Raw genomic sequence first — 68,964 nt, 5'->3', positions numbered from 1 at the left:
CAAGAGCCAGCTCAGACCCAGAGCATCATAAATTCACTGTCATCAACTTTGCTGCCAGATTGAGGGAGAAGGGCTGTCAGAAGGGTACCTCGCATCTGCAGGGCTTTGCGTCCCTCCCCGTGCCCTTGGGGCTGAGGCTGGGGAGAGAAATTACCACCGAGCTGCGCCACACGTGCTGGCTGAAAATGCCGGTACTTCCAGCTCTCCAGAAGAGCCATCCCACAATTACCTTATGTGAGCCTGGCAGTTCCCTCCGCTGGAGAGATACAAAGTTATTAAGCAAATATGATTAATGAATAAAAGAAGCTCTGGCATGCTGGAACGAGGCTCCGAGGCCCGCCGGGCTCCGGGAGGATTCGTCGGCTCGCGCTTTGGGAACTGCATCAGGTTTCTGCAGTAATATGATTAACATGCTGTGTAATGGGCTACATCCATCCCAAGCGTCCCTCCGGTTAAGCCTCTGCATGGACACCTGGCATGAATTTGGTCCTTTTACAGTGGATGTACTTGACAGAGCCATCCTGCTAAGCTGGAATAAAGGAGGGTACCGAGTGACTGCTACAGCCGGGGAGGGGGTGGCAAAAAGGATGGAGAGGAGGGATGGATCTGGAAGGGAGCAGGGAGATCCAGACCAGCTCCTGCCCTTGCCACCCTCCCAGAGCACGGGGCGGGCTGGGGGGTCGGAGCAGATGTGTGCTGAGCCCATGTGCCTGCAATGCTGTGCTGTGCCATGCCCTCTGTCCCCATGGCCAGCTGCCACACCACGGCAGGACGTGGGACTCGGCCACATGCTCATCTGCCGTGCAGCGCTGCTGTCCCCAGCTCCAGAAAACGTGGAGCTGCCAGACCTCACCGGCTGGAGGAATGGGAAGGATGAGGAGCGCTGCCTTCCTTATCTGCAGGGCCAGATTGCGAGCAGCTGCGGGCAGATAAAGAGCGATGGAGATCAGCTGGAGGAAGGCATTTGCTTCCCCTGCAAAGCAAACTCTCTCTCCCTCTCCCCAGTGTACTCTGGCAGCAGCTGGGCTGCCTTCTGGGCAGGGAACCTTCTCTGCTGCAGGGGTAAAAGCAAGAGGATGGATGATGTAAGAGCAGGAACTTGAGTAACTGACTCCAGTTTATTTGTAGACTTCTGCTTTACCTCTCCCTGTCGGGGCTGCTTCCTACCTCCCCGGCCCGGAATGGGTGTCCCTGCTGAACGGCAGCGTGGCCAGGAGCAGCCCAGCAGGAGCTGCTCTGCAGTGGCCAGGCTCAGCTGTGGGGTTTGCTCCGGTGTTGCAATGCTCTTTCATAGGTAGGCTCCGTCCTGCTGTAGTGTCCTGTGTGGCATTAATTGCAATGTGATATTTCTTAGCCATTCCAATATACCTTCCATTTCAGGTAAGTTCCATGTTTTCGTGCTGTTTTAATAATTCCCAGCAAGTAACTTTGCTTTCCAGACTTGGATAGTTTCATGCAACTGTTCATTGCAGTCCCTTACAGTTTGGTTTAGTCTTGTAATTACTGAGTGATCGCAAGGAATCGAGTCCTTTAGAGGAACTGCCTAGAAAGGGATTAATCGCAACCAGACCTTGTTAAAAGCCCGTTGCCACACCAATTCCCCACACTTACAGAACCTGACCACAGTGTGAAAATTGATATTTATGCCGAGGAGTGTCAATGCGCTGCCTGTGCACCGCTCCCTGATTTACTGTCCTCTGGGGTTTGAACTCTGGGGCTGCAGTGAGATGTGCTGCTTGATTTCCAAGCTCCAAAAATGAAATAACTGCCCACCTGGGCCCTTTGGCACCAAATGTGATCAGCACGTTAATGCTGGTAGATTCTGTGGATGATCAGCCTCCGGCTTTAAGTTAAGGTGCTTGATTTCTTGCAGTCCGGTTCCCGCAAACTTGTTTAACCGGATGAAAACAGTAGCAGAACAGCCAGATTTTGTGATAGGGATTAAAAGCCTGCTGCTGGGCATGACTTAAATTCATTCCTCTCAGCCTGTGGTCTCCCTCTGTCCTGCTGGCTAATGGGGGACAGCCTCGGCACACTGGTGACAGATTTCCAAGGAGGCCAAAAGTGTTGGGGGAAGTTTTTCGGGAGGTGAGGCAGCTCCCTGGGGCTGCGGGGAACCGGTCTTCTCCTCCCTGGGCAGTGTGTCCTGTGGCTGGTTGAAGAGAGCTCCTTCCCCGAGGCCTGGGATGGGTTTCAGAGTTTGTTGAAAATGATAAAAATCTCTCTTAGTTACCAGTATTATGACACAGCAAAATAGAAGTTTTTGTGATATTCTCTACAGTGGAAAAACTCTGTGAAAAAGCGTCTGTTGGCTTTGAAAGCCGCTTGCTTCAATACTCTTAACAGATGGATGGCTGCTCGCAGCGATGTGGCTGGTCTGCGCTTGCAACCCTTTAGCTTCTGTGGAAACATAATCGTTTTGTTAGGAAACAGCAAGTTCTCCTGCCTGAGATGGCGGCCGTGGCCTCCGGGGCACGGGGGTGCAGGCAGAAGAGTGGGAGCCCGATGCCCCATGCCTGGTGGGGCCCAGCCCCACGCCGTACCCAAGGCACCAGCGTGACATTTATACTCGGCAGCTCTTCCACGGGATGCTGCTAAGGCCTGGGTGGAGCATCTTGCTGGAAAGGATGCCAAGGCGCACTCGCTGGAGCTGGGGCAAGGAGTGCTAATAATTGTAATGACTCCGGTTTGACCGATAATGGATCTCCTAACGTAGTCTCTGCAACTAGGAAAGAGAGGTTTATTTCTGTGCCTCTCAGGAGAGGGGCTGGTGCTATTATGAAGTTATTAAGCTATTATTATACATAGGTATTAAGGCTGAACGAAGAAGTCTAGTGTTATGAGGGCGTACGAAAGAGAAACCTCAGAGGTGCACAGGAGAAGTTAGGGGAAGCGACGGTGAGGCATTCATAGTGGGAAGGGGCTGGTTTAGCTGTGGGATCAGCCAAAGCTAGAGAAGATAAACCATGAGTCACCTTTGAGCTCTTGATAAGGTGCATAAACCATTTTCTTCTGCCATGCGTCTGATTTGTGAAGATTCCTACGGGGAGGTGAGCAAGAGAGCTGGCCTTGCACTGAGGACATCCTGCTCACCAGGTCTCTAAACGCTGCTGTGATCTGTGGCATGAGCAGAGACCAGCCAAGCTCTGAAACTCAGGGAAGAGCCCACCTGCGACTGTACTTGTTATGGGCCTCTGCAAATATTATGTCGTAGCCTGCACAGCTTGCGTACTCGGTGTGAGTGAGTGTGCAATGCCCGTAAGGTCCGAATTCAACCGGCCGGCTGGAGGAGGGAAGCCCAGCGAGAAGGGAGGATGCTAGGTGGAGCTGGCACGTGGAGAGGACGACTCAAAACCCAGCGCGGGTAGCGTCTTGGATCCGCTCAGAGCTTAGAAGCTCTAAACGCAGTGGGATACAGCAGCTGGATCTTTTTCTGGCAATCTGAACATCCACCACAGGGAACAGAGCCAGGGCTGTGACACACGAGCGCAAAACGTTAGTCAGAAAGGACAAATGGAATGTGAAAAACCACCAGAAACTCCCAAAGTGGGTCAAATTCCTTGATGCGTCTAACAATAGATGTAGGATGGGAAGGGCAGGGTCGATCTGGTTGCACGCCCTCCTGTGCCTCCTCAAAACTGGGCTCCACTGCGAGCCTGACTCCATCGTGGGGAAATTCAAAGCAGGCGGCTGGAACTGTGGAAGCCAGAGGCTCCGGCTGTGCCTCCTCCACCCGGGCCTGCCTGGCATAATATTAGCTTCACGCCTGAGTGAGGAGGACTTGGCTTATTAAACTTGCAAACCTGCCTTGCGCTAGCCCTTGGGTATTTAGGACTGCCGGGTGTCTGGGGCGGGATGCTCTAAGGCTACTTTCACGCCATGTCTACCGCAACGAGGCCTCCTTAATTGGCTTGTGGTTCCCACCAGCCCTGCAAGTAAAGAACAAGCGATGGAGAAATATCTGCCAGGACCACAGCTACTGTCCGGCGCCGGTGCATCGTTAGTTCACATGTCATTTCTCTCCTCAAAGACAAACAACCTGGGTAGCCAAAAAGGTCTGCGGGGAGGATGCGCAGCCAAATCCAAGCAGAAGAAGCGGGGGGACACAGGCAGTCCTTGTCTGCAAGGCATCCCCCTGCCCAGCCTGGTTTCTCCTCTCCACCGAGTCCTGAGTTTTCAATAGCATGGGGGGGGACTTGCAGTGAAACTGTCTTTTTTTCTTTTTTTCCTCTATTTAAAAACAACCAGCCCCCCCCCCCTCTCCCCCCTTCCCTGCTTTAATCACTTTAAAACAACCCTGGAGGAGCAAGACTAGGGTAAATAAATGTGGGAATCAGGGGAGTTCTTGAACTGTTAAAGAAATCAATATAAATCACAGAGTAACCTTGCCCTGATATCTTCCTTATCACCTCTGAGGCTCTACCTGCCTTTGTCTAACAACAATCTCAGTTAATTAGATAATTAATCTAATTATCTAATTAGGTGGAATCACTAATAGCTATTCCACCTAATTAGGCCAGTGGCTGTATCTCAGCAGCAGCGGTTCTCTCTTTCTGGCTAACCCTCCACCTTCTGCCATGCCTGAAACCAGGCACTGACACAATTCACGGCTCTTTGTTTGCTTTAACCAAAACCACCTGGAAACGGTTTTACGTTTTTACTCAGGCTTTCCTTGAATGAAAGCAAGGTGGCCAGTTGGAAAGTAGAAAAGGAAGCTCTCGGCACAAGATTAATTTTTTAGCAATGAATGCAGCAAACTCTTCATTTTTTTAATTCAGTCTCCTGGTGTAAGATTAATTTTAGCTCTGAACACAGCAACCTGTTATGTTTGAATTGATCCTACGGAAACATATTGCTCTGAGGCTGGGGAAACAATGTAAGTAGCTTTTTTTTCCCCCCTTTATCTGGACAAGTTTAGCTAACTCATGGCTGCAGTCCCAAACGTGGTCTCTTCCCCTGCAGAAACGCAGGTTGTTCTCTTGCTGCAGCTTTCCCAATCTGTCCTATGTGTCATGGCATGAGGGAGCCGGATGGAATTAAAACCAGCCTTAGGCCGTCGGTCTCCTGGTAGTGCAGTCCCACTGCTCGTCTCTGCAGGGATGCTGTAGCTGACAGCACCACGACGCTAGTTTTGGACCGGTGACAGCAGCACGGCTGTCCCCTCAGGAGCTGTGGATGCCTTTGAGACTGCAAAGCTACCGTACGGCACTCATAGGTTTTTTTTCCCTTAATGCCTAAATTGGATTTAAGGGCATTTTTGTATGTTCCAAAACAAACTGGCAGGTGTCTGCGAAGCGGGCCGCCGGACTTGGCCCTGAGAAAAGATTGATGTGCTCACGCTTCGCACCCAGAGCTCTGCTTTCTGGGGACCTGACCTCATGCACCAGCCTAAGTGCAAGAAAAACCATTCATCATCTGAGCAGTCAAGAATTTAGACTCTTCCAGTCCAAGGAACGTCTGATGGCTCATGCCACCGCTATCACTTGCTGGAGAGCCTCGCTGGAGCCACTCTGCTGCCTACAGCCGTGGCAGGCACCACTGGTGCGGTGCTCGGGGAAGGAGGCATTGGGCTCAGAAATCAGCGCTGTGTCGCAGAGTCCACGGGAACCCTGGCTGGAGTCTAGAGAAGATAAAATGACCAGGTAGGTTCTGCAAGAGTATTTCTACATTTGGCCACTTCTCTCTCCTGGAAATGCTTCCTCCCCGTAGCGCTCTTGGGTTAATCTGCTGCGATAGCATCCAGACCTGTGATCTGGTTCTGGGGAGAGAGTCCCGCTCCTGCCTACATCCTCCTGCACGACTGGGATGATGGACAACAGATGAATCCACGGGTTTTCATTTTGCTTTCCCTGTGTTTTGTTTGGGTTTTTTTTATATATATATATATTTTTATACATATATAACTGAAGCACCATAAAATGTCTCCTTGGGGTAGTTTGATTTTTCTTTAAAAAAAAAAAAAGTTATATATTATATATATATTTTTTTGAACTGCTTGGAGCAAAGTTGTCTCAGCATTCTCATTTTGAAACCCCTATATTGAGGTGTTTATTACAGCATTGTGAAAATTCACATTTAGTTGAAACTTGGCAAATGTTTTTTGGCTTGAAGCAAGTTTTCTTTTGAAGGAGTTTACTATTAAGTGTTTAAGGGTTTTTTTTTTCCTTTTTCTTTTCAAAAAGCAACACCTTCCAGAGCTGGATTCAGAAGCAGTAGGCCAGCTTTGCAGCAAGCGTGAAAGCTGCGAGTCAAGCACAGAGCTGCAGCCATTCATGCTTTTTTCTGACATCTGTTAAGGGAATGGGAGGAAGGGAATTCAGCTGTACTCTACAAGAAAAGAGGCTTTTTCTGTTGTTGTTTTGGTGAGTCCTGAGTAGCTGCACTCCCACCAGATGCCGGTGATACTAATGCCAGCTGCACAGAGCACAGCATCCCTCCTTGCCTGGAGCTGGTCCCTTCACACACCTCAGAGCAAGCCAGATTTGCTGTAAGAAAATTGAGTGTGCGGCAGGCTGAGAATCATAGAATCGTTTATGTTGGAAAAGACCTTTAAGATCATCCAGTCCAACCATTAACCTAACACTACCAACTCCACCACTAAACCAATAAAGGGAGAGTAATAGTTTCATGTTTCCTGGCTTGGTGGCTGGATTATCTTTTTAATGAAAGTAAAAACTAGGAATCAGTAAGGTTGGAAAGGACCTCTAAGATCATCAGTCCAACCATCAACCCACACCACCATGTCCACTAAACCATGTCCCAAAGTGCCACATCTACCCGTTTTTTGAACACTTCCAGGGATGGTGACTCCACCACCTCTCTGGGCAGCCTGTTCCAACGCTTGACTACCCTTTCCGTGAAGAAATTTTTCCTAATTTCCAACCTAAACCTTCCCTGGCGCAGCTTGAGCCCATTTCCTCTCGTCCTATCGCTAACTACATGGGAGAAGAGACCAACACCCACCTCACTACACCCTCCTTTCAGGTAGTTGTAGAGAGCGATAAGGTCTCCCCTCAGCCTCCTCTTCTCCACACTAAACACCCCCAGTTCCCTCAGCCGCTCCCCATCAGCCCTGTGCTCCAGACCCTGCCCCAGCTCCGTTGCCCTTCTCTGGACACGCTCCAGCACCTCAATGTCTTTTTGTATTGAAGGGCCCAAAACTGGACACAGTATTCCAGGTACGGCCTCACCAGCACCGAGTACAGGGGGACAATCACCTCCCTGCTCCTGCTGGCCATACTGTTCCTGATGAAAATGGAGTTACTGCTGCTCTGGTTTGTGCTATGGCCTCCATATCAATGACACGGTCTATACTCTGCTTTACACTCACGTGCTTTTCTTCTTTTTCAGGTGTGCAGACCTATCTTTTTCAATGTGAGGACGTGTGGGTAGGTAACTAGGTTTCTATAACCTGTGCTAGCAAGCTGCACATCCCACAGAGTCAGGAGCAGGGGTCACCTATGTGGTCCTCTGTTGGGCAGCAAGCCTTGCCCCTTCCTGCCCTGCATGGAGAACTCGCTACGAGGCGGCAGGAGTGGGTGCACGGCGCTCTTGCGGGGAGGGTCCTCCACGTCCCGTATTTCTGTGTGCCGGAGTAGCTGTGCGAGGAAGAGCCCAGGAACTGGTGGCTGGCATGGGTGGGAAATGGCTGTTGCCCTTGACCGTCGTCGGGTCCCTGGCTACCCAGGGGAGCCCAGCGGCACTGCCAGCCTCCTCTGCCCCTTTTCAGCCTGCCAGCTGTGAGGTGGGTAAGGGTGAGAATGGACAGAGCAGACAGCCAGATCTCAGGCAGCACATCAGTAGGGCCAGCCTTAATGGCCTCGTGTCTCCGTATGGAGGTGGCCAAACATCTCAAGAGAGAGCCAGGACCTCTCTGCTGCCTGAGGCAGTTCCTAGCCCTGAACCCAAATGGGATGTCTTCTGAGATTCTGAAATGTTGTAGACAGGGTTGTTCCCCCCCCCCCCCGCCCTCCCCACTTCCAGTTTCTAGCAGCAGCCAGAAGTGGAAGTACCAAAGTCTCGAGAGTGAGCCTGCTTTCTCTGGCTCTATCTTGCAAACGCAGGAAGTTTGAAGAGGTCTGATAATCACCTTTACCCTTGCTTATTTATCAGCTTAGTCTCCCCCTGAGGGAGTTCCCAGTGCTCTGCTTGAGATGGCTCTGCTCACACGACCGTGCTGGCTGGCTGCCACAGCAGTGCTCACTAGAATAGGAGAAAATAGCATTGGTGCTTTTGGTCCAGTCCTCCTGGTGCTTTTTCTATTTTTGCTCTCCTGTTGAAGTTGCCACAACAGAATTGTGCTTGTGCTGTGAAGATACCAACCTTTTACCACCATTTTGTATCACAGATACAACAATTTCACTGCAATATTTAAGATATCTTGCTGGAATATCTGCGGTTGGATAAGTGTGAATTTGGCTTTATCTGTACTGGGGCTTTTCAGCCGCTTCCACAACGCATAATTTACTTAGGTGATTGAATTGCAACATTGACTTGCTCTTCCCCTTCCCCTCATGTCATCCTAAATTTTTTTTTTATTTTATTACATATTATTTTTTGACACTGTGCTCCCATGTATCATTGCTATGCAGATGTTGCACAGATCTATTTACCATTTTCCACTTGCTGCGTTTCATTAGTCTGTTCAGCAACTTTGTGTCTTTCCTCGTCGCAGGCTTCAGTGTTCTACAAACTGCGTGGAGCTAGAAGATCAAGGTGCTTTTTCTTGGTTGCCAGCATCTAGCACAAAGGGGGAGGCAGATTTGGAGACGTTGCTTGTTTCTATGGGTAATAATCAATAAGACCCATTAGGGAGACAACTACATACATCACTAAACTTTGACCTCTGCTCTCCAGAGCAGTCCCAAGATGCCTATTCATATGCTGGTGACATCCAGATTGCGCTACTGCAAAAGCCTCTTTGCTTGGGAAGGGATTACAGATTTAAATGCACAGTGTTTGCTATCTGTAGAATACAGCGTGCAGGATGCTTAGCTAGAGCCTCTAGTTTTTGTTGGCTTTCTTTTCTACTCAGCCGAGTTTTATATTTAACGCTGTTGCACGCAGAGGTTTTTTTATGCCTCTCTACCTTTTCAGGCTGTTTTCTACTCCCGTCGGTCTGGCACTTTAAGGGTTTGCAGGCCCTGGAGACTCTTGGCACTGGCTGTTGCTTGCACATTGCTCCTCATCTTTCAGATCCTTTTTCTACTATGTTGTTCTTCGGCAGGCTGTTTCTGATAGAAAGTTTTTGGCTTGCTGTTTGAAGTTCCTGATAGTCGGCACTTGATCACTTGCTAATTCAGTTCTAAAACTATTTTCCAAAGAACCCATGGCAGACTATCTATAAATAGATGATATTTAAAAAAAAAAAAAAAAAAAAAAAGGAAAGACAGAAAACTTTAAAAATACCCTTATTTTGCTGAATAGAGGAAGTTTTAAGTTTTCTGGGAGGAAGAACGCACATACCAAATTTAGAAGCAAACTGGAAATCCCTGGGTGTTTGAGAAATCCATTTCTAGGCACAAAAGTTGGATGAAGAGTTTTCTTCTCTCTGTACCTCTCCCCTTCCCTTGAGAGAACATCTACTGAAATCTGTTGGCTGGAAATGAGTCGGGCGAGATTATTTGGTGCAGGTGGGTGAGGAGGGAGAGATGGGGCTCTGATGACAGCAGTAGGGTCTGACCTCAGTGGCATCACAGGGGCAGGGGGGACTGCGTGAGCTGCTCCGCTGTGTGATTCCTTCTGTAAGTGATCAAGGTCCATCTCTCCATTGACTGCCTTTGCTCCTCCCATTGTGAGGCTGTTTCTGTTCCTTGCTCCTCTGAAGGTTAGAAACAGATGTCTAGTTTCCAGCCTACACGTCCAGCATAGAACAGTTGTGCTCTTCTTTCTTGTCTGCTAGCTCTTTTATTGCTGCGATGTGCTGACTCCTTCCCCAGCGTATTTTTTTAAAGAGTGGTCATATCCCCTCCCAGCCTTTGTTTCCCTAGGCTGAGCAAGTTGAGTTTGTAGAGACTTCTTTCATAAAATAGGCTCTCCACTCTTCTGACCATCCTAGAAACTCTCTTCCATGCTTGTCCCAGCTTGAATGCATTTTTTTCTTCAACTGGAGAATTGTCTGGAGAATGGTAATTCCAACAAGGTCTTGCCTGTGCACCATACAAAGTCATTATATGTTTCCCTGTCTCTATTCATTGGTACTTGTTCTGATACCCTCTGCTTGACATGGGCCTTTTCAGGAGCTAAGTCACACCAGCGGCACACAAACACCTGAGACAGGTCTTCTCCCTCCTGTGTGCCATACCAACGAGCTTCTGCTCTAAGTCAGAAAGTTCTATTACGAGCACCCAGCTGCCTAAGTCGGTAACACTCTATTTCATCGCATTTCCATTTTGCTTTCTCTCAAAGTTATTCTCTTCCTCCAGTGTGACGTTCTGCTTCTCATCTTCAGGTTATTAGCACAATCCCTCCTTTTCCTAATGGGGTCACTAAGGAAAATCTCAAGCAATATTCATCCCAAGGCAGTTTTTTTGAGGAGCTCTACCAATGATCTTCCTCGAGCCTCGTGGTTCTCCTTGCTTCATCCCTTGCCTACTTTGCTATGCCTGTGTTCCCAGCCCAGCTAAAAATATCCCATCTGAACGTGCATCCGAGTCTTTACTGAAGTCTGGAAAATGGCACGCTGTGTGGTAACTCTTTCTTATCATTTGTTTCTCTCCCACAATTATCAGTGAAGTCTCTTAGAGTCCCTGTATCAATCCAAGACACTTGTTAATCCAGTACATTTTGCTGGAGCATGCGTAAATCTCTGTGGTGCACCAGGGCCATCCATTAGCCAGTTCTGTGTTTACACAATCCCTAGCACAACGCTTTTCCCCAAAAGCTTACAAACTCAGCCTGCACCACGTTTTCAAAGATGCTGTCAAGTGCTAAGTGAGACTTCCAGGAGTAGTTTCCTCCTGACTTCTCACTGGCGTCGGCACCTGAAGTCGATGGCACTTAATGCTGGGCTTTGAAAACAAGGGACGGTGCGGTTAGTTGGCCATCAGTGTCTCTGGCCAACGCGTGCTTTCTGGTTTAGTATTTTGTTTTGCAGTGAAGACTTCCAGGCTTCTGAGCATAGGCTCCTGCTTCCCTTGCCAAGGATGCTCTCACAGTACGGCAAACGTTATGCTACTTTGTGTGAGGTCCACCGGCTTTCATGCAGCCTCTTTTTCTTCCACCCCTTGATGTCTTCTCATCCTGGAAACCTGGGGAGGCCAAACACATTTAATCCCCTTCAGTAGGACACAGTGAAATGAATGCTGGCTGTCAAGGTGCTCTAGTGTAGCTGGTTCACCATTTCTACCCTCGACTGATAATTTCCCTTTCCACCCATTTCTACTAAAGGGTGCTAATCATGTGGTGATACGCAACTTCCCTGCCCCAGAGAGCAGCAGCATCACTTCTGATCCTTTTAGCTCTGGCTAAACTAATAGAGACACCCATGTCCCAAGCCTGATTCCAACTCCTGTGTAACAAATTCCTTATTAAATCCACAGAAAAGTCATTTACCAGTGGTTAGACTTCAGGCCGTTCAGGACAGCAGTCACTTCTGAGAAGTTATGCACATCTGATGCAGAATTACAAAAATGCGTATTTACCACAGTGACCAACAGGGCCGAGAAGCTCAAGTTAATATTTATATTTGGCATTGAACCCTATGCACAAACACTGACTTTGGCTGCGTGTGTAGCGTCCCAGTTTATTTTTAAATCCGTTTATAACAACGGTCCAGGTGCAGGGAATTAGCTCTGCACTCTCGGCACCCCGGGTTTTGGAGGTCTCGCCGCGCTGAAGAGGCTATTAGCAGGATGCTTAGCTCGGGGGTTTGCCTCTGAGCATCCCTGGCCAGCTGCTCCGGCAAGGGTACGGACCACCGGTTTGGACCGTCGCCTGTTTTCGGGGCTGAAGCAAAGAAGGAGGAGCAGCTGCGGCGCTGCTGGGGTGAGGGATGGTTCAGGTGAGGGGGATGCTGAGCCGATGCAGAGGGGTAACCGTGCCCCGTCTGTCTCGTCCCAACATCTCCGTACCTGACACGAAGGACGTACTGACGCACAGCCAAAGCTTTGCCGGGCAAAGCCGTTTGCATGTGAGCTCCCAGTGTAGGCTGTGGCAGCCAGGTTGGCCCGAGAGCTTTGTGCCCTGCTCTCCCAGCTGCCGTGAGCGTGCCTGCCCTGGTGCCGTGTCCCTGGTCGTGCCCTGGAAGCATCTGCAACCAGTGTCTCTCTACAAGGTTTTTGTCATTAAAAAGACACATGGTGGAGGAAAGGGAGAGGTAGAAAGAAGTGGGTTAACAGGATCCTCTTGCAGTTGACAGTGCTCTCAAGCGAGCAGTTGCACACAGTTGGCACTGCTGAGAAAGCGGCATCTTCTGGATGCAAGGGTGGGAATTTCTTCTGCTGGATTTACCACCAACTGAACACTACTGTGGAGCCCAAAACATTCAGCTGGAATAAGTTTGGTTTGAAAACTGGTGCCATAGATTCACATGTGAGCCTAGAAATGTCCTCCTTTCACTTTTCAAATCAAGAGTGCTGGAGTTAATGAGAAGTAGTGCTAAATGACTTGCCCGAGGCTGCCTTGTGACCGCGCAAGAGCCCAAACTCCTTTAAAAATCCCCAAATGCTCAGTGGGGTGCGCTGCCTGTGCCACCTTGGTGAATTTTGAGGCCTGCAGGATAAGTCACTGCACTAACACGGTGGTGTGAAAGAAATACCCCACCGAGGCAGCTGTAATTCAGTTTGACTGTATTTTCAGCCCTGATTTCTGCCAATGGTCTCTGTCTCGGTGCGTCTCGGTGTCTGGAGGGGTGAGCAGGGAAGCGCTGCCCGTGGGATGCAGCATCCCAAAAGCTCCAGCTGGATCAAAGCATGAGCCCACCGTCGGCCGCGGCGCTCCTCCAGGAACCATCCGTGAAGGGAGAGACACTCAACTGCGGCTTGAAGAGCGGTTAACAAACTGGGAACGATCACTTACCGTTGCACGTACGTGATTGAATGAAGTCACGCTATACTTGGGTTGCCAAGCTTTTAACATGTGACTTTGAAAGCATTATTTGCTGAGGAAGGAAGGTTTCCAGGGGAATTGATAATAAAGGATGTAGTAGGTTCTTGGAAAGAAAACAACTTTTGCTATGAAAAGAAAACAGACACCCTGAAACTTTTTTGAGGAGATAAATTGCTTTCTAAAAATGGGCCGTAGCTCCTTGGTGTTTCCACAATAACTCCGTGCATGTGGTGGCTGTTGCTCTCCTTAACATGGCAATGGGGAGCGAAGGGAAGCAGCGGTGGCAGAAAACAGGAATCAGACGGTGCCTAGATCCGCTCCCGAGTCAAAATTTCAGCGCTTTCCACCTTTCTGCGCTTCTTCTCAGGTTCTTCACTGACCTTGTCCCCAAACACGGTGTTCTTCTTGTCTCCATAAACATCATCGCCATGAAGTTCTGGTAGTGATTGCACACCAGGACTCTGCGCTTACCAGACCCCATGAGCACTGCTGAGTTACTGTTCCCACACAGATTCCCGATGCAAACGTTACTGCTGTAATCTAAAAGAGCAAAAATGTTTGGAAAACAGCAGATGCAATGGGAAAATGACACTTCCTACATGTGATAATTGCGCAACCTTAACTCTGCCCTTGGAGTATGTCTGCTTCTCGCTGTATTGTTCGGGAACTTGCATGGCGTAGAAAAAAGTCATTGGAAGTCTTCGTCTGTACAAATCGCAGTTAAATCGGTTGGCAGCGGTGCCAGCAAGGGTTAAATTACCTGTGTGGGGATGGGGGGGCTGGCTCGGGGTAAGTGGATTACACACAGCTATTAAATATGGAGAGGTGACTCTGTCAGCAGGGTTTGACTCTTAAAATGGGCATCGGTGGAGGGGAAAAAAACCTCTGTGGCTCGAGAGTGAGTCCAGATCGCAAAAGCTTTAAAGTGCAGGACACGCTTATGCCTTCCTCCCGTCATGGTAGGAGCGTATCCTGCCTTAAGCCACTTAGATTGGTTTGCTTTTTAAGTAGCAATTTTCTTTTACTTTTTTCTTGCATTCAGCCACAGGTTCACTTTGTTCAGACCATCTTCACCCTCGCCCTGCAGCCCCGCTCCCCGGGCACAGCCCCGTGCAGCCCGCAGGCATCCCTCCCGCTGCGCTGTTTCTTGCCCGGGGATGAAGTTTGCTCTTCGCTGGCGGGAGCTGTGAGCTTGGCTTAGTCGCCACTGAGAAATTGGGAAAGCACGGTGAAAAAAACTGTCTGCCCTGCAAGGCTTGCGCTCGCGCAGCTAGGAGCGGTCGAACCAACTTTTGTCTGTATTTATCGCTCGGTACCCATCCTTCCTCAGCTGTTCATTGCCCCCGTCTCCTCCTGCGGCCGCTGCTGAGGAACCGGCCCCGCGTGAAGAGCGGCTCAGCGAAGGTGGCAAGGGCCGGTCCTTGGCACGTTGCCGTCCAGCCCACCACGCCAGTGTTTCTGCAGGCCCGAAGGGGCAGGGGGGAAAGTCGGGGCAGGACTCCCGCTTTTTGGGAAATGCCGCCTTTTGCCACCTTGGGAAGTTCTGCGGAACCACAGCTTGTGCTTTCGGTGGAGTTGACGGGTCATTGAAGGGTTGGTGGGAATGCTTCTGGAAGACTACGGCAGCGCTGCCGAAATGCCTCTGGCTCCGTATGGGGCGAGCGACACGACCCAAAGCGGGAAGGAGATTCGTAAAGGTAGCAGCCCAGGTGTTTGTGAAGGCGCAGGGAGCCCGTGCCCGAGGAAAGGGCACGGAGTTGGCTCCCGGCTGCCCAAGCCCCCGGGGCAACTTCCAGCGCAGCCGGCGGGGCGAGGCACGGCTTCCCGCTCCGGCCGCCCTTCCCCTGAGGGAGCGGGCCTAACGCCTGCCCCGCTACCTGCTGCCCCCGCCGCCCGCTCCCCGCGGGACGGGCCCGCGCTCTGCCCTCAGGGGCTGCCGCCCGCAGCAGGCCCCGCCGCCCTCGGCCCCGCTCCCCGGGGGACGGGCGGCCGGCGAGCCCTCCGAGGGGGAAGGGACGGGGAAGGAAGGGGCCACCGCCGGAGCGGAGCCGAGCCGAGCCCGCCCTCCCGCCGCCGCGGGGGTCCCGGCGCGGGGGGCAGCGCCCGCGGCGCCCGGGGGAGGGAGGGAGGGAGGGGGGGAGGGAGGAGGCGGCCCGAGGGGGCTCCCGGCCGGGGGCGGAGGGCCGCGGCGGGGCGGGGCGGGGTGGGAGCCGCCGGGGAGGCGGCGCGGCGCGGGGGGCGCTCCCCGCTCTCCTCCCCGCCAGGGCTGGCGGCGGGGCCGCCCCCATTGGCCGCGGCGCGGCGGTGAGCTCCGCCCGCCGGAGCGGCGCGGCGCGGGGAGGGAGAGGAGGGAGGAGGAGGAGGAGGAGGGAGGGCGCCGGGCTGCGCTGCGCTGGTAGTCTGGAGCGGAGCCTGGCAGCGGCAGGAGCGGCGGCGCGGGGGTGAGGAGCAGCCGGAGCCTGCTGGACCGAGGCAGCCCCGTCCCCCTCCCCTCCCCGTCGCCTCTTTCTTTGTGCGCAGGGCAGGGGCGGCCCCGATCCATGGTCATGGGCGACAAGAAGAGCCCGACCAGGTGAGCGGGGGCGCGGGGGGGCGCGGGGAGAGGCACCTAAGATGGAGGGAGCGCGGCGGGGGCCGCCCCTGCCCGCCCCTGCCCCGCCGGCGGCGGCGGGCCCGGCTCGGCGCTGGCGCGGCGGGAGGGGATGGCGGTGGGTAGGCCCCTGGCTGGGAGTTGCCTGCGTGTGCTCCGCGGCGGGGGAAGGGGGGGGTGCGGCGGCGAGGGGCTCCCAAGATGGAGGGAGCCCGCGGGGAGGGGGGCGGCGGTGCCCGCGCCGCCCCGCCAGGTACGCGGGGGGCCGGGGCGGGGGGGGGGGGGGTGCGGGCGGGAGGGGGGAGGGAGGGAGGGAGGCTCCTAAGATGGAGGGAGCGTGGAAGGGCAGCAGGAGGCGGAGGAGCGCCGGTGTCTCCCTGCCTGCCGCCGGTGCCAGGGCTGGTCTGGTGCGAGAGCAGCCATGGCGGCTCCGCTCGCTCGCACTCCCGCTCCGCGCACTCGCTGCTCCCAGACAAAGGGAGGTTTAACAAGGTGGAGGAGGGAACGCGCCTCCCAGCCTTCAAACTCTCCCACCCACCCTCCCACCCTCCCGCCGAGGGGGGGGGGACGCCGCCCCCGCCGCCGTGCGGGGGGCGCCGGGGGACGCGGCCGGCCCGGCCCGGCTGGATTCGGCCCGGCCCGGCCCGGCTGGGCCCTCCCGCGGCGCGGGGCCGGGGCCGGGGGCGGAGCGCGGCTCCGCACCGCACCTCTCCGGGCGCCGGCCCCGGTAGGTGTTTGTCGGCTCTTCCCGGGCGCGGGGGGGAGAGCAGGCGCTGGGTTTCGGGGCTCTGTAACATGGTTTCTCATGTGTGTGTTTTCTTTCTCTCTTCCTCCCGCCGCCTCTCCTCCTCCCCAAACACACACGTACACACACACACGCACACGCTTCCCCTCTCTCTCCCCCTCCTCAAGGCCGAAAAGGCAAGCCAAACCTGCAGCCGACGAAGGCTTTTGGGATTGTAGCGTGTGCACCTTCAGGAACAGTGCCGAAGCCTTCAAATGCAGCATCTGCGATGTCAGGAAAGGCACCTCCACAAGGTACGTCCGCACCTTTTGCCGCGGCTTTTGCTCCGCGCTGTGCTGCGCAGACTTGTTGATTCCCCCCCCACCCCCGCTGCCCCGTTGCCCGAATATCGGCTGGTTGCACCCCCTCTTCCCCCCGATGCAGCCCCTTCTCTCCCCGTTCAAAAGCTTGTGGATTTTAAAAATTCTCTTTCAAGCGTTTAATTGGAGCTGGAAGACGTGTTTCGTGGATGTGGCGGTGACCTGAATCTTTTTGTTGTTCTGTGCTGTTTTGTCGCTGATGTACAGGGGACCTCTTGGAGATCCACGGGCAGCCAGAAACGTTCTGACTGTGGTTTGGGGCAGGCAGTTTTCTGTGGTTTGGATGGAGATTTACCTGTGTTTTCTACAGGAGTAGAAATGATGGAGCATTAGGGAGCGAGAAGGGAAACGGCTGAAACTAAAGATGCCACGAGAGCAACAACTCCCTTCCTGAGATGTTGATCTCTTGGTGTCTGTTGTCATCCGAAAGGAATCGGCTTTGTGCTCCGTGTGGGAATGGTGCGGATTTCTGAAAGCTTTAGCTGTCGGGTCTCTCTGATTGCTTTGCGCTGAGTAACTGTGGAGGTCTTTATGAGATGGTGAAGGTGACATACGGTAGTTAATTTAATTAAAAAAACCCCCAAAACTCCAAAAAACTTGTACTCTCGCAGTTAATGGGTTCCGTAAGTTTGTCCTAGAAATATCAGTTGGCACTAAAGCAGGCATGTGGTGCTCTGCTTTTTCTTTCTTCTTCTGATTTGTTCTACCGTGCCGAGTTCCGATTTTTGTTCATATTGTACCTTCCAAATGTGAGTTCCCGTTGCTGTGCTCTGCCAAGGAAGTAGTCTGTAAGATTTCCATTGTGAAGGGCATTTTCCTCCTTTGAGCGAAGCGGTGTATTGAGATGCTCTCATCAGCAGGCTGTTTGCATGACTTGGCTGTCTTGACTTCATTGACAAAGGAGGTGAAAGCGTGTTCGGTTGGTTATTGTTCACACTGTGCTTTAGACAATGTGAAGTGCCTACATTTTTAATGGGGAGCATGCTTTTGGGCCATTGAAACTTTGTGAGTTACAGCAACAGTGTGCTGTAGTGCTTCACTGTGTGTTTTGTGATGCGTGTCGGTTACGAGCATCGCTACACTTTTTAGAAAATATACAGAGGTGTTGAACTTCAAACCAATTTTAAATAGCGTAGTTATAGCACTGAATAAGGTTGAGCTTTTGGGACAGCAGTGTTCTGTGTGCACCTAGCGCTGATTCTCCGTTTGTCTTGTTCAGTCTTATTTTGTCACGCAACTAAACCTTCGCAGCACGCTTGATTTCTGTGGTTTTCTGTTTCCTTGGCTTCCCCGTTGGCTCAGGTGAAACACGTTGATCCTGCGGTCGCCCGGTATTTAACTGTGCTACTACAGCGCGTAGCCTTGCAGTCGCCGAGAGTTCTCACTGCGTCACGTCAAGCATGTGCATGGGTGTTTGTAGGAGGAGAGTCTTAATGAGATGTAGGAGCCCATATGGGTTGTATCTGGTATCAGACTCAATCATTTTCATTTGGCCACCATGCTGATGTTCATTTTGAGAGCAGCAGCTTTCTCTCGCCTGCCCTTTTTTTTTTTTTTTTTTAAATGGTAATTTTCAAACTGTTTGTTGAGGTAGTAGGATGTTTTGTCTTTTAAAGGACCCTTAAGAGGGCTAGCAGTTGGTGATTTCAGGTTAAGAGCTGTAGCCTTGCTTGCAGATGCGATCCTCGGGTCTAGAACATTGTACTAATGTTTAGCTTTTAATGGACCCTTATGAATGGCTTCTAATTTTAATTCATTTAATTCATCAGCTTTCTATTCATTTTTGCTGCTTTTTAAATTGCTTTTGTTTGTAGAATTTGAGAAAGTATTTAAAATATTCAATGGACCATCATGTCGTCTTGCATATTTATGTCATTTATGAATAAATATAACTGAAAGCAGGAGTGATTGAACGTTGTGAGCGAGCGTCGTATGTTGAGAAGACCTGGGAGGTCAGAGTTCTTTGTTGTGGTATTGCTTTGAGTGTTACAGTATGTGACGTACGAGTTGATGCCAGGGAAATTCTTCAGAATTTTTTAAATAAATGACTGATGTAAAGATACTTAATGAGTTATGACTTGATAATTTATTACTTGAAATATAAGGTGTCTGATGAGCTTGACTTTTAAGTTGCAATTTGACAAGTTGATGACACTTTTCCACATTTAAAACTGCCTTGCTTCATTACGGCTTACTTCAGTAACACTTATCGGAAATTTATCAAACTCACTTTTTAACAAACTCCACAAAGTAGTGAAAGACAGGCATCGTAGATGTGATGGTGAGGCAACTGGTTTTCATCAAGTTATTGTGTGCAATTATGTTATGGCCCCCTTTTTTTTTTTTTTTTTATTAAGATCTGGTATGACCTATTCCCCCCTCCGCTGTGAAGCCAGTTATTTGCTGTAGAATTTACTGTGGCTGATAGATATTCTCTGATTTGAGAACTAGTTAGGACGTTAGCTAATTCTCACCACACGCATATTTTTCAGACTCAACATAGTCTGTTGCTGTGTGGGAGGGGTGGCAGTAGTCTGAAGTTTTACTTTCTCAGATCCAACTATCCCCTGTCCCTAGGATTGCATAAAAGGAGCTTCAAACACAGTGAGTTTTAAGAGTTGGCATGCCAAGTCAAAATCACTGTAGATGCTAAACAGTTAAATTGCACCTGAATACTTTTTCAAGGGGCTGTTTATAAATATTTCAGGTGCACTTTTAAATAAAAACCAGGTCAAATCCATCTCAAGAGAACTGGGAGTTGTCGTGCAAAGATTACATTAAACCTGTAGTACTTGAATCCTGGATTTGCTACAGTGTGTCACTAACTCCCTTTCCTCAACTTTATTCCTGCTATTTTACGGTTAAACTTTATTATGCCCTGTTTAGGCAAGTATGTTGAGTTTTCCTACCGTTTTCCTTCTGCGAGGATCATGACAAAGACACAAGCTACGTTCAACGCAACGTTCAGTTGGGCAAGACAATGATTTAACTAGCTAGCTTGGGAGTGAGCAATGGTAATGTGTTTGCTGTGGTGTACAATACTTTTTTTTTTTTTTTCTTTCCTGGAGGTTTTTGTATTGCTGTTACGGTGCAGGGAACTGGTGCTGGCCACCACTTCCACTTGTGTCCTGCGGCTGTTCTGGTGGTTTGCTCTGGTGTAGCCCCATCAGCTCCTGCACACAGGAGAAAACTTGAATTAAAACTTCTGCTGGGAAGTTTGCTCCACGGACGTGTGTTCCCTTCCAATATGCATTACTTCTTCGAACTTGGAAGGAGAGTTTACTTTGGATTTCCTAGGAATGTGAGGGCAGAATTTGGCCTCGTATTTCCCATTACGGGGAGCTGTGTGTTCCTATTTGAGGGTAGGCGACAGCTCCTTGTCCATTTGTTTTTCTTAATAGTATCCTTGCTCCTCTTCCCCCTTGGTTCTCTGATGGTTTACATATGTTGCGTTCCTGTACACCTCTTCGTGTAGCTTCCTCTCTCCTCCCAGGCACGGCCGTGCAGAGTGTTTCTGCATGGGATTGCTTTCAGCCATCATTGTGAAGGAGAATATTTCCCCCCTCCCTCTGATATTGCAGAGGTAGTTACTATTTTCTGAAGCTTTCCTTTTGGATAAATAGGCAAGCGGTGCGGAGCTTCTCTAATGATAATTTTTCTAACTTTAGGATAAGTGCTTTCCTTTTCTGAACTTCACATCCTCTATCGTGAATGTGCCTTGATTACAGAGAAATGCACTAAAAAAGCCAGTGGAAGATGCGAGAGCAGTAACTGGATGTCTGACACGCGAATTAACAAAACAATAGGACTTTTTAGTACAAAATTAACAAGTTGTAGCATGTATGTCCTCTGCAAGGCATACACTTAATAAGCATTTCTGTTGTACTTGTTGCTAATACCTGTATGCCTAAAGTGCATGGTTTGGAGTTTGCATCAAGTGGTTTGAACATACGTTTCCTTGTGGAGTGCTCAAGGAGTGTATGTCAGTAGTGCTTCACTCTTTTGCCATCCTTATTTTTGAGGGGAGGCCGAGCTGAAACCATTCATCATAATTTTAAAATGAATTTTCTCTTGTGTGGAACAGGTGTCTGATAGATACTGGCCTTTGTTCCCCTTCAGTTCTCCAGAAAATTCCTTTGCGTGTTTCCAGGATCTAAGCTAGCACCTTGAAGGACGTGAACTGCTGTCCATGTCACCATTGAAAAGTATTCTCTTGTTCTGCATCCAAGCTGGGCTGACCAGAATAGATGCCAGATAGTCCTGCTATTCCTGGAATGAGGGATCAGCCTCATGATCCTGACCTGCGTACAACTAATATATGCCCTGCTTATTTGCCATGTATTTGCAGGACTGTTCTTCTAAAAGTGCTTGCCTTGGTGTGTAGCTGTGGTGTAGGCTGGAAGCAAAGTGGTTTCATTCAGTTCTTTCAAGTTAAATAGCTTTCACCTGCGTTAAGATGGGTTTTATTTAGTATCATAGCTGGCCTCTGATGGGTTATTTTCTATAAAAATGGAGTATGTGACTCGGCTGGAAAAAGGTGTTGTGGAAGGGATGTTGGTGCCTTTACGCTGGAATATTTGTTTTACTAATTGGCCGGTTGGATCTATGGTTAAATCATCCCTGTTTTACCCCGTTGATCACTGAAGTTAAATGACAGTCGGATCAGGTGGAGCGGAGCGTGGTCTGTACCAGCCTGGAGTCATCCCAGTGCTCCGCGGGGCCACCCAGATCCCGGGGACGTGTCCCCTTGGGGACTGCTTTGCTGGTAATGGGTGATGAGAGCAGCGTAACTCTGCCCAGGTAGTTTGGAGTGCTGGAACGCAAGATACCTGTTTGCAAAATATTTGCCCACATGCAAGGAGTTCTTCAGACCTCTGTTGTCTCATACCTTGTTTACCAGCGCTGTCTAATTAGCTGTTACTTTCTGAATTTGTAGATGAGGAGTACTTTTGCTAGGTCTGGCAAACCCACCATGGCATGGGAGAGGAGGACAGGAGGAGCCTTTAGCAAATGTAACATTTTACCGAGCGGACAGTGCTGATGGTTCGCAGCAAGCCCTGAATTCTGGGGCTGTGGTTTGACGATACACTAAGTTTGACTTCATGACATATTGCTGGACCCCAGGTGCCTCAGCCACGTGGCTCGGGGTATTCATCCATTATAAACTCACTACTGATACAGATGATTTTTTTAACTAGCATAGAGTTAGTTTGTGAGACTTCATCTGAGGAGATGAAGCTGTTCAGCTTCAGATCAGCTATTATCTGTCCATAGCACTGGCATAAGGTCTGCGTCTTGTACTTGGCCTGTTTGAAAGAAATAAGAGTTGTGTCCTCATTTGCTCTTTGCTGGTGTTTGGCTCTGGCATTAATGATCTCATTACCATCACCCCAGGATTTCTCTTGGGTCTCAGCACCTCTGGGAAATTGTTCTGAGCAGGGAGGATGCTCAGTATTGATGTGCAACACCTTGGCAATACTCCTTCGCCACGGTTGCCAAATTTGGGTGCCTGAAATGCTGTAGGTGACAAACACAGTAGGTACTGTGGTGGCTGCTCTGACTCACTTTGCTTCTACCGCTTGGATAGGATCCTATTAAGGACTAATAGCTGTACCTGTTGTGGTGCTTTTTTTATCGGGGCAAAAAAAGTCTTTATGTTACTTAACACAGTAAAATCTGTGTTTTCATGGGGATTACCCGTTTGGGTTAAAGGACTGTGGACAGTAGGGTTTAAAGATAGATCCCTGATTTCTGTTGGAGACTGTATAAAGATCTAATAGATGAACTGTGACACTGAACCTGTTACTCTATCACTGATAATACGTGGCATGGATATTATTCATTTTTCCCTTCCTCCATAGACTGCTTTTTTAGGAGACGGGCATCTAAATCAAAGTACATATGTGCGTGTAGGAGGATAGGGCACATCGCTTTCTTTTATTGTTGTAAACAGGCGTTGCGTCCACTGGGATATTGGCCCTCGCCCTCGGCAGGTCCTTGTGGGGAACTGGTAGGCAGAGGAATGCCGAGCAACTTTCTCTGCGTGCCTTTCTTAATTGCCCTGATTGTTTCGTGTTCCCGTCAGCTGGCTGCGGAGGGGCTGCTGCATCTGCACGATTGGCGCGTGTATTTGCGCGCTGATGTGGGTTCGTCTAATAAGGGGAACCTTGTATGAACTGGAAATAGAAAAGCGTTTGTGCAGTGTTGACGGGCGCAATAGCCGGGAGGAGGGAGGTGGTGGATGCGAAGCATGGTTCTCTCTCTTTCTCCCGCGGCCACCCTCGGCTCCTGCGGGATCTTGGCTGACTGTTGTGCTGCCTGTTAGTGTTCCCCAGCAGCTCGCGGTGCTGTGGGGCTACGTTTTGGCTGAGCTGTTAGGTCCCTGAAAGCAACGCGTGGGACCCAAGACCGATAAGGACTGAAGTTTGGCAGGTAACGTGCTGTGGGCTGGGTGAGTTATTTTGGCTGGCCACGTGCAGCTTTTGCGCTACAGCCTGGATACCCCTGCCGTAACTCCAGGCTGATCGTGAATCAGGTGTCACTTGCGCTCCGGCTGCTGCGAGACACGCTTTGCGTTAGCAACGTGAATTAAACAGCTTTACTGTCGGTAGGCTCGCTGTTCCTTGCTGCGGTGCTGCTCCTTTTCTTCCTGCTCCATCAGGCTTGAACGAGCAGACAGGTCCTTCCAGGGTCCCTTGGTGAGAACCACAGAAGTTCACGGCACTTCTGGGGAGTCCTGACGGGGTGCAGGAATACGGCAGCAAGGCGAGAGATACGGCTTGCAGAATGGTCCTGCATTAGGCAAAGGATGCGCTCTGTTTGTCCTTTATTATGTGCATCTCTCCTTGTCGGCATAACTCTTCTTACAAGGGAACCCACTGACCTATTTTGCAGGATTTCGGGTGGTTCTGTAGGTTAGTGGGTTTCAGTCCCGCAATGTAGGTCACTCACAAGGTACGCTGGAGTTTCGTAATGCGTAGCTCTGACCTGAAATAAGATTCAAACACGCTCGCTCCGTGGCTGTGTCTTGCAGCTGTACTTTACGTCTCTCTTGGCACTGGCCTCCTCCTTCGCAAGGTAAAAGGAGAAATCTGGGTGTTTCCAGAGGGAAGGGGTCTTAGAGGAGCGTTTGTGAGGATTTATTTAACGTGTGCATGTTTCAGACGGGTAAGGGCAAATTATCGTTATTGCCACTTCATGTTTATTAAGGACACAGGAAAAAAAAGCAGACCACGAAAACTGAGTAACCTGTACGTGCTATGCTAAGCAGATGTCCAGAATTACACGCTATGACAGAAACAATGTGGAAATGCCTCCGTTACATTTATGTAAGTTCCTTTCACAGCTGCCACATGCTAAATACATTGATTGTCTCTTTGTGCAGATAGATTTTTCTTTACATCAACCAGAGCTCCTTTCACACTTTTTTGGTACATCTGGAGGTATGACCAAATCCTTAACTTGGCTCTTCCCATAAGCCAGCTATTAATTAGGAGCGTGTTCTTTGTAGCAGAGTGCTGATTGGTACATCAACAAATTCACTGCCTGTTAAACATGAGAAAGATTGTAATTCTGACTAGCATAAATGAGAGGGAAAAGCATCACTTCTCCTTGCTGGTCTGGTGGGTTTTGTTTGTTCAGTAACTCGGTATCTTCAAAGAGTCAGGTGAATCTCAACTCATTCCTAGAAAAAACAAAGCTAACTGGCTAAAACTGGGTATTGTTTTGATAGTATTTTATTATTGAAGTGCTGCCTGTGTTTCTGAAAGGTAAAAGTACACCCACAGCCTATCTTCTGTTAAGTAATACTGGAAACGCATGAGAGAAAAGGGTTGTAGGGATCTGAAGTATGGATCGTGAAACCAGGAGACCTGATTTTTGGACCGTATGTGGTCTTGTTTGAGACACTGGCCTGGGACTGTGGAGTAACCCCCTATGCTACAAGGATCAAAATACTAAAAATTTGTAATATGTTCTTTACCGCAGAAGTCTTGTAATACTCAAATTTATTTTAACCTTCTGACTGATAAACGTTTTGAAGCATACATTTGATGGCAATTTGCTGAGAGCTGAAATGTTCCATGTCTAAGTAAGCACAGTGTATGCTTTATGTCAGTTGCTATACGGAGGTGCAAACTTCCAGAAACTATATTTACAACTTACATGGGAATATGTTCGCGAGTTCTAGAAACTTTAGTTTGAGGATCTTATCAGATTGGTTGTCTTTAAATAAAATGGAAGCAAAACAAGTCAGTTTTGGATTTTGTTTAGGGGTAAACAAGGAATAAATGTTTAGACGTGTTTTCTCAAGCAGATTGTTCTCAGGGATTTCAGAGTTATGATGGATTGCTCGTAACACGCAGAGGTGCTAAGTGAGACAAAATATCTTGCCTGAGATAAAGCTGCCTTCTTCAGATTTATATTGTTGAGTAGACAGACATGAGACTGATTATAATCTGAAATATTTTTCCTGAACTAAACTGTTTTTGTGCAGGTGCAACTATGTCTGGGTAATTCATGTGCAACTTAACGTGGTCAAATCGGGGAGGTGGACAGAGGATGTGGAAGTACTAGGATTTGGTGGCTTCAGTGACGTTGCAGAGTTGATCAGAACGCTGCCTGATGAGTGGTGAGCGTGGGTTACCCCCGTGCCCTGGTCCCGCTCCCGAATGTGCAGCGTTTTTGGAATTAAAGGGGTTGTTCTTAACTGAATAGGATTACTCCCTTTTTAAAATTTTATTATCTGTGCACTAAATAAATATATGGAAGGATTTGTATTTTCTTTCACTGCTATTTGCAGGTGTCAGTGGGGACAGTATGACGGTAGTGTGACTTAAGCCTGTGTCAAAGAGGCTGGAGCTCGCCCTTTAGCAAATCAGCTAGCTGAATAAATACCTCAAATGCCATTCTTTAATCTGTATGGTTGTATTCACTGTCTGTGTTTTAATTTGTCCAAGAAATTTATGTCTATGGTAGGTGTTTCAGTCCTTTGTTTAAAAAAAAAAAAGTAGTAAATAATCATCTAGATTAGCAGAAGGACATAAATCTTATTTGTCTGGTTTGGACAAAGCATGCATATATGTTCAGGTTGTTGGAAATGTGTGTTTCTGCTGAAACATTTGGCTCTAATTATATGTCGTGGAGCTCTTATTCTGAAAGTGCTTTCACTGTTTTTTCGGAAGTGGTACTGAGCACTTTCTCTTCCCAAGATGAGATTTCAATAAGAGAGGCAATACATTGATGGACGATGGCCCTGTGATGGAGTCAATCAGCCAGTGCAGTCATTTGTCTCCTGGGGATACAGGGTAGAGCACATCATTAGCAGCAGAAGGGGAGGCTTTCCTCTGTAATGCTAATAGGGTGAGGAAGCTCTGGTTGGTGCCTGTTTGCTGCTGTTGCTCAGTTGTTGCCGGTGCCTTACGGAGAAACAAAACCGTTTTCATTTGTTATCTGCAGCAGTCATGGGCGTGGATCAATTTAACAAAAATATTTAAGAAGCTCTAGGAAATGTTTCCAATTCGGCGTGGTATTAGCAATTTGTAAACCTATATTGCCTAAAACTGTTTGTCATAAAAATGGTGAATTATTTTGGGGGAATTATGTGCGGTCTGTTGGTTTTACACACAAGTAGTTTGACTTGTGTAGGAAAGACTGGCAGCTGCCCGATGCCAGCGTGGGATTTGAAGGACAGCGTGTCTTAATCGGAGGAGAAACGTTGAAAGTGAAGCTGGTGGGTTGCAGAAGTTACTCTAAGAGTGTCTGACGGCGTCGGGCTTCTGTCAAAGCAAAAAGCAAACCACGCAGCAGCGACGGTGGGTGGTTTGTCCGAGGGATGGCGGGGCGGTGTGCGGTTGTGCGGCGACAGTAACCAGTTACCTTAAAGGTAGCTTGGTGTGCTCCAGGAGGTGGGCATCATCCGGCTTTGCCCAGGGAATGATGAGTTAACCTGCAAGTGGCTGTTCCTCCATGGATGCCTTGCTCTTTTCGGGGCTTTTGCCTCTCGGTGGAGGTGGAGTAGCAGTGGTCCCATCGGGAACGAGCGTGGGCTTGTCCCGGGGTGGGCAGGAGCGCTCCTGTTACGGGATACAGGGCTGCAAACCTTGCATAAGCAGTATCTTGCTGCCTGGAGATGGTGAATTCCCATGTACATGTAATGAAACTATAAATGTTGGCAGAAAGCGTAATTCTGGATGGCTGGCGGGTGTTTCTGTGTACCTGTCAGTGCTGTGAGCAGGAAGGTGGCACCCAGGTCGCCGCTTGTTGTGGGGACATTTTCCTCCCCCCCATCCCCCCCTTTCTAACTCACTGCGACTCTGGACGGTTAGGTAACTCACGTGCATAGGTTTAACTGTCTGTAATGCAAATGTAGTAAGAAGTCTCTACCACATACAGCTTCTAGGAGGTTAAGTTAGTTTTTAGAGAACGCCTTGAAATCCTGAAATGTCTTCTCAAACTGCACATGAAGTCAGACTTAAAAACAATGTTTTATTCCTTTCTCTGAACTGTATAGTTAATTGTTTAAAAATAAGAGCAAGGGCAGCAAGAAAACAAATGATGATACAACTGTTGCAACAGTGTGGTGGGTAGGCTTCGTACACTTCATTTCACCGTCGTGTACAGTGATGTCTTGGCTCCTAAAGCACCAGAGGAGTGGCACAGCTGTGTGCTGTATGGGTACGAAAGGCACGGGATTGTTAGAGTTTGTCGTGGTTTAACCCTGTCCGACAGCTAAGCACCAGACAGCCGCTTGCTCACACCCCCCGCAGTGGGCTAGGGGAGAGAATCGCAAGAGTAAAACTGAGAAAACTCATGGGTTGAGATAAAGACAGTTTAATAAGTAAAGCAAAAGCTGTGCACACAGGCAAAGCAAGGAAACCATTCCATACTTCCCATCGGCAGGCAGGTGTTCAGCCATCTCCGGGAAAGCGGGGCTCCATCACACATAACAGTTACTTGGGAAGACAAACGCCATCATTCTAAATGTGTGTGTGTCCCCCCCCACCCGCTTCCTTCTTTCGCCAGCTTTATGTGCTGAGCATGACACCATATGGTATGGGATATCCCTTGGGTCACTTGGGGTCAGCTGGGGTCAGCTGTCCCGGCTGTGTCCCCTCCCAACTTTTTGTGTACCCCCAGCCTGCTTGCAGGTGGGGTGGGGTGAGAAGCAGAAAAGGCCTTGGCTCTGTGTCAGCACTGCTTAGCAGTAATCAAAATGTCCCTGTGTTATCAACACTGTTTCAGCACAAATCCAAAAAGTAGCCCCATGCTAGCTACTGTCAAGAAAATTGTCTATCCCAGCCAAAACCAGCACCCTCTCCACCCCTTATTTCATACCGTTTACGTCATGCTCAGGTCTCACGCTATCCAATACATTCTCATTACCCACCACCACCCTTCCCATCCTTTGATATAATACGCAGATATCATTTCCTTAGCCTATGGACCACCCCTGTGAAATGTCTTTGAAATGTCCATAAATGTCCACAGAATGTCCACTGAGTCCATTTAGTCCATGACTTTAGTCTCCAGCTGTTATGGTGGTCACTCAGGACAGGAGAGGTGGTGTGTTGCGTGGAGTTACTGGGCACCAAAGCTGGCTCCGGTCGGGTCACTGCTGCACTTGCATTGCTTCTTGTAAGGCTTGTCCTCCATTAGTTCAGGTGGTTCCCGCTATAGTAATGCCTATAACATGCAACTCAAATCATGGCTTACAACAATTTAAAAGTATTTCCATTACAGTCTGCACCCCTGGTCCCTTTGGACCAGTCCATAGGGTTTAACACTGCGATGAACCTCTCCCCTTGCCCCTGCTCTGGCTCGGACTTATCCACAGACTGCAGTCCCTTGGGGGTGTACCTGCTCCAAGTGGAGCCTTATCTATGAGCTAGACTGTCTCCAGGGGTACGCCTGCTGCGGCATGGACTTCTCCACGGCCGCAGTTGCTCTGAGGTGTACCTGCTCCAGCGTGGCCTTACCCGCAGCCACTGTCCCTTCAGAAGTAAACCTGCTCCAACATGGCCTTACCCATGGCTGCAGCCCCTCCAGGGGCGTACCTGCTCTGTCGTGAGCTTATCCATGGCCACATGCTTTGAGGTGCTCCAGCATGACCTCATGCACAGCCACTGATGCTTCAAGGTGTACCTTCTCCAGCGTGGACTTATCCTTGGGCCGCAGTCCCTTCAGAGGTACACCTGCTGCAGCACAGACATAACCACGGCCACAGACGCTTCAGGGTGTCCTGCTCCTGCGTGGACTCATCCACAGGTCACCGTCCCTTCGACTCAAGTTCACGCTGGAGTTCCAGCCCGTCCAGTACAGCAGAAATGGCAGCGATGCCCTGGCCATCTGCCATATGGCCATAGCTGTTATCAGAATGTTCCCAGGCAGAGCAGAATAAGACAATAAGCACTACAGCAAGCAGCGAAAGCAAAAAGCATCCACTAACGAGCACTAGAATAATATATAGTAAGGCAGGCAAGCTCCATGGCAAGCACAGGAGCCTGTCAGTTAATAGCTAAACAGGAATAACAGCTATAAATTCGATCTAGCACATTCCAGTCAAACCTGTTGTTATCTAGAACCCTTTGAGCCCCACGCTGGGCACCAAAAAGACTGTCGTGGTTTAACCCTGCAGGCAGCTAAACATCACACAGCCGCTTGCTCGCTCCCCCCACGGTGGGATGGGGGAGAGAATCAGAGGGGGGAAAAAAAAAAAAGTAAACTCATGGGTTGGGATAAAGACAGCTTAATAGGTAAAGCAAAAGCCACACATGCAAGCAAAGCAAAACAAGGAATTCATTCCCTACTTCCATGGGCAGGCAGGTGTTCAGCTGTCTCCAGGAAAGCAGGGCTCCATCACGTGTAACGGTGACTTGGGAAGACAAATGCCATCATTCTGAACATCCCCCCCCCCCCGCCCCTTCCTTCTTCTTGCCCCAGCTTTATGTGGTGAGTGTGATGCTATATGGTATGGGCTGTCCCTTGGGTCAGCTGGGGTCAGCGGTCCCAGTGTCTCGCCCCCTCCCAGTGTCTCGCCCCCTCCAGCCTGCTCAGGGGTGGCGTGGGGTGAGGAGCAGAAAAGGCCTTGACTCTGTGTCAGCACTGCTCAGCAGTAATGAAAATGTCCCTGTGTTATCAACACTGTTTCAGCACAAATCCAAAAAGTAGCCCCGTGCTAGCTACTGCAAAGAAAATTAACCCTATGCCAGCCAAAACCAGCAGAGAGTTGCACAATTTTACATGTGGGTTAGCAGAGTAAAGAACATGCTTAATCGTGGGTGTGGGAATACAATACTCTGGCAGCAATTAAGAGTCATTAATTAGAAGTACTTATTACCGGATGTGACTCAAGTTAGTTGTAAGTTGCTTAACTTCTGAGGTCAAGAAAGATCTAAGGCATCTGAGACGATTGTTATTAGCATCCATGGGACTGCGGGGCTACCCACAGGGACGGTCTCTAATACCAGAGCTCAAACTCGGTGAATTTTGAGGTTCCTTAAATGACTTATTGACAGTGACAGTTTCACAGCACCTCTGCAAGCTGGGACCGTGCGTTCGCGTTCAGAAGTTCAGACCTATGAGGGGTTTGTTTAGACTCCTAGGTTGCACTGGCCGGGAACATACAAGTGTGTACTGGGAATTCACGCTGCTGTGCTGAGATTCGCTATTATTCAACCAGCATTCAAAGAAGCGATAGTGAAACTTTATAATAAACAAAAGCTTCCCTGTTTGTATGAAGAGGATGACATTTTTTTTTCCCCAATTCAAATTAACCAATTGATACAAAAATCAACAACGAACAGGGCAGTAGAACATCATGTGCAGCCCGTATGCTGCATACCTACTCTGTAAATGCATGGGAGATCGCACCTTAATGTTCAATGTATGCATTTATAAAGATTTAAAATGTGAAGACAGTCTCATGGCTTGTGCTTGGAAGAGGAGTTACTTCTGCCAGCAGCCAGGCATGTCAAGCAAGTCATGGAAAATGGTCCATAATAAAATACCTGTTACAGTTCTGTGCCAGTTCTCAGGGCTTTTCCTAATGTGCAGGGAGAGTGGGGGATAACACCTAGCAGTAGTTTGGTTTTATCTCTTTAGTTTTTCCCCTCTTGCCTTTTTTGTTTTTTTGTGTGTTGTAAGACAGACTGACTTTCCCATTGGCACTCTGAATTCAAAGCTAAGAAATTGTACAGCTATGTACTACACTTATGTGGTTGGTTGGTTTTTTTTTTGGTTTTTTTTTTACACAAAGGCATATAGCGTAAGGAACAGGTTTACTTAGTCATGGGTGTGGGAATATGGACACTGAAATTAGTTTAATAACAGTCGGTCGCTTCATTTCTGAGTGTGCTAGCATTTGCAAGTCTGTCTTGATTTGACAGGTAGTTGATGCTTGTGGGGAGCGTGACCTTTTGCTCTTTGCATTGACTTTTCTGATTTGTGTCCAGAGGCTGCAGAAGTCAGTGCAGCGCTTTGTCGTCAGCTGCAAGGGCTGGAGCAGGCCTCCGAGACTGATGCATCGAGAAGAAAGGGAATAAGTTGACATGAAACTTAACATGGTTATCTTTTGTGATCTTGCTTTGTTCTGAGACTATTTTTTTCCTGGGAGATTTTTTAATAGATGAAAAAGAATTGGGGGATGAGTTGTACTGTATAAAGCCCTAAATGAGACTCAGGGGGAGAACTCAGTCTGTCCCTGTGTAAGCAGGGGACTCCTCAGACGGCTCGTTGCTCTCGCTCGTCCTGGAGCCTCTGAAGTTTGAACAGGGGCTGAGACTGATAAAACTTTGGATTTTTTTTTTCTTTTTTTAAAGTAAGTGTCGTAGATGGTGACCAAACATTTTCTTGTTTTTAAGCAGAAAGAAGCAAAATACCCAGAAAGTCCAACATACTCATCAAATTTTGCAGGGCTGTAGTTCTCAGTAAGTCTCATCTGTCTAAAGTTTAGTCTTTCTACTGCCAACTGTATAAAATTCTTGGGTTTGATATTAGTGTACAAATATGCTAGTCCCCATATGCCTATGTGCTCACTTGGATCAAAAAGATCATATTCCTTCTCCATGGAGTTGTATCCGTTGCCTTTGCTGTATAGCCAGCAGATTATTAGCAGGTAAGAAGGGTCGATTGTCAGTGCCTTGCTGCTTTTCCTCCCTGCTCTAGTTCAGAGTATTATTGTAAGCAGCTTTTAAAGTAAGGCTCCTCCTGGAAGAATTTCTGGCTTGAGGCAGAAGAAGTTTTCTTACCAGTTTTGAACTGCCGGGACTATTGTGTTTTTTTGAAATCCTATTCATGGCTTCACAAAACTTCTACAAGTACATCTTGAATCATGCGTAGCCTGAAGAATATCCTGGGGGCAGGGAGACATAAATAATTGTTTAATTTGGCTGCTCTGCTGTGTAGCTTGTACCATGTAGAGTATATGGAAAGGCCTGATTTTATTTAGTGTTTTACTGTAACAGTTCTCCAAGTCCTAAGCTGAGTGTTTATCTTAGCAGAATTTAATGTGGTGTTAAGCAAGACATGCAAATGTGTTTTGACTTAAGCTTTTAGTTTGTGAATAAAAACGTTGCAGATCTCTCACCTTTCACATGTTTGGTAATTATGCTAACAAGTCTTACAAGGAAGAGTCTTACAAGGAAAACAACATCCTATTGGAAGGAAAAGAACTTTGAGATTAACACTTATAAATAGTTAATAACTATTTTTATATTTCATTAGATTTATTAAAAAAACATGTCTTCGGTGGTTGTTAGCAGAGATGGCAAAAATCTGAGTAATACATTAACATTGTTTTAATTAAAAATACATTGATATTCTCCTAAAAATTCACTTTTGACATGCAGCTCTTAGGCTTAAAATGAATGTAAAACTTAGCTTCTTATGCTCCAGGAAAATATGCTCTTGTACTCAAAACATGCAGCAAAAGCAATCCCATGAAAATCAATTAGAATAATAGAGTACAGCCATTGCAAAATATCGTTACAATAGCTAAGTAATTATCCCGCTGCATGACTTTGCAAGAGGGATAAATAATGCATGTAGAATTGTGTTGGAGCTTGCAAGGAAGATTCCTGCTGACAGGATGGGTGGGAAGGGCAGAGGCAGAGCACGCATCCGAGGAGGGGGTCTGCTGGGTCCGGTACCTGATAAGTGAAACCTGTGATAACAAAGATGCAAAAAAGACCCAATTCTCTGGTTTTTTTTCTTAAAATTTCAAGATGGCCTTTGGGAAGAAATCTTCCTTTGCTGTGTTAGCACAGCTTGACGCCAGCTGCTTCTTGGAGCCGCCCAGCTGGCTGTGAGTGGGTGGGTGCTGGGCTTTGGGGTGCGAGCACAGCCATCCGTCGGGGGGTCGCCTTTCGGAGCAGCGGAGCAGGCACCCGGCCGGGGTCCCACCGTGCCGTCGGAAGGGTGGAAAACCCCCGAGATGGCACCGCGTCAGGGTGCCGATCCCAGTGGCTTGCTGCCTTGCCTGGCACGCAGCTCTTAACTTCTCTGTATTTCACCCACATTCTGTATTTTACCACTCTGGAGGTCTGGGCTGCTCCTCGTCTGCCCTTCGTTGGGCTGAGCGCTACTTAGCGCATTAATGCAAGGCTTGGAGTCCCATCGGCGGCGTGTCCCAGCCCCTGGCCAAGCTGTCTGTCTGGTCAGCAGGAATATTGGCTGTTTTTTCAGTGGACAGATGAGGGGTTTGATTTTTCTTTCTTTCAGCTAGAACTGAATATACCGAATCTGTCAGTTGCTGTCAAGAGGCTTGTACTTTGGATTAGTGAGCTACTGGAAGCAGTTTGAATCATTGCAGTTAAAAGCATGCCAAACAGTGGTGTAATTAATAGTTACATAATGTCACCAACAAGCTTAGGAAACTAGAATGTCAGGAAAAAATTAAAGCCTATGCATCCTGCATTGCCCAAGGACCACCGTGCATTTAAAGGATGATGCTTTTCTTCCCTGGACCGTTACGGTCAGGGCAAGTTCATTGCCGTTGTGTTGGTTCCATCACAAGATGTATGGAAGCAACTTTCTGCACCTTCCCTTCTTTTTCTCTGATGTCTTTCTCATCAGGACCCGGTCAAACCAAGAACCCTGCTCACCTTAGGCTTGTTGGAGCCATTCTTTGCTTCTGTGATTGCAGAAATCTTCAACTGCTGTGTTAAATATGGATGCTACATGAAATAACTCTTCAGCTCATGCGAATAGTACGCATTTTTGTTGGTGTGTGTTTGAAAAGAAATTTCAGGGAAATTATGCGATGCCTTTCTGTTATACAGTACTAATAAAACTCTGTCAGCCCTTTACCACTTGTTTTTTAGGGCAGCTGAAATGGTTACTGAGATTTCCAAAGTAGTTTCTGTTTTGTGACAAGCTCGAACCTGTCTGGAAAAGCTGTGTATTTCAGCAAGGCAGCAGGTGAGACTGTGCGCCTGAGACCTCCCGTCTTGTAGGTATTGAAGTGGAAGTGTAATGCTTTCAAGTTGTTTACATTAACTTCTGTGAATATCTTAAGCGCTCAGACATGGTGATCAAAATTCTGAGGTGTTGCTGTAATTCTGGGTGACTTTGGTAAAAAATGAATGTAATTATTATTCCCTTGGCTGACTGGATGCTTCAGTTGGCTTAAACCCTTACACTCCAGTGTTTAAAAATATTTTTTCTCTTAGTTGACGGGTAGATGTGGCACTTAGGGACATGGTTTAGCGGTGGACTTGGCAGTTTTTGGTTGAACTTTTGATGATCTTAAAGGTCTTTTCCAACCTAAATGATTCTATGAAAAAGGGAGAATTATGCTGGTACAGAACTTGGTGTTTCTGTTTCTAAAATGTACCTTAATCAAATGTATTGATTGGTGATTAATTAGAAAGTAATTCTCAGGTCTAAAAAGAGCAACTTTATATTAAAATGTGATACTACTGCTAGGCAAATGTAGGGCTGCCTGCCCTCCAGTTTTGTATCTACATTGCTTCCCCGAGTGTCAGTTTGCTCAGTATTCACTGCCATTGACCTTGGATAATTAAGAAAAAAGTCTGCTGTTCTGAGGAGATAAATGCAGCTTATGTTTGGAACGTGGCTGATTAGCTCAGTTGTGAAAGCATAATTTTATGTCTGTAGTTTCTGGCAGGATGCATGCTGCCTTTGCAAAACTTGATGTCCCTCTTTTCTGCTCCCTGATACCCGGCTGAAGTTGGTGAAAAATCTCCCAGGACTCCAAGATCAGAAACTTGCAATGGACCTCTTCAATTTGCAATGAAAATGAATTTAAACTAATATAGGCTTCTGTACTTACTGAATCACTCTTTCACTTCCAGCCTATTTGCAGTGCAAATGCAAGGCTGCAGTTGTGCACCGGCTGGGGCTTCCAGATTCCCAGCTGGTGCGGTGGCTGGAGCAGGGGTTGGCTTTCCTTCCCTGGAACAGGGTCGGTGTCAGTGTTGGCTGTCGAGAGCTGGAGCGTGCTGGGAGCACCAGCACGGTGTGCTGGGGGCCGAGCGGAGATTAGAGAAACACCGGTGGAGGGGAAAGGCCAAATCATAAAAGCATCAAAAAATTAAGGAGGAGCAAAATTTTTTCAGGTCTGTTAAAGTTATTTGTCAGAATTTGAAGGTAGGGGACTGGTGAGCACTGGGGTTTGTCTGCCAAATCCTTTGCTCTTATTTTTCTCTGTGCTGCCACTTGGACTCCCTTTTTTATTTTTACGTTTGCTCTCCGTGAGTTACTTGGACCATTTGTGACTTAAAGTGTGTGCTTGTTTATGGTGTGAGGGCTGTTTGGGGTTTTTTGGGGTTTTTTTTTTGTTGTTGTTGTTTTTTTAAACATCTCCATGATGATCACTGTTGCATGGTATTTTGGTGGGCTTTTCTCTTAGGGTAGGTTTTCCCCTTGAGATGCTCTACTACAATATTTGTGCTGGCGAAGTACTCTGGGCTGAAGATGGCTAATGAAGTTGTGTTTTGGGGAGTTTTTTGGTCTTTTTTAAATTGCTATTTAATAAAACCATCTTAGGACTAGAAGAAGCTATTCAAACCAAAGCACAGCTTTATAAGGGTAGCTGCATCCATGCTGGTTTTTTTTAAAGCTGGTGTCAACATCTTTACATTCTTGAGGGATGGTATTGTGGTGGTAAATTGTGTATTTTGCCAGGTTGTCCTTTGTTAGCGCACAGTGAGGCACTGTTCCTGATGGGATCTTTGGGTGCTGAGGTGGTGTCAATAATTATCAGGAAGATTTGGGATGGCATGTGGTTTTTCCAGACTCTGCTTTTGAAGCCAAATCTGCAGCCTTGAAAGTCTTCGGGACTTTGTAATCTTCCCCCCTACAAGGGTATTATTTATTTGGGAAATTGCATAATACTTGTTATGCAAGCAGTCTCTTTTCAGCCACTGTGGAAAGTGTATTATAGAAAAAAGTGTATTTTTTTTTTTTTTTAAATTCAGGCAGCAAGTGGCACAAAATAAACCCCACAACTGAGATGTTTTGATGAAGAGAGGTTTTAATGAAGGTTGTATTCTGTTTATAACAGAGATAGGGCAGAACTGAACACACCTCCAACAAACGTTCACACCTGTTTCCACAAAGAAATTAAATTCCCACCATGCATCTGATTCTTCTGAGAAATGGTGATTGAGTGGACAGACTGTGTTGCAGATAAAATCAACATAGGTCTATTAAATTGAAATACATTTTTCCTGGAGTATTTCTAGCAAACATCTTACATGAAATCTATCCATACCTTACTTTACAACATCTCATTTAAGGATTTACTGCTTATACTGAGTTCTAGGTCCTTTTTCACATGTCTGTGCATGTCCTGAAAGAACTCATTTTGTAGACATCTCTCCTTTTCCTCTGCAGGCTGCTGCATGGCCTTGTTTTTGAGTTTCCCTGAGAATCTGGTTTTGAAAAAGAAGTTGATACTGTGGAGTATTGCTGGGGTTGTAGGAGGACACCGGAGCCCTCGTCCCCTTTGCACCTTCTGTGTGTGCCGGCAGGGCTGGCGAGGCTCGGACTCCGCCGTGTTAAAATACAGCGTGGCTGCTTCCCGACGTTGGGGGCCTTACAGGTTTTACATTCAGGTTTTCGCTGTGTGCCTTGAATATATCTGGTTGAGAAAGGGTTGTTTCATGTAGTATGTCTGAGTAGAAGAGTTACTCACTTGAACAAAAGAGACTTAAAATGAAGCTGTTAATTGTCACAGCCGGTGACTTGTTTCTGTGCGTTGCTGCCAACTGAGAGCGTTTTAAACTTGCACCCGAGGTATGAGAAGACCCGTACCTCTTATCTGCACCTCCCCGAGTAAGGAAAGCAGTCATTCAGTTATTCTCTGTAATTGGTGTACTTCATCAGGTAGGCAGGCGTTGGTTATTCCTGGGCTCTTCTGCTGCCTCTTCCTTTTCCAGGAGTGTTTGCCTACCAGTCTTCTGCCGTCGCCTCTGTCCCGAGGCATCGGGGCTGATCCGGACCCACTCAGGCCTGTGTAATGGGCAGGCTGCACCCGGCAGTTGTGAAGAGGGGGGAAGTTTAGATGAGTATGAAAATCAGTCCAGCTGATGTAAAAATATCTTACCCAGGTTGAAAGAATTTGAGAGATGCCGTGATTGCAGTAATGTATGAAGTATTCTTGTCCAGCTTTGCATGGTTGCCCCAAAAGCAAGCTTGCAAGTCGGAGGGTCAGTTTTTTTAACTACATGGGGCTGGTTTAGACTAAGCTTGTATCTTCCTGCAGAAATTGTTGACCTTAGAACCATCACAACCCTAGTACTGCTGTTGCTGCTGCTTTCTGTAAAATGCAGTTATACGTATTGCAGCAGCCAAAAGGTTTGCTCATCACTGAGCATTTGTAACCCAGGCAAGTTGTTTGTACACCCGTGTGCAGTGCAGAGGGTGTGCACATATAGCATTGAAAGAGTTTAACTGCACAGAGAACTTTGCTTCACCAGTCTGTAAAATTCTGAAAAAAACCTTAGACTCCATGTTATGTGAGTGATTTTCTCCTGTGAATGCACCAGAGGGGAATAAATGACCCAAAGTTCTTGCTGATAATAAAAAAAAAAAATAGGAAAGAGGATTTGGTTGCTGGAACCTGTCTTATAAAAACAGCCGATGAGTGTGCCTGGGAAGCTGCTGTGGTGGTTTTATTTGGTTTTGAAGCAGTGAAGAAATAATTTGTGAGAGGCCTGGGTCCTGGTTTTACAGTGGGCACTGTGCGTGGGCATGCTTTGTCTGTTGCTCATTAACAGGCCAGCTTGATTAGACTTGATGATTCAAGTTTTTTTTATAAGCTTATTTTCAGGTATTTTATGTCACTACCTGTCAGTCATTGAAATGGTAGCCTTTAAGAGCCAGTATCTGTTTAAATTAAAAATCCACTTTTCTGAGAAACACTTTCTCTTGGTGACTTTTATCAAACACTTTGACAGGAGTCTGTTTTGGTGAAACTCTTGTTTTAGCTGCCTACTGTAAAGGCCTTCACTCAAGAGGAACAGGGGGGCTGTTGGTGCGGTCTGGTGATGGAAAAGCAGAGTTCAGGCTGAAGGTATATTCACGCAGCGAATGCACGCCTGGCTGTGGAATAATTCCTGATGATGCTGAAGGCAGAGCGGCGCAGGATCTGTATGTCCTGCAGTGTGATTCCCGCTTCAGTCCATGCTGTGTTCCCAGCCATCAAGTCCTTGCTGCTCGTTTCGCCCCATGAGACGATTACTGCTTTATTTCGCTGCGTAAAACACAACCGTGAATGTGGACTGCAGCCTGCTGAGAGTGTCAGATGTGCTCAGCCAGCCGGTGTGACCGCTCGCCTGTACTCTGGCCATGGCCACCACCGCTAGCACCGGTGGGAGCACACACCCGAACTGGCTCTGCTGCGGCCAGCGTGGGGCTTTGAAGTTCTGGCCTGATGTCAAGATGTGTTAGATCCCAGCGCTGGTACTGTTAACCACGTTGCAATATCACAAGTAGCACGGTGTTTTATATACGTTGCAGTCACATTCCTTTTTTCGCTGGCTAGGTGTACCCAAGGTTAGGAGAACGATACACCTGGATTTACACCTTAATGCAAGCACACTGTTCCCAAAGAAAGTAGAGCGAGGCTTGTCTTCTGTCAAAATGCCAGCTTTCTGTGGAATCCCTGTAGAACTCTACTGTTGATGTCAAAATGAGCACACTTGTTTGCAAAGGATGTTTGGCACCCAGGTTTCCTGCTACAAATGTGTGTTTAAAAGGTTCATGTTGTTACCCTTCCTTCAGCCCTGATCCCTCAGTAAGTTGGTCCTTTGCCTGCGTTAAGGCAAAAGTCATTCACTTGAAGTTGGTGGAATTGGTATCGCTGAAGGTAAACTTCAGCATAGGATGGATCGTCTGAAACGCCACCGAAGTGCATTTGTGCGTAAGCAGAGAGTTGATGCTTCCCAGGCATTTGGTGACCGTACCAGCATCTCCAGAAATGTCTGCAGCCTCCAGGGAAGGAGCAGAGACTTCTCTTCCAACTCATGCTGGTGGGTTTTTAACAGTTGTGTAAGTAGGATTTGAGCTACGTCGAGCTCAGACTGTGTAACTCACTGGCTTTTCCCTCTTCACCTTCACTACCTTCTTTCAGCTTGATATGCCACTTGGAAAAAAACAGGTTTTTTTTTTTTCCAAGCCAGCTCTGAGGTGATTTGCTACCTTTTCCTTTAGAAGAGACTTGAAGCTTCTTCCAAGTTCAGAAGGACATAGCTACCTGTGTTTTGAAGAGCAGCGTGGAGCGGCTGTTGGGGGTGAGGGCTGTTTGTTGGTTTTGGATGAAGCCGCTTGTCCCGCGCTGTCCTGGCTGCCACTGGGAGAGGAAAGAAGTTGAATAAACAGGGAAACTGTGAAATAAACAGAAACAAAACCAAACCTAGCCCCTGCCTTGGGGCATGGGCTTGAGTCAGTGAAGCAGCTGTTTCAAAATCAGACTTTCCTTTGTTAAAAGGAGACACATAAAAGCTTTTCTGCTTTTGTTTTTGTGCCATAATGATAATTTCCATCTGTTTTTCTGTGTTACTTGATTGCTTTCAGTTTCTTCTGAGGAAAGTTCTTTGAAAAGTGAGCAGTTGTGGTGTTGCAGCATTAAGGTGGTTGCTTCAACCTTTCCTACCTTGTGCACCCCCGAGTTTTCTAGCAGAAGTGACCATTTTCAGGTAGTGAACTTAAGCCTGCATGTTTTGCTAAGTTGCCGCTCAGTCTTCAAAGATAGACTGAAAAAAAAATAGAAAAAAAAAGACAAAAAAAAAAGACAAAAATAGACTTTTGGGGTTCCAGATCAGGCTGCAAATATTCGTGCGGGGGCTTCAGTACTCACGGCATTCCTCGCCGCTCTTCACCGTGAGCGCCGGAGCTGCTGTTGCAGCCGTGTCAGCCCAGCTGGTTTTGTGGCTGTGTGGAGAGCTGGCGAGGGGGAATAGATGGGTTTGAAAAGCTGGTGGCAGGAGCGGGGCTCCCACGGGGAGTGGGGCAGGGCTGTCTCGCGTGGGCAGCGCAGGAGGATAGGGAAGTTTTGCATGGGGCTGGTTTGAAGCCTGGCACTTGCTGCTGCTGCAGCTGAGCCCAGAGATTATGAAAAGAGATGACGATGAGCAAATATTTTCTGTTTTTTCCTCTAGATGGTTTGTACGCGTGTAGTTGCTCACAAAGTTATGCCAGCCCCGAAAGCTTTTGCTCTTTTTACTCCCCAGTTTTGGTGCAGAGCGAGGGTACAAGTTCCTTAGGAAGTGGTTGCTCAACTCAGTCCCTGCTGTTTTCTGCAATGCGTTTGAGTAAAAACAAGGTTCTGTTTTTAGCTTGCTTTAACTTGGAAATTCTGGTGATAAGCAATTAGCTGCACAAATCCAGGAAGAAATCAGAGGAGGAAGCAACGTAAAATAGTAGAATCTCACTGAGTCATTTTTGCAAATCTCCAGAAGCGAGTAATTTCTCTAATCTGGTAGATGTGTATCACCAGTGTGGTGTAGTCCTGGGGCTCAGAAAAACTTCATTTATTTTCTTCTGCTGTAGTCATCCTCAAGCAAGCAAGTTGCTGTTTGTCACAGTTTCCCTGTAGTTAAATGGAAATAAACCTAACCAAGGGGTGTCTTGATAAATACACCCGAGGCTGAGGTGTCTGGATATTGTGATGCGGAGAGCTGGGTGATATGCTTAAACCAGAACCACACCCAGTGCAGTCGAACTGCTTAGTAGTGCTTTTCAAGACTTTTTTACTTGTTCTATTACTGTGTTTGCTATTATAAAATAATGAGTACATGTTTATTAGCACAAAAATATGTTTAGAATACGTTGTGTAAAAATCCCTGTGTTTCATTGGTAATCTTTATTTTTCTCTGCTCAGATGATAATTCACAAAAGATCTGTAATCTGACATCAGATACGAAGTAGAAAATCTTGGTGTGTTGGAGAGCGTGTGGTGTCTGAGGAGGTTGTAGAGGACGTGCCATGCGCTGTGCTTGAGCTTTCTGTTGTATTTTGTTGTATAGAGGAAGTGAAACTTCAGCTGTATTTTGCGTATTCTTTTCTTCCATTTCCAAGTAAACTCTCCGCCAGCTTCTGTATTTCATTCATCTACGAAACAGTTTCACTTTCATTAGACTTTTTAGTTAGGCATGATGTTAAATTTGCGTTTATTTGATATTTGCGTGTTGTGTGGTATTTCCTTTTGTATATTCATCTGGTAAGAATTTACAGCGGGATTTACAGGGCTGATGTATTGCCTGACACTTGAAAATATCTCAGTATATCTTTTATATAGAAAAAATGCCCAAGCCTCATTTCTTTCTACCCTGACTAAATGTCGGGCATAGGTACAGCTTAATAGAAACCTTTTAAACTGGTGAGTGACAGCTGACTGGGTCACAACTCATTTTTGAGCCTGTATCTCTGAATTGGCACTGTCATTATCTAGTTAACGGCAGGTGGGTTATGGGGTGGGGGGCGGGAAAGTTACTGAAATCCAGAATCTTTACGTGCAAATTTTGAGTCATTGCAAGACGACAATTAAGTGGGGACGGATGTTTTGTGCGGGAAAGCCCTGTGTTGCCTCTCCAGCTTTCGGTTAAAGGATCGTGCTGAATGCTGTTGCTCTTACCTGGCGTATTTGCCTCCTGGAAGGCAGGCGGTGGCAAACACCCCGACACTCACTTCTGTACCTCTTTCTCCACCAGCGCTGGAAAGCGTAGCGGCTGGAAGTTTTGGGAGCCATCGGGCCGTTGCTATGCGGACGCCGTTGGGTCCCTCTTCGTCCCGAGGCTCTCCAGATGACATCCTGCGTTAGGCTGACAAACCCACACGTGTTGCAGGTCAGGCAGGCTGCCAAGCGCTCAGCGCTCAGCCAGCGGGGAGAAAAGGCATTAGGAATCCCAATAATCCGCACATCAGTCTCCGTGCGCTGCTTGGTCCGTGGAGACCGAGCGAGTGAGCTGTGGAGAGATTGTGGGTATTAAGTGGGATGGGTAATGAAAGGCTGTGCTGGCGCTGATGTGAGACTCTTTAAATGGAAAATGACTTTAAATGATGGTGCCAGGGCGGTTGGAGCGATTTGCAGCTGGCACAGGTTCACAGTGTAACTGGTAGTTTTCAGCGAGACTAACCACTTCTTCAGGATAGAGCACCAGAATTGTTTCGAAGAATTAGAAAAAAAAATTAACTTTTAACTGAATTTGCTTGCTTTCCCCCCTTGGGGCTTATACCAGAATGATGGCAATTCAGGATTTTGGTTGTGCACGTGTGTCTGCCTCTATACAGGTAAATGCAAGCCACGTGAGCATGTGCGAAACTGCAAAATAGTAGTCATCAGGATGATAACAGTGTTAGGACACTTTGAGAGTACAACAAAATGAACATTTTGGGATCAAGATTACCTTATCTGATAACTTTCTTTAAAAATGATAGTTGTGCCTGGACAAGTTGTTATCATTGTTATCTGCAGATCAGAAGTTGGCTAGCAGAGGGCTTGGAAATGTTTCTGTTGTTTGAATTAATTATTCTTGACTTTTTGTTACGTAGGATAGCGTGCTCTGCTAGTTTTGTCTAAAAAGGTAGTTGAGTTTCCCTACCCTACAGCGTGCTAGGCACACGTAGATAACTTGCACTGGTACTCCAAGTAGGGAACCAACAGTTTACTAAGTAGGTTTCTTCTAAGGCTTTCTAGTTAGGGGGAGGAAGAGCTTCCAAACTGACTATTGTAATATTATTTCCTGGCAAATTTTGAAACCATCTGGGTTGGTTCCTCATGCCCAGGAGTAACAATTCTGAAAGCAAAAGTTTTTGTGCTCTGGGGCTGTGGCGTTCCCATGGTGCTGGGACAGCAGCTGTCAGTGCTAGCCCAGCGCCTGACTTCTCCTCCGGCTGTCCTGGGCAGCGCTGCGTGCACGTGCAGAATGGCTGTGCCTTGTGCCACCTGGATGGAGCCAGGCGCCCCGAAATGTCCCTTGTACATCTGCGTTCAGTTACCAGATTGTGTTCAGAGGACAAAATGGGGGGGGAAAAAAGCTCCTCTGAGCACGTGGTGGTCTTTTGAAAACGCATCTGCCTGCCTCATCGTCCTTCAGTGTCTTTTACGTCTTCTTGTGTTTAGGAAAGCAAACTGATTTCCTAACCAGTAAGGCTTCCTCTTAAACTGTTGACAAGGCCTATTTCACCGCAGATTATACTGGAGTAGAGGTATGAAGGAGGAGGTGGGCTACCCCTTCCTGGTACCAGTGGGTACCAGCTGCCCGGGCTGCTGCCTGGTGCTGTGCCGGCTTCCCGGGCAGCGGCGGAGCAGCGTCCGCTCCGCGTTGCAGCAGCCCTGGTTGCAGCAGCCCTGGTGGGTCTCTTCAGTGGCATAGCTGCTGCAGGCTGGAGCTTTGTCGGCAAAGCTGCATTCCTGGTTGGTCAAGGACTTTTGAAATGTCACTTTAATATGAAAGGAAATCTTATCATAGATGTGTTTGGGTTTTTTTGTTTTAATAAAAAAAGTTTTGCTTGCTGGAAAAACTCAATTTCTGTCTTTTGGGTAAAGCCTGCAGTTTCTGATGTAGCTGAATTAAAATTACTGCCTTGCTCAATTGGCTGCCTTTTTTTCTTTTCTTTTTTCTTTCTTTTTTTTTTTTTTTTTTAATGATGGCATCCCTAGAGATTTAGGGCCTATTGAGACTATTCAGCATCTGTTGTAGAATTGGTCGTTTCTCATTTTGCTTCTATGTGAACTTAGCCTGGTTGGTAAATGATGGAGAAGTGTGGTTGGTTGGGTTTTTTTTTTTTTTTTTTTTTCCCCTCTCTAAGTGTATAGTGTTCCCGTGTCATGCAAGCACAGTGAAATTTTACTCTGATAAACCACCACATCCCTGCATTGCCAGGGGGCTCTGCAAAAGAGTTAGAAATTTCTTCTTTGTTTTTAAGCAAAGCTATTGTGCCTCTCTATCCGCAGGTTAGGTGTTCAGATTATCTGCATTTCTCAAAGAGGAAGTACTATGTAAATTTAAGCATTATGCTTAAGTGACTGGAAACCCCGTTACATAGCTCTTGCTAGCGATCACCGCTCACAGGTTTGGAGGCTGTTTCAGTGCGGTTGGTACTCATCTTAGGACAGCGTCTGAAAGGGTGACAAGCGATCGCAAAACAAAAACCAGTCTTGATCTCTCCACATCAGAGCTGATTTTAAAACTTAGGCTCTAAGTTTTAAAATTTCAGTCTTCAAGTTTATAGAAATTCACCTTGTTTCAAAGTTAAAATTTACCTTCCATTTGCTAATAAAAGTTATGGATGTTGGAAATATGTTGTCAAAACACAGATTCTGGACCAATGATACTGGTGTGCAGCTTCAAAACCTTAAAATCTCATTCAACTCCAGCTATACAATAGGTGGTCTTTTAGACCCATTATTTAAATGTTCATTTTTTTTGCACATCTAGACCATTTCTCTTCCTTAAAAAAAAATATGGACAAGCTTTTTGAGGATGGTATTATACGTGATGCTACATTATTAGACATTGTATGTCTGATACATATTCAAACTTGGAGATGCTTGAGCATGTTTAAAGAGAGAATGCTCTGACAACTCATCTTCCTACAAAACTGCAGGTTATTCTTGGTGCTTACCTGATAGCATACTTTTAAGAAGGATGCTTTTGGCCATGTATTTTACTTTTTAGTTTTAGTACAAACTTTTGGAGAGGAGATCAACTTCGGAATTTAACTGGTGCCTCTTTTTTGGCAGGAAGCTCATTTTCTCAGTATCTCTCCTTTTTCTTGCTTGTTTTCCAAGTTTGGTCTCTCTCCTGCTGTGATTTTTGAAGTGTGAAAGTTGAGTATCCTAAAACCTGGAGGCAGATGCTCCCAGATGGGACATGTCAAGCTGGACTACAGGATGGTGTGTATGTGACAATTTCTGTTACTGCTCAAGATTTCAGTGTCTGAAATGGAAAGATCTATTAGCAGCAGTGATAAAGTACTTCTATAACACTGAGTCTGGTATTCCTAGTTTTTAGCTTTAGTTAGAGTTGCTAAAACTATTCTTTTCCTCATATTTTCATTATTTGAATTTATAATACAATAACCATAAGCAGTTGCTTTGGGGAATCTACATCTTAAATTTTCATTAGGCTCATTTATACCCTCACGCTGCCAACTGCACCTTGTTACTCAACAGGAAGTTTTTAGCCTGTTCGCTTTCCTCAGGATTATACATAGCTTAATAAACAGTCAAATAGGAAGAAGTATTTAAGTAATTGGTTTTGTTGTAAATCTGAGTATTTTATTGTACGCATCTCGGTTGCTGCCAGCTTTATGAACTGTTTTCAAATTTTTGCTAGTGAGAGCAGCTTTATTTTTGACAAGCAAGTAAAATCAACTTCGTTTTATCATCGTTCTGGTGGTAGTAGGCAAGTAAATTTTGTGCTGAGATCAGTGAATTTTCCATAACTGTTTCGTAAGTCTTTGTAAATCATGGAACATTTGGTATTTTGCCATTTTGCAGTAAGGTGTGTCTGTAGATGAAAACTCCAGAAGCAGCTGCACAACAAATTTTCCTGTTCTGGTGTACAACCTGCTGAAGTACCAATTTGAATTTTCAGTGATGGATTAACCTGAAGCTCCAAGTGGATCAGCGAATGGGTCAATAGCATGATGAGGGCAGTTGCGATAAGTTTCTAGAAATGAAGCTTGTGCAGCGCTTGCAGTATAAGACTAAAATGATTGGTAACCAAAGAAATTCACATACCTGTGAAAATGATTTGGTAATCTCAAGGCCATCTTTTCAAGTTCAGGCTTGGTGGGATTTATGGTTGCATCTCATTTCGTGAACACTTGGTTGTGGATTTTGTATACGTTAGCACAGTTTTTCTACTGTTGCAGAACTTCTTCCCTACAGATGCAATAAATGAGTAGGAGGCAATGCTTTCCTCTGAGTAATTAACCATGGACCTAACTACTGCTGGCGGTACACAAATGCTTAGGCAGAGAGGAAGAAGGGGAGTTGTAAAATTGTTCTTCAGCTGGAATTTAGGGTGATGTTGCAATTGGGAATTGATGCTATTCTAATCTATTACATATTGCAAATTTTGTTTTAATCAGGAGAGAGATATTGTGCTCTTTTTTCTTAATTTCCGATTATTTTTTTAAATGGGCCATTAAAAAATCTTAGTAGAAAACTATTTTTTATGTAAAATAGTGGAGCAAGGAAGCATCTGAAAAACTAATTCTGGCTATGTATTTTTGTCTTAGATTTTATGTGTAGTCATGAATCAGAAGTAGCTTTGGAATATTTGTAAGCATAATGAAGTTGTGATCATTTGGACAGTTCTGCTTCCCCATCAAACAAGACAAAACATACTTAAAATGTGGTAAATTTGGCGCTTTGCCAATTCTTTGCTCATTTTACATTTATTTAGAAGCGTGCTGAAGTCCTTATTTAAGGACATGTGCTTTATTTTGTAATGAAAGCAGGAAAAAAGTCGTTCAGACTTTTTCCCGTTCTAGTCCTTAAAGGATGTTCCCATTGGAAATAATTCCAGCAGATGAATGCAGGTGCAACTTCAGCAGTGTACAAAGCTCTTTAGCACTGCCTTGCTATTGTGTATAATTATATAATTTTTTTTTTTAATATTTCTATACCCACAAGCTCCTGCAGTGCCTGCCGACGGGGAGCCGTGCAGGTGGGCACCGCGCATCGGCGAGGACAGGCGTGGGGGCTGCAGCCTCCGCCAGCGGCTCCAGGGACGGAGCTGAGACCGGCTGGGAGCAGGGAAGGCAACTGCAGGGCGAGCATCGGCTGGCCAGCCTCAGGGCTTTTGCTGGCGCTCGTTAGCTGCGGCAGATTAGATATGAAATTATCTCCAGTTGCAGCTCACATAGGTGCTGCAGGTGAGAGGATGGGTGAGACTGCCAGTGCCGCCTGAGCTTCCAAAAGGGCAAACAGAGCAGTATTTCTTCCAAAACTTCAGCGTGACTTTTGTTTTGCCTCTTGCAGACACAGTAAGTTAAATTTTACGGTATTAGCGCTTAAGTAAATGTCAAGCTCTCTTCCAATAACCGATACTCAGCATTGTTACTCACCATCACCGCTATCTTCCCTCCATGCTCTGGTATCAAAAAAAGCTGAAGAACAACTTGCGTTTAGCTCTTCCTTTTGCCATCTTGTGATTTCAAATTAAATAGCTGCAGAAGGGGAGGGTTGTTGCTTTTGAGAAGCCCTGTTTTGCAGGAGACCTTGTACGGCTGGCTCTTCGTTCTCCAGAGCGTACAGGAGCTGTTGTTCGCTACTGTCTTACAGTACTTGGTGTCATGAACCCTCCAGAGAGGCATATCAGAATAAACCTGTAGTCCAAAACATGTGCACCATACAATGTTAGACATCTTTTTTTGAATTATTTTTATAAGGGGCTGTGGTAGAGAAGCACAAAGACACAGGGCAGTAAGGTAAGCAGAGCCTGAGACACTGGGTGGAAAAGACACAGGTTTATGGTTAGTCTCTGGCTCAGTACTTTTTAACCAGAAAGCCCAGTCTGTGACTTACCTATTTCCCTTGGGGGCTGGCGGGGAAGAGGTTTTGTGCAAGTTCTGTATACTTGCAAAAACACAAGGAGTGGTGCTTCTCCACTGAGAATTTGCCCACAGATTCCCAAGTCGCCCTGTTCTTTGGCTTGGGTCTCTCTTCCTGCTGGCAGCCCACCAGGTCCTAAGTCCGGCTGTGCAAGGAGCGCCGTATAAAATTTTTTTTATTTAATTTGGTGTGAGATCAATGGTCCCGATTTGCTTTCACGTTTGGATTTGTGGTAGTGCCTACGCGACCAATTACAAGAAATGTTATTTGCAGTTTTTCATTCTGTACCGTGTTAGAATGGGTGTTTTGAGAACTTATGTGACTACTCGCAGCTTCAGCATAGCAAAATTCTGGTCAAACTGCTTCCAAAAGTGTCTTACGGCCCTGACTTTAGACTATTTTGTAATGGGATTATATGAAATAATGTATATTAATAAAGAACTGTAAAAGTATTGAAAAACCTATTACACCATCCTATTGGGCAGTCATACTGAAATAGTTTCATAGATCAATTCTGGAACTTGCTTAGTACTGGATTTGCGATTTTTAGCATATTTTCACTAAAAAAAAATCAGAAACATAAGCTGCAGAATCTGTGCGGTGGCATCTCTGGGAATAAAACTCTTTGATTTATATGCTTTGATTTGTAAATACGCCCAAATAATTAAGAATAAGCAATGCTAAGGCTCCAGTAACAAGAATTGAGTATTCTTTTTACAAGCATCATTCAAAGAGGCTCAGCTACCCTGTAGTGGCGCAGAGGCAGTGCCTAGCTGCTTTCCAGCAAACAGTAATGCCTGTCGTGTTGTGTAAAGGGAGGTGGCAGCCTGCATTTCATTTAATAACTTTCCCATTCTTAATTTGATAAAGAAAAGGGGGGGGGGGAACCGAAGAAAAGCAGGTTTTCACCCTAAGAGGCAGAGGAGCTGGCAGCTTTTTGAGACCACTAAATATTAAGTGCTGATAATAATTTTGAACTTTTTAAAGTTTAAAAACGGCAGTACTGTGGGAGGTATTAAAACTGTGAGAAATGACCCGAAGTCTAAAAACTTCTGGTGGACAAACATAAAGTTTAAAATACTCTTCTTCTGAAATCTGAAAGGCTCAAGGTTTGTTGTCATGGCCAAGAATAGTTATCACAAGGCTGAGGTTCCTTTATCTCTGCGTTGCCTGTTCTTGGCTCTTCTGAGGAGATGGGAGACGGGGCTGGATGGTCAAGGAGGACGTGCAGCAGTTTGTTGGAGGCTTTCTGGAGGTGGCCGTACATTTTTAAATGTCCTTAGTTTATTTTGTGGCGAACAACTCTTTGTGTGAAACTGTTACTTTCTTTCACATTTTTTCCAAAATGTTCAGCCTTAACACTCAGAGTCTTTCAAACACATTGCTGTGCCCTTCTGTATAATGTTAGTAGCAAATGCTGTTCTCTTCTTCAGCTGAAAGATAACCCTGTCCTGCTGGCAACGCCATGAAAATCCCACACGTGCAGCCCAGAAGTGGCTGTTCCTTAGATTAACTTCTTTATTTTTAAACAGCTGTCTTCTAAATAAAAGCACAGCATTAGCACGAGTGTTAAAGGAAAATTCTGTTCTTTCAACAAGATACCGCTCAATCATTTATTTCTTGCTGTTTGTCCTTCTAGTAGTCTTTTACTGTTTTTTATCATTGCCTTGTAGTCTTGTATTACGTCGAGAACTTATCAGATAGAAGTATCCAGCTACCATACTGCGTTGCAGCTGTACACTAAGGACAATTTGTCCATTCATCCTTTTTCTTGTTGCTAAAAAGGACCGCGTGGTCATCACGAATGAGCTGGAAAATACGTATGCAAGAATGAGTGCTCACCCCGTCATGTTTATGGCTTTATTTCTCCAAAGCTTTGGTTACTCTGGATCTAAAATTCTTTTAAGGAGATGTTAAGATTGTTTTTTTTTTTTTTTTTTAAATGTGTTCATGGGTTAGTTTCTAACCTTGCTTTACAGTATCGCTCAGAAGTATGCTTATTGTATTACTGTTCTGGCACTAACTGATAAACATCTAAATACTTTTAGTTTTGTTTTCTTGTTTTTCTTTGAGCAAAGATATATTCGTGTGTGACTAGGATTATGAAAGTAATCATGTACTTCACACTGCACAGCGTATGAAACACATTTTCTCAAAGAAACAGCGAGCCACGCGGAGGTCTGCTGGTATCGCCGCTTGCATCAAAGCCAGAACAGCATGAAATTATCCAAATCCTCGGTACTTCACGTTACATGAGGCTTTTGACTCTGAAATCCCACTTGATACCCCTTTCATTCTTCTGATAACATAGATGTAGGAAAGTAAGAGCAGTTGTAATTAGATCCATATTTCTGGGGATTGCTGGAGTCCCTCAAGGTCTCTGTGTGTTGCTGTGGGTATAAAGCAAGCCGCAGTCTCCGCTCCGGAGTGTATGCAGGAGGCAGGTGACTTGCCTTTTCTCAAGGCAGCAGGACCAAAGAAATCCCAAACAGATACAGAAATTAGGGTCACGTGAAAAATACGGTGCGACGTATCCTCCTATATCCCTGCTGAAATCCAGGTCCGAGTAACTACCACATGTTGGCTGTGCGGTGTGATTTGTGCTGCTCTACTCCTAAGCCCAGTTACAGGGGGTGGGAGAGGAGCAGCAGAATTCCTGGGGATCAGTGCCCTGGATTTGGTCCCGAGACGGGCTTTAAAGGGAAGCTTTGAGATACAGAAGAAAATGCAGGTAGTGAAACACTGCAAGATACTTGCCAGAACCCTTAAAAGTACCTATTTTTTCTGTTTTCAAGAGCACAGTAACATAGGGAGTGAGCCCTTCATGAAGGGTCTTGCTTTTATTCTGCTTCCCGTGAGCCAAACGTCCCAGTGTCACTTAATATGACAATCTTGGAATATTGTATTTGCAGGCATAATGTTCCTGGGCGGGTCTGTTATTAAAAGGTAGTAAAGAGTATTTGTGTGCCTCATTTATGAGAGTCGATGGTAAAGACCTAGGTGCTAAACCCATGCTTGGAATATTGCAGCTTCTCTATGCATCAGTGTGTTCTTGCTGCAGAGATCATTAAATGTTGCACAACTATCTGCTCCTGTGATGTAAACTACGGTTTAACTAATGTGAAACAATTTCTTTGGCTGAACATAACTTTGAACGCATAGTTTAATTTAGTTTAATTGCTCTGAGTTTTAGAGAGGGAGAAGGTATTCCTTCTTATATTGAAAAAAGAGAGAGGATAACGTTAATTTATTTGTGACGTCAGAGTTAGATCTTGGTGGTTGAGTCTTTACCTAGGCTGTCGCTTAAATTGGGAAAATTGTCCAAGCAAAGCATAACTTTACCTTAACGTTCAGGTAGAAGAAACATGCATATTTCAGATACTTGCATTGAAAATTTGTTCTTAGAGTGTTCACCTGTTGGCATTATCTGCTGGCAGGTGTTACTGCACAATACTGGCTTCTCTGTTTTCGAAAGCACTCACCTGATACTACGTGCAGAGTAGGCGTAAGTAGTGGTGGCCACCAGGGTGTAACAGCACATTTCTGTTTGCGGAGACACAGGCTGGGGAGAGTCAAGCAGAGTCTCTTGGAGCAGACGCTGGGTGAGTAGCTGCAGTGCCACCGAGCCCCTTGGTGTCCGAGGGGACCCAGCACGGACCGGGGAACAGATACGAAAAACGTGCATCTTCTTCCTCTTGTCAGGAAGAGCTGGTGGCCTGCGAGAAGCAGATCGCTGTGGCTCAGCATTTGATGTCTGCTTAGGAATTCAAGAACCAAGTGTAATATTAAGTATTGCATCTCTGCAAAGAATTTTTTTGGAGGTTAAGACTTGTTAGGTGTGGTTTGTGTGCAATGTTAGTTTAAACCTTCTACTAAATGACAAAATAGTTTTCCTTAAGTGTGAGTACTGGTTAGAAAGCTTGGAAGAGGCTGAGCTGGGGTTTGATTTTGTCACTTAGGTGTATTCTTTGTTTATACGAATTGTTTAATGTTACAAAAAGTAAGCCGATGAGTGGATTTGGGGGTAAAAATGGTTAATACTTGTTTCTGGGGCTGTTTATTCTTACAAAAAATTTGGAAGGGGCTACAAGTTTGGGTTCAGGATATTCTGCTCAAATGATATATCAAAAAAATAATTGTGTATTTGGGTTGAAACATTTTCTTTGGAGATTGCCAAAAACAACAACAACAAAAAAGGTCAGCTGGAACAAAATGAGGGGCAGGGAGACTCAGACACTTTATAGTGTTCAAAAACAGAAAAAGAAGAAAGGGATCCTTCTGTTCTTACCAATATGAATTCTGTGGTAGAAGCCGCAGCACGTTAAATAGTTGTAGCCCAGGTGGGAGTGAGGCTTTTTTCCCTTAGTTGTTCAAATTCTGAAAGGGAAAGCAACTAGTATGCACTGCGAAGTATTACTGAATTTACACTTTTCCTTATTTCTACAAGGCAGCGCAAGCTTACCTGCTGCCACAGCTGGGGAAGAATTCCCAACGCTCCCGAGGAGGGTGGCTGTGTTGACAAACAGCGTGACCGGGATAGGGCACGGATGGCTGTAGGGGCAGGAACGGTGTCTGGAGGGATGGTCTGTGCTGGGGTGCTAGATTAGATCCTCAGTATTAGTCCTCAAAGTGTGTTTTTGGTAGGCAGGGAAACCTGGAGCAAGTTTTGGACACTGGAGCTACTTTACTCGATTGTGGTTACTATGGTTATAGTTTGCTGTGGTTAAAAATGTGCTGCTCTACTTGCTTTGCTTGGCTTTTTTGTAAAGGGCTTGTAACCAGTGTATCCTGGCTGTAGTGGCAGCGTGGGCCTGATTTGAAGGATTTTATTACTCCTATTATTTTTACTATTAGTACGCCAGTTGCTTAACTTACCTGCTTTTTAACCTTCCTAAGCTTGCTTGCTAGTGTGAGTGACATGGCCAAATTAGGAATTGGAAAGCTATTGGGTTATTTGCATTATTTAAAAAAAAAAAATCTGTTCTAGTAGTACAACAGATCTTGAATGCTTGGTGTTTGGACCAAAGTCTCAGCAGCTTTCTGCTCCCTTCCTCTCTGCGGCAGGAGAAACCCCGCCAGCAGGGCTGGCCCCCCTTCCCGCAGGTCCCCTGCCTGGGCAAGCTGCTGCCTGCTCTCTCCTGCTCTCTTTCAGTTTTGGGTTTGCCCTTACCAGCCAACCATCGTGGCGTGTAAGAAGGAATATGCAAATACAAGTTCTGGAGAAGTTGTGCTAGTTATGTCAGTGGCTGGCCAGAAAATGATAAAACTTAATAAATGTAGTGTGCCGTCACAGCGCACATACGGAGCGGGAGAACAGGGGGGGCAAATGTCTCCGCAGGAGCACTTCAAGGCTGGTCTTTTTTGGATTCCAGCCTTCTCTAGGGAAATGCAGTTGACTTATGTATTTTTTTTTTGGTTTTTTTTTAGTGTAGTTGAAGTTTCCGTTTTAAAATTTTTATCTTCATTCAAGCAGTGCATCAGTCCTGCAACAGGAACTCAGCTGCGGAGGTTGGACATAAGGCTTGGAAATAACATCGCAAGCAGGCACATCAGTCTCATGCAAAGTAGAAAAACTTTGAAGGTGCTCTCAAATTCTTGAATTGGGATTTTCCATGAATGGCTTGGGTTTTTGACTTAGCTGGTTGTGTAAACAGCAAATAACTGTAACTCTGGGCAGAAGTGGCAGCTTCAAGCAGTGAGGTTAATCATGTATAATCATGTAGGGAGATGGTATCTGCCCCCTCTTTGAAGATTTCTTGACACTTTATCTTCTTCTTTTTTCCTTTTTTTTCTTTTTTTTTTTTTTTGAGTAGGTGGTTAGCAGGTTGCTTGACACAAGCTAATGTTGTCAGCTTTTAGTGTGGTTGCATCAATCCGAAAAATCTTTTCCATGTAACCAAACCACTTTTTCTTACGTGTTTATTCTCAGTCATACAGACAGAAATTGCTGTATGTGGGATTTTAAATGCACGGATGCTAAATATCTTCACTGTTCTGTGGAACAGGTAACTGCTTGATCTGATCTGCAGAACATTTCGGCGTCATAGTTGTTTAAAGCTGAAGACCAGATCATCTGTATTCACTCAGAAATGTACGCAGATTGTAGGGTAGAATGAGTTATAGTTTCTGTGTTGGGTGAAAAATCGAAATGCCAGTGGTGCTGAGGTGGGTCAGGGGCCTGGTTACAACCTGTTGCATAGACTCTGTAATAAGCTGTGGTAGTGAAATGAAGTATTTGGGTATATCTGGCTTCAGTAAGGGCATCGTGGTACCATAATACAGAAAACCAGTGCCAAGAGAGGCTTATTAGATACTGGATTTTCCTGTGACAGGGACTAGAACTTTTCTGGGTGTTCCATTCTCTGTATGTATCATCTCTAAATGCAGATGTTACATGTGAGCAATTGGTGTTTTGTATGCTTTTTTTTTTTTTTTCTTAAACACATCACTGAGTAGCTTCTTGAGAAAGTCTCTCTAGATGTTTGTAGTAAAAACTGGGTGCAGGTACAGAGCTCTGTAGCAGAAACCCTTGGGTTCCCATGTTCCACTTGTAGGCTTAATGATACTCGCGTACTCCTTTCATTGACAATCTGTTGTAGTCTAATCTATGCAGAAAAACTGAATCGTATTTATGACCAATATAATGGCTATGGACAAGCGAGAGCAACTGTTGCAGTTAGTATTCGGCTCATAATGGAAGACTAATGGAGTTGATAACCTGGTTTTCTTCCCGCCCCTAAGCTGTGTGAGCATAGGGAGCATAGATCTTTCTGGCATGTTGGAGGGGCTGAATCGATTGTGAATAGTCAGAGTATTTGGAGTATAAACTGCTTTGTGATATGCCAGGCCAGGAGGGAGAGGTTTTGAGTGGTTAAGCTGAGAGGAGGTGAGAGTTTGGATGAGGGATGCAGAAGGAGGAAGGGGAGAATTTCTGTGAGACTTGCTGAGGATCAGTAACCAAGGTATGGGTTACATATGAAGCGGGTTAGTGTGGGGGGTTTTTTTTTGGTTTTTTTTTTTTTTTTTATAAATCATAATTTGAAATGGAAATAGTCTTTGAAAGACAGTTTGCTTGTGTATTTTGTCCAAGCACCATTGGGGACTGCAGACAATTGTGTGAAGGCAGGGTGTCGGAGGCTGGCACGGCCGTTCCCCCGTGGAAGCATGAATGCCCGCTTGTCTTCCGTGCTGCCAGCGAGCCGCGGTCCCGGGCCCCGGGACAAAGTCATCTCCATTACCTTCTCTTGTTCTTTGTTATTTGTGCGAGGTTTGCTGCTTCAGGGAACCAGAAGCTCATTTGGGAAATCAAATTGAAAGATATGAAGGAGATTATGTTTATCAGGAAACTTATTTTTATCACTCACTTTTCCTTCTCTTAAAGTGTAGCCATAGTGCGTGGCTGGCAGCTTCCTGAAAGCTGCTTTTTCACTGTCGTCCCCCCCAAATTGGCTGTGATTCCATGACGTGGATGGAAGAAAGGGAGCATTATACTTAAGAATGTTAGATGACGCTAAAAACTGATGAAAGACCGGTTTGGAGCGTTTCTTAATTTTAAAATTTCTGTCTTGTTTGGTAGCAGCAGTAGTACTTCACATTAAATAAGGATATCCATTTGGTTCTTTATAAGTGGAGTATTCTTCCGTGGTCGCTGAAATAAATCTTCATACTGCTTTTGGTGAAGTCATTTTTACTGCGTAAAATTGACTGTAGATCTCTCTTTTTATTGTCATTATAGAAAACCTAGAATAAACTCTCAGTTGGTGGCACAACAAGTTGCCCAGCAATATGCAACCCCACCACCGCCTAAGAAGGAGAAGAAGGAGAAAGTGGAAAAACAAGACAAAGAAAAACCCGACAAAGAGAAGGAAATTAGTCCAAGTGTTACAAAGAAGAACACTAACAAGAAGACTAAGTAAGTTTGAAGCATGCATTGTTAAATGTGGAGTGATTTCGGTAGCACTGTGCATTGAGTAATTGTGCGGTTAATCTAACACCGTACTCTCCCTCTTCCCTCCCGTTCTTACAGACCAAAGTCAGATATTGTGAAAGATCCTCCTAGCGAAGCGAACAGTATACAGTCTGGGAATACTACAACAAAGACCAGCGACTCAAATCACACTTCAAGGTAACTTTAGTATAAAGTTAAGCTCTCGGTATCTGAGAACTGTGTTAAAGAGCAGACACTGGGGTTTTTTGACGGACTGACAGAGTACCGTCTAACCCACAGGGTCTGTCAGTGTTAGTATGGCAAGGCTGTCAGTGGCTGGGAGCCTTCTCCATGTACAAGCACTCAAACGCTCTGCTGGTGAGGACAGATTCAGGCATTGGAAATATTTGTTCTGTTGTCCACTCAGTTTTCCTTTCTCTGCTAAAATAATTGTCAGTTGGGCAGTAATGTTTTTGGCTGTAAAACACAGTGGGGGGAAAAAAATTAACCAGCAATCATAGTGGTCTTCATCAAATTCTTATCATCACTTGACAGCAGTAGCAAAGGTTACATTTTTACTTCCTTATCTGTAATTCAGTGACTGTAATTTTCAAGATAATTTTCCAAGTATACGGGAATTAAAAGACTGCGTGAACAGATTTGCTAGAATCTTGCTATTAACAAAAAGTGTAAACGTTTGGTTTCATATTTGTCTTCAGTTTCAAATGAGTAGCTGTCTATAGAGAGAGGTTTATTCCTAGTCTTGCCTCTACTGATACTCCATGCTTGTTTTCTTTAAGTAGTACCTTGTGCTCTATTGGCATCCAAGTGCAGTTTTTATGTTACAGAACTTGCAGAGCTACAAGAGACAGAATTCAACTGGGCGCTTTGCCTGTGTGGGCTATATAAGAATTGCATCTCTTTTTAAAATGTGCTGTAATAAGTGTTTTATAGTGAAGCCACATGAACTGAAGCAGTATTAGTTAGCTGCAAACAGTTGTAAAGCACATGGGAAATACGGTTCGCACTGCTGTTAGCATTAAGGTTGGCAAGACATGACTCTGCAGAAAACTTGTCTTGGAAGTTTTTAAATAACAGCGTGGAAATGTTTAATAAGAGTGACTCTCCTTTACACAGGAACTCACTTGCACGTAGTGAGGGCAGTGTGAGATTTGCTGTGCCGGAAGACTGAGCTGTTCACGGAGACTGCTGTTAACTCCTCAGCCCCCAAAGATCAAAGTGTCCATTCCTGATTTGATTAGAGAAGTATAGCTTTATTGCAATGATTTTTTTTTTGTCCTGTTTTTTCTTTTTGAAATGGTACTTATTGCAGGAGACTTGATGCACTTGACTAATGACATAATATTAAATTGACAGATTACATCAAATAATTGTTTTTACTCCTTGAAGGAGTCACTCTGTCTACTGCAGAGTCTTTTAGTCCATGTTTTGTGGCAAGCTTTTGTCATTCCTAATTAATCCTTAATAGTATCAGGTCTAGCTGGATATTTTTAAGGGATACATCATCTCCTTTAGTTCTTAAACTGTCTTTTTAAGTGTTTAGTTTAGTGGAACTTTTCTTGCATTTCACTGCCCTCAGGAGTGCTGTCAAGAGTCTTTTTAAAGGATGTGATTTTTACAGATTCACAAGTTATCTGTTCAGGGTTTTTTCATGCCCAGATTTCTTAACTGTTCTTTTGTAAATTGTCTTTTAAGGATCTCTGGATTTTTAAGAAATCCTGTTTGAACTTCTTGGATACCATGCCTGTTTCTGACAAAATACCTTGGTTTATTCCATGCCTTCCTGTGCACTTTCAGTTTGATTGTTCTGAAACGCATTTCTTATTTGGCCATAAACCTTTTTAGCCATAAACCTTTTTAGCTATAAACATGAAACATCGGGGTGTTTAATTTTGCAAAATAACGTGAATGGGCCAATCCATTTGCCTTCTATAGGAAGCAAAAATTGTATGCATGTGCTGAAGAGATTGTCTGGAGGTTTCCATCTGGGCTTAATCAGCTTTTTGCACGGGGGAGACCCCTGAAACATCCCGCAGAAATGGTTGGAGGGCTCAGTTCTAAAACTGACATTGAGAATATGTTTGTGAGCGGGACTGATTAGAAATCCTGCACCTCAGCCCTGCGTTTCCCCTGTCCTTCCATGTCACTTTGTCATGGCATTTAAAGATGCCTAGGTAGTTTCATTCAGGTGCTCGATGCCTGGCTTATCTCAAAGGCTGCTGGTAGCGGGAGCTTTTCTGGGCAAAACTTAATGCAGCTTAGCCCATATGAACTCCTTTTTTTCCTTTCTTTTTTTCCTCTCCTCCCTGCAACTATGACTATCAGTGCTGGCTTTTGACAAGCAATAGCAGGAGTGCCTGTTCAACCCTGTAGAAAAACGGAGGCAGTAAGGTCTGTTCTGCTCTGTGGGCCAGTGGCTTTTGGGCTGTTTCTGAGTACAAGAGAAAACAAATGACCCAGGCAAATTACAGGAAGAACTGGGTTTCCTAGAGGAACTCGGGGCTTAGGGAGGAAAATACGTATGCGTACTACGTTTCCGGGAATGCTCCCTGCTGTGTTTGCTGCTGATGCTTTGGGGGCAGCCTTCGTCTGCTTGAGATGCTATCTGAAAGCCGGCGGAAACCCCAAAACTTGCTGAGCTAGCTGGCCTTTCTTGTTACCCACAAACAAGGTGACATCATTTACTCTAGCCTGTGGTTACGTGTTGAATCTGCCAGCTCCTGCCAGCACGTACGTACAACGCATGCACGTGGGCGTGTGTCTTGCAGCTGCGGGAATTTGTGAATTTGCTAAGCGCAGCTATGGGTTTCAAAAGGCTGGTCACTAAACGACGGGGCTGTTTCAGGTGGGAGGTTTTACTGACGGATGTCCCAGCACAATAGTATTTTAATTGTATTTTCTATTCAGAAATGCTTTTCCTGTGGTACTTGTTAAAAATTGAAACAGCTTCCTAGGTTAGGTATGAAAATACTATTTTTGGTGCAGTAACTTCATTTTTGGTAAGGAAGCTTGCAGAAATACAATTGCTCTATTTTTGAAGCTGTACCTCCGTCCTTAATACTTTATTCTGTCTAGTTATAGAATACCACTTGGATAACTACTTTTTAAGGACTTTCCCCTTGTGCTAACTTACTACTGCAAGCCCTTGAGTAGGCACAGCAAGTAAAAAGTCAGCTTAATTTCCTCTTTTTTTTGTTTTGGCATTAGCCTAGTGAGCTGCAGACGAGGAGGAGGAAAGGCAGATTGGTTTAAAAGCTGGAGCTTAATCCCAAAGTAAACTAACCTTCCCTCCATCCCTTGGAATAAGGCAGTTCTCAGCAAGCTACTTTTCACTCATGTATAAAGACTCTCCCTTTTTATATCCCTGTTGGGAATATTCCGCTGCTTAAGCCTGACCCTTAATTAGGAGCAAAAGCTGTAAATTGCAGCAGTCGCTGCAGCTGACTTGGAATTTGCTGGTAGCTGGAGGAATGTCCAAGGTTTGTTGTATCAGAGCTTTGGACCAGCCCCTGAAACGCGCATGAATGTCAGCTTCCTAGAGTCTAGACCCTTATTGGCTACATTACTAATTGAATGATAGCACAGCGTGCAAATTACTGAGATAATCCTGAGCTATAAATACCACTGTGCTCTTTTCTGGTGGTTTTGATTTTTTCCCCCCCCCCCCTTCTTTCTTTTTTTTTTTTTTTTTTTTTTTTTTTTTCTTTCTTTCTTCCCTTCCCCTAACCAAAAGCGCTAGCTGCAAGAAATATTGTTGTACATTCTGGATTTTATTTACAATAGCCTCGGTTCCAGAGGGAACATTTTGAGTGATTTTATACATAGGCTGATTGGGCATCTGATTTGTATAAGCTCAAAGCAGTTGAAAGGGAAGCCAAGTTGTCCCAGTGCCTGTGTTGTTTGCAGCTGCAGAGTTCCAATATGGGAATGAAAGAGCCGTGGTCAAATGCTTTCATGTGGTTTTGTATTGCAGAGTCACAGCCTTGTCTCATAACATCAGGGCACATGATGAGATGGTGGATTTAGATAAGAGAACTCTTTCATCTGTCCCTTGGGGAGGAGATCCTTCGGTGTGTCTGGCTCCTGTCCGCTTGGCTCTGCTGTCGTGTCCTCCTTTCTGGCGGAGTTGGATTAGGGATAAGTCTACGGCAGATACCCTTTGCAGAGCTCTCCAAGACAGGTCTTTCCTCTGGGGCTGAGCGTGCCGCTGCAGCCCTGGCAGCCCGGGCTGTCGCAGGGAGCAGGTCAAACCATGTCCTGGGCTGTGCAGCACTTCCTGCTGCCTAGGTTCTCCTCCCAGTCATCGCCATCTGCGCAGGCGAGCGGAGGACACGTCACGCCGAGTTTGTTGTCCGTTGCTTTTCCTCCTAAACTTTTCCTTTCTTGTTTATTTTTATCCGTTTTATAAACGTTTTCTCGTTTATTTTAGACCCAGACTGAAAAATGTGGACAGAAGTACCGCACAGCAGCTGGCAGTCACAGTGGGAAATGTCACAGTAATTATCACAGACTTTAAAGAAAAGACTCGCTCTTCTTCAACGTCGTCTTCTACAGTGACCTCCAGTGCAGGATCAGAACAACAGAATCAGAGCAGCTCGGGCTCTGAGAGCACAGACAAGGGCTCGTCCCGTTCCTCCACGCCAAAGGGGGACATGTCGGCAGTCAACGACGAATCTTTCTGAAAATTGCACATGGAGTTGTGGAAACTATGAATCAGGGTATGAAATTCAAACATTCCACCTGCCCATGCTGTTCAAATCCTGGAGAGCCTCTTCTGTGCTTGAACACACAGTTTCTCGGACATCGACCTCTTACTGATGCGACCAGGATAATTTCTGCTTGCCGTGGGCATCTGGCCACGAAGGAATTTCTCACCCTAACGATTACTCTTGACACTTTTATGTATTCCATTGTTTTATATGATTTTCCTAACAATCATTTATAATTGGATGTGCTCCTGAATCTACTTTTTTATAATATCTGCTGTGCACAATTTTCCATGAACATTACAACTTTTTGTTTTGGGGTAGGGAGCGGGTGGGGAGGGAAGGGGGCTTTATTTATTGCATTCACAGACTCCATCCTCTTTCAACATATCCTTTTTAAGTTCAGTTCTTCTTCCAGTTATACTGTGTACTATCAGTTTTGATATAAATTATATATAAATATATATATAAATAAATATATATAAAGGGTTATTTGAAACCAATACAAGGAAACGCTGGTGCTTGAAACACTGTGAAGTGAAAAACAAAAATAATTGAACAGTTCAAGATCTGGGACAGTCCCCTTCTGTGAAAGTACTGAAACTGAAATGGAACTGGTCTTAGGTAAAAAGTGTTCCTGAAGGTTTGAACCTGGATGGGACCCGTTCTCTCTGTTGTTCCTTCCCCGTTTCTTCCCAAACAATGGCTAAAACGTCCTGGACACACGGTTTTGATTTTTAGAGCTTGAGATCTGAAATGAGAAAAGATTGCTCCGGGGAGCTTGTGTTTCCCCGGGGGTAACTCAGATTGGCGATGCCCAAGTTCGTGCCTGGCGGGAGCGTAAGCGTTCACAACCAGACTGGTGTCGGCGTGCCACGGGTTCGTGTATTTTGGTAACCTGAGCATCGTAATGTCGTGCATAGCCAATCCCACGGACCTTTGGTGTTCTTGGGTTTAATGAATTTCGTCCACCTGCATCAGCGACCGAGGTAGCTTTAGAACTGGAGTGGTTTGCTTCGGGTTGGAAGGCAGCAGGGAGCTGCAGGGCCGGGAGCGATCGTGGGTGGAGGGGGCGAGCCGGTGCTCGTTCCAGCCAGCGGCGCGTGGGTCGCTCGTCATCAGCCCCCTTCCATCTGTCCCGTCCGTGCTGTTGGGGTGGCTCTTCTCCTCGAAGTCCATCCGTGTTCCGAGCGTGGTTTCCGAACAGCATCTTGTCCGGTGATGATGTTGGCCTTGTCAGTGTTTGGATGCTTCCGGGTCTTCTGCTGCGGGAGCAGAAGTAGGGAAAAGCTTTCATGCTGGCGAGCGAGCGACACGTGTGGCTCATGCTCGTGACCAGCATCTCCTTCATTCTTGCTCTAAAGCTATTCAGACTGTAATTTCTTTTCCTGGCCTGTTAGTGTTGCTTTACAGTTTACCTTCCATGCATTATCCTGCTAAAACACTAGGCTGAAGAGGTGAAACAAACTTTTTAAAAAAAAAAAAAAAAAAAAAAAACAAAAAGCAAAAAACAAAAAAAAAAACCCACCAACCCAAACCCCCAAACCTCTTTGGCTTTTCATCTTTATTTAGTGGCCCCAGGGTGCTTTGCAGTAATTTCAGGTGCAGAGGCTGTGGCTTCATTTGACATCAAATGCATAACTTTTGGGCATGATGAGAGAGGGCCACACTTTGACAAGTTTGTGCCAGCTTGTTATATTGTGAATTGTTTGCTTAGCAAGAGTAATTTCTCTTTGTGGAGGCAACTGATTTAAGATTTCTTTTAAAATCTGTGTGGTTTTGAGTAGCAGACGTAGGTTCCTTTCACACTGGTGACAGAAATGTGCAAGGGACCCGTTACAACCCCTGCTCAAGGGCACATGCGCCAGCAGTGCCTTTGCGGCAGCGGGTTTTTTTTCCGAAGATGTTAACGTGGGCACCCTGACTTAATTCTGCTTATATTCGCAGTATAGGCTGTCTTTACCTTTTTAAGCATTTTTAAAGTATTTATTAAAGAACCAAAGGAAACCAGATGCTTCCTATGAGCATCAAGACAATTTATTATACATAGTTTTAAATACTATGAATTTCTCAATCCACATTTTAACATTAGTGGGATATTGCAAAGACATTCCTTTTCCAGTTTTTACTATTCCTTTAAGGGTCTCAGGGAGGGTAAACTGGTCAGCCATATTTATTTATTTTACTGAAATGTATTGGAATAATTTTTTAAGAGAGATTTTTTGAAGATGCCCCTGAACTTGTATATTTTGCACTGCTTTATAAATGATCCATTATCGATTAGGCTTGCGTGCATCTCGGCCGTGATCCAGCAAAGAGCGTGAGCGAGCGGCGAGTCCCGCTGGCTTCAGCGGGGCCGATTCTGGTGCTTCAAGTCAAACCGCGCGCTCGCCTTCTTCGTTGAATCTGGGAATTTGTGCAAAAAAAAGAAAAAAAAAAGAAAAAAAAAAAAGCATTGTGTGTACCAGGAAATTGCTTCTTTTTCAAGTGAAAATGGACCTGTAGATCAGTCGAAAAAGCTTTAACGCCGTAACCAGCTACTCATGGCTACTGGTAAAGTGGGTAACATCTGTCTCTTTGGGCGTGCCTCCTCGATAAAGTAGCTTGCTATAAATAAGTGGGAAAATTTCTTTGGAACAAGTGACCTGTAATTCTGCATTCGGTAGAAATCGTTAGCGAAGCATTGAACCTCCCCGGCCTCATCTGTAGCTGTTGTGTTGTGGATTTGACAGCTAGCGTTTGCTTTTACACTTAATTTCTGAAGTTAGCATCCCCACGGCACGCGGCCACGGGTGCGATTCCCTCTGCGCCGTGGCCGTGGGTTATCCCGCTGTTGGTGGGGAGCATGTTTTAAGAACCAAACCAACCAAAACACTAGTGTAGGGGAAGGACCAGATTCGTGGTGTTCAGTGGCACAGAAAGCAGGTAAGTAAAGCACAGTGTTACGTTCGCGAAGTTTCAACTCTTACACAGACACACACACAGACACCGACACAGCTTGCCTGACTTGCTCAGTTTGACGTAGTTCTGCAAAGGAAAAACGACAGCGTTTTACACCACCAGGCTATTTATTTTAATTGGAACACTTTGCTTGTTTCAAATTGGACAGATCGAAAATTTGGCAGCAGCTTCCGTGAGTTTATTTCCACTGAGATGTTTTCACCTGCCTTACCAAGATCATTCTCAGTCTACTTTTTTAAGCTCTACCGTAAACTTAAATTATTGAAAATTTATTAATTGCTGACTATATAATAACCTTTGCTTGTATGTAACCGAATGGTTTTAAGAGCCAACATTTAGAGTATGACAATGGAGCTGAACAGTTTTTAATGCGCAAGCAGTTCTGTTCTTGTGTATGACTTGTAACCTTAATTTACTGTGTAAAGATGGTTACATTATTTCCTTAGCTTTGTTTGTTGGAGACAAATATAGAATGCTTGTTTAAGTATGTCAAAACATAATCTTATCTTGTGGATTTTTATGTTAATGTATTATACGAGCTATATTTTTCATTTGCCCAGAAAGACAGCTTGTATAACGCTTTTGAAAGTTTTTCCGCTCTGTAAAGTCTTTAGAGCTGACAGTCCTGTTAGGTTTGTTTTAATCTTCATGCTAAAGTGTCAATGGTGGTTTTGTGAACTGGTCAGAAATTCACAGGTCTTAAATGTTTTCGGGAAATTTATATTGGACACTGCTCTTTGTCTAGCAAATAAAAGATGTTAATATATTCCTGTTACTGGCATGTGCACGACTGTTATTAGAAGCCACTTTATCATTTTCCTGCTTTAAATAGAAATGTCTATTTATGAATTCTGCTTGTAGTTTTTTCACAAATAAAATAGTAAAATTTAATTAAATCTGAAAGCTCTCTTTTTTGGGAGATGCCAGCATTCAGAGAAAGCGGAGAGTCCCGTTGCTGAAGCAGTTTGTCGGTCTGTACGTCTTGTCCGTGAGGCACCCACCGCTCGAGCACCCTGCTTCTGCAAACACGGGGTTGCGCACGTAGAAAACCGCAGTGAAGCGAGGAGATCCCGTTTGTTCCCTGGGACTGACAACACGCGGAAAGGTTGTGGCGGACGTGTCTGCAGAATTTGGGTTCTGGTACTTCGAAATAATATTTTTTTCCCCTTTCTGTAGCTGCAGAAATGGCGAGGCTTAGTGCAAGACGGTTTTAGGGAGAGCCCTTGGGAGTTCCTTCAGCTGTCTCGTGCTAACAAGCTCCCACAAGTAAAATTAATAAAATGTAATTGAGAGCCTAATTGTATTTTTGTAGTGTAAAAATACTGGTATTTTGCAAGCGGTATTTTGGTCGTCTGCCTAGGAACCAGGGTGATGTGAATTACTGTGCAAATATAGCTCATATTTGTCCCCTCACCTGAGATGGGAGATGTGTGATGTAACACTTCAAATACGATGTTGAAATTTGAAAACCAAGCAATAGGTAAAATGCAATGGGGGAAAAAAAAACGTTACTTGCGAGTTGTTCGTCAGGAATACAAGGACAGCTACTAAATTAAAAACGGTTGGGATATTTTTGTGTATGCGGGGGGAAGCGTGTGTTACAACTAGAGGTCACTTTAAAAAAGAAAAAACCAACACACCGCAAACAGACTCTTGAATGCATTTAACCTCGGTTGGAAACGATTCCAAATCCTTTGTGCCAAGAATAAGAAGAAACAGGAAAGGTAGTGGTTGTTCTACAGACCCGAAAAGCACTTGCTTGGCGTGCCGGATGAGCGAGTAGAGCAGCAGCCCTTGCCTCGAGGAGCGCGCAGTCCCCATCCTCAACCTGCAACCAGCCCAAGGTGCCGGAGCAGCCGCCTGGGCAAAGCAGCAAGAGCTGCGGGGCACGGAGGAGACGGCCTTCATCTTCCTCAGCACCCACCTACTTCATCGCCAGCTGGAGCCTTGAATGGAGCCAGCAAACTATCGCCCTGGCAGCGCCGGTACCTGCCCAACCCGCCCACTCACGGCTTCGCCGGGATTTTGGTTGACCGGTCTCCTGGAAATCCCTTGCCTTGGAGCCACGGGAGCAGAGAGCTGCGTTCGATGCCGGAGCTGCGGAGTCGGCCCCGCCGCCGGGGAGGGAGGATGAAGGCTGCAGGGATGCGGGCACCCGAGGCTGCTGCGGGGTAGGTACTGGCCTTACGTGTTGTGTTGAAAGGTTTGTGTTTGGGTGCCTGTAGGGAGTGTGTAAGGAGCTGGGGTGATGGGAAGCTCGAGTTCATGGCTCTTTAGGATTTTGTAAACTTTCTGGGCTAAACTGTCAATTGTTTTAAGACTTGAAGGTGTTATAAAAATCAGCATCCACTCGCGTAACTGGGAGAGAGAATAAAAAACCCCTCTCCTCTGGAAGGCTCATGCGTCAGCTAATTTCTTAAACTATTTTTATTTAAATCTGAACCTACCTCCTTCACGCAGCAGTTTTGGGGGCAATTAGGAGACGCTAACACCCTGCAGTCTGCAAGGAGCTTTGGGAACCCACGGCAGGGCTGTGCGTGGTCCTTACCTGCCAGACATGCAGCCCTCGCAGTGATTAGCGGTGTATGTCCACCAGCATTTTCCTGCATGCAAGGCACAAGGGGAGTTTCCAGGGGCCAAAGCGAAAAGTTGCCTGCAAAAGAGATGACGGATGTGACGAACAGGAACGCGACTGCTGAGTGCCATGCTGAGTCAGCAAAGCGCCCTGAGATAGGGCTTGTGTTCGGATCCCAACAGCGGGCAAACTCCTTCCCATCTCACAGAGGCGGCTACGTCGAGAAGAAACTGCATTTGCGATTGCAGAGCTGCTGCCCATCTTCCCTTGTTTGCATGACCAAAAAAAAATATAAGCCAACCCCAAAAAACTGGCCGGAAAACTGGGTGCCACTTGCTGCAGGAGAGGGGAATGAAGATGATGCGCTGCTGCGTTTGTGGTTTTGAGCGTGGATTCCTCCAGGGTGCAAATGTTTGGCTTCAGGCAAGTGTCTTGCCTTGCAGCAGGCTGGATGGACTGCTGCAGTGCCATTTATTTGGTTGTTTAAAGGCTGACCCGAGTCTACAATGTTTTAAGGAGAGCAGAGCTGTGAAACTTCACTTGCGATTCGCAAACTGAAAAGCTAAAAAACCCCACCCCGCCAAAACCCATAAACCCCCCCTAGCATATCGGTTTCCCCACATGAATCCTTGTTTTGCAGACCGTTTTTCTTCTTTTTCCCTGTGTTGCTTTCCCTTCGCCCCCCGCAAAAAGAAATTAAATACACAAGCGTGGTAGAGATTGCATTTAATGCGTTTGCTGTTTGCTCTTTTGCCAAGTCCCCTCCCGGAGCTCCCCGGCAGCGTGGGTTTCGTGGGGCAGACGCTGTGGCTGTGCAGACTCCAGAGCACAGAGCCCGAGCGCGGTTCTGCACCTTTCAAAGGGACGACCGGGAGCTACAGCGGAGCCAGCGTGTCCTGATCGCTTGTGGAAAACTGGCAGGATCTGGAAGGAAGAGGGAGAACGGCTGCGGTTTGCAGCACCTGGATTCCTTTGTGGCTTTTCTAGTTGCAATAAGGACAGGGAAACATCAGGTCTTCCCACCTACCTTTCTCTCGGTTGTTTCTTTCTGCAATATTTACGTGCATGAGTCTTGCTTGTGTTTTCGCTCTGCTGTCGGTAGGTGCAGTGAGGCTGGTTTGCTGTTTTCCACCTTACGTTGGCTGAATGCTTGGTATTTGTATGGAGCCCTTTTCTAGACAGGGTTGAGGCTAACGCTGATCCTGGCTGAACCCGTCTAATAGGAAGACATCAGAACCTTCTACAGTGTTTTCTCATTGCTGATTTAGGTAGCTTCGCAAAGCAGAAGCTGCATGCAGAAATCAGCAATCACATCAAAAGGCTGTTTCAGAAATTCCTAATTGAAGCATTTCAAGCCACGCCAGCGCAGTTGTCCCACTTGCAAAACTCTCCTGTGGCACAGCATGGAAGCTTGCAACGGTGAAGAGCACTCTGCCTAACTCTGCCCTTCAACTAATATTAATATTGAAGCTAGAAAATAGCGTCTTCCTGCAGCCAGGTCGTCTTGTACTGCAAATCTCACAGTACTTGCCTGAAGTCCCCTGTTGCTCCTCAAACGGGGATCGCTCTTTGCAGAGCAGTAAACGATCTGGCAGCCCTGGCTGCGCAGGAAACATGGAAAGCACGAGCCAGTTATGCTTCCTAGATGAGGAATCAAGAAACAAATACTTCTTTGTTCTCCTCTATGTCTCCATACCAAAAAAAAAAAAAAAAAAAAAAAAAAGAAATTGCTCTCCACCATGACTATTTATTATTTCCAGGATCCTGAAGATTTCATGACTTTCTAACATTTCTAATTTTTTCCAACTTCTTTTTTCAGCATTAGGAGTGTGACTATTTATTATTTCCAGGATCCTGAAGATTTCATGACTTTCTAAAACTTCTAATTTTTTCCAACTTCTTTTTTTCAGCATTAAGAGTTGTCCAAACTGTTCCAACATACTTGGAAGGCCATTCGAGCATGGACGTTGCCTCTTCTCCAAAACCATTCTGAGAAGGACTTAAAACTGCATGGTAACTACTAGGAAGTTACGGCGTGAGAATCCCCGCTGCTCTGCCTCCCCTGCTTGGGCAATCCTCCCTTCCTCCTGCCAGCAGGTGAGGCAGAGGCATTCAAAGCTTGTAACGCCGATAGCGTTCACTTAAATATCGTGAAATTCCCGGTGTAATACACGCTTGATAACAGCACATCAAAAGCTTTTAAGAAGTATGAATTGGCCACAGCTACTGGCGCTGGCCGGAGTTGGAGGGAGGAGGTCTGAAGTGTTTAAGCTGCTCTAAGTTGCTTCTCAAGTGTTGGAAAAAAATGAGTTTGGGAGCTGAATTTGGGTATAAAATATCCCCGTGAGCAGGAGGAAGCTGGCATGCTGCGGAAACAGCACATGGTTACGCAGGTAAGAAGAGTGGGAATGAATAAAGCCGAGTTTTGTTCCTCCTCAAGCTGTGCTGTCGGGGCTGTATGATTCACGCTGCCTGGGAGCTTTGGCATGGAGTTGGCAGGAGTTTTCCATGTTTGTGTGTGTATTTTAGGAGGGATTAAAGCTCAGAGTAGTGCAGAGAAGCAGGAGAGCCTCTGAGATTTTAATTCTGCCTTCACCCAGAAATGAATGCCTATCTAATATATGTAATCTATAATATATAATCCTATATATATGTTAGAATTTACATAGGTTCTAGAGATATTCTGTGTGACAAGCTAAAGATGTGGTGAAGTTTAAAAGCACGACTTGTCAAAAGTTGTCTCTAACAGGGGCTTACTCTCTTGTTGGCTCTCTCGAGGAATCGCCAGCATAAGCCGAGTATAAATAGGACCAACAATCCCTCCCACCCCTTTTAGGTGGTTATTGCTGTCTTACTCTGCAAATTGACTTCAGCAAGTAGGCTGGCTGTCTCTGTTCATATGCTTTACTTCCCAACGGGGTTTATAAAAATAAGATGAAGGTAGGGCAAGAAAAACGTAGCTTTCCATTAAACTAATTTCTTTCTGATCCAAGAAAGACAAAA

At 46.0% G+C, this 68,964-nt stretch overlaps 1 protein-coding gene across 2 annotated transcripts; it reads left to right on the top strand.

Moving 5' to 3' along the window:
• Window positions 1-15,557: 15,557 nt before the first annotated feature.
• On the top strand, window positions 15,558-60,738 carry RYBP (RING1 and YY1 binding protein). 2 transcript variants are annotated; one of them, XM_075714298.1, is made up of 5 exons: window positions 15,558-15,619; window positions 16,550-16,675; window positions 55,507-55,683; window positions 55,798-55,896; window positions 60,149-60,738. In XM_075714298.1, exons 1-5 carry the CDS (start codon window positions 15,588-15,590, stop codon window positions 60,399-60,401), a joined length of 687 nt encoding a protein of 228 aa, XP_075570413.1. In that variant the 5' UTR covers window positions 15,558-15,587; the 3' UTR covers window positions 60,402-60,738. The 2 variants fall into 2 exon arrangements, with proteins under 2 accessions (XP_075570413.1, XP_075570414.1); XM_075714299.1 differs by lacking the exon at window positions 55,798-55,896.
• The last annotated feature ends 8,226 nt before the right edge of the window (window positions 60,739-68,964 follow it).

This window comes from Pelecanus crispus, chromosome 7 (genome assembly GCF_030463565.1).
Source record: "Pelecanus crispus isolate bPelCri1 chromosome 7, bPelCri1.pri, whole genome shotgun sequence".
Taxonomy (NCBI): domain Eukaryota; kingdom Metazoa; phylum Chordata; class Aves; order Pelecaniformes; family Pelecanidae; genus Pelecanus; species Pelecanus crispus.
This window is presented reverse-complemented; position numbering and strand designations above follow the sequence as displayed.

What these genes read in the sequence shown, in the direction of transcription:
- RYBP (XM_075714298.1), top strand. Translation starts at nt 15,588, where the DNA reads ATGGTCATGGGCGACAAGAAGAGCCCGACCAG. An exon ending in GACAAGAAGAGCCCGACCAG is followed by an intron (nt 15,620 to 16,549) that starts GTGAGCGGGGGC and finishes CCCCTCCTCAAG; the next exon opens with GCCGAAAAGGCAAGCCAAAC. An exon ending in AGGAAAGGCACCTCCACAAG is followed by an intron (nt 16,676 to 55,506) that starts GTACGTCCGCAC and finishes TTGTCATTATAG; the next exon opens with AAAACCTAGAATAAACTCTC.